The following is a 72,089-nucleotide window of genomic DNA, read 5'->3' as shown; positions in this document are numbered from 1 at the left end:
AGTCCTGAAATGTCAACTAGTATCTCCCCTGTGAAGGCCTCCCTGCCCTCCCTTTACCTCTCTACAGATAAAGCATTGTCGGGATAATTCCGGTTCGCGTGGCTATGCGGAAGCGATAAAAATTCTGTATTATAAATTTTAAGGCCAGACAAGTAGTATGTTGAGGGTTGATTTGTAGGGAAGGACTACACGCCTGCGCACATATATTCAAACGCGCATACCTATAGACTGAACTCGTAATACGCATGTGCACGCCATCGGCGTTCTAACTGGTTTGTGTTTTTGAAGTTTGCGCAGAAAGAACTTAAGAGTTTTCTGTTAAAACAGCCCCTAAGTTAATAACTAATGATCGTTGCGACGGAAGTGAATCAATCAAACTAACTTTAGCTGGACAATAACTTTATTCTAGAGCTGCTATAAAGCCAAAACATTCTCTGTTACTTTAATTTCCTATTATCAATGGAAAGCTGCTTTGGAACAATCTGCATTGTTAAAAGCACTATATAAATGAAGATGACTTGACTTGACTTGACTTGAAGCTAGAGGCTGTGGTTTTTATTAGCGCGGCCACCTCCCATGCCGGAGACGGCGGTTCAAATTCCACTCGGAGCAGTTTGAGTGGAAACAGAAGGATTACACTGAGCAGGCGAGACAGCAACAAGCAAGACAGCAATTAACCAATTAAGACACAAAGGACACTCCGAAAAACAAATTGAACAATGAGAACCCACTGTATTATAAATCAACAAACAATAACATTATACAAAACAATACAATACCAAATTAATCACAAAAATGTTTCAAATTAAAAACCAAATGAAGTCCCTTTCTGTCTTTAAGTTTCTAATGTATATACATATAAAAAAGCCTATTTTTGTCAAATCAATTTGTGCCACTTTGGTTAGGTTATATTAAAAATAATATAACCGCACAAGAAGCAATATACATGTGAATTATTAAAAGAAACCATTCGCTATCCATTTTAATCTTGTGAAACAATCTGTCCTCTTTACGATATATTGAACAAGATACCAAGAAAAGGGACTAGGAAGTGAGTGACATCAACAAATTACTTTTTTTTCAAAATCTTTTTTGGAATTTGGTAATTTGGTATTGTATTGTATAATGTGTTTTCCTTTTTTATTTTTTATATAGTGTAATACTGTGTGTTCTCACTGTTGTAGAGTCCTATTTGTGTCTTCATTGTTAATTATAGAATGAGTTTTGCAAACACTGCTCACGACTCTTTAGAAAATGTACAAAAAAAAATCTAGTTCTGTATATCTGTCACAGTGTGGGTGCTATAAATCAGCTCATGACAAAGGAGAATTCAGAATCACAGTCTTTAATAAATCCACACAGGAGAAAAGGCAAACACATCCACAAACACTGATGAGACAGGACAACAAAACTGAACCAAACAGGGAGTATATATACAAGACCAAACAAGAAACTAATGAGCTAATTAACGAATAACAGATGAACTGAATGAACCTGACACAGACTAGCTAGTAGAAACTAGGCCACACAGGCAAGCAGGGATAAACACAATGAAACACGTTACAATGCCGTTATTAGATTCTATATATGAGTAAATACGTTTTAATGCATTTTGACTGAATCAAAATTAGACTAAAATTCATCATGCCAGTCCATTTTTCACGCCAGCTCCAATGTTTTCATGTTTGCTCCAAAAGACAGAAGTGAAGCACAACATGAATTTTATTTTTTACATATTAAATATTTGATTATGCAGTGCATCATGTATACTTGGTCAAACAGATGAAGGCTGTAGCGCATGTAAACATACTTATTGATTTCCATCCAGCAGGTTCCAGAGGGTACTTGGAAATAGTTCGATTTTACTTCGGCAAAGCTAGTGTATAAAAACAAAAATACGTTGGATTTTGTTCATCAATACATTTCCTGGTGGGACATTCATGAGAAGATTTCTCTAATTGCCCCCCATAAATGTTTAAGGAATGGCTTGGTGGGTATTTATTATAGTATTGATTGTTGTTGTTTTTTGCAATAATAAAAAGTGTAAAAATGGCTACTTTAAAAGCGCAGTTTTCTGTGACCCACTTAAGTAGTGTCACCTTTAAATGACAGTGCAGACTTGAGTGTGTGATGGGTGCTTGCTTATAATAAGAAATGGAGAAAAGCAGAGGACACACATACTGCCCTGAGGAGAGAGTGAGAGCTGAAGCTCTGAGAAGGTCACAGCAGGACAGGAATCCAGTGTATATACTGGTGTTTAAAGATGAAAGTGGACGAGTGCAGAAGAGGATTCATTCTATTTTTAACATATCTAAACTGGAACTGAGACTCTCAGTTAGTCTCAGAGTCAGCATGCAGTTTGACACACATAATATGTGTTTTGTAGACATGAAATGCACAAGATACGAATTATTTCTCATTTGCAATGTTATTGGAACAGTACCAGCAAACACTTGCAAAATGGAGACATCAAAATGGTCAGAAACTGGAGCTAAAAAAAAAATATTATTCTTTATTTTGCCAATGCGTTTCGGCGCACAGGCCTTCATCAGGGCTAAAAGGACAAAGGACAAAATCCAAACTTACGGGTAACCAATGAAAAAGTCAAATGGTATGGCATCCATCAATCACATAACAAGTGAGTGATCACACATCAGGCAAATAGCCTCTGTTCTTACGGTGAATTTCTAATCAACATGTTCAAAAAAATAATATAAGGTACAGACAAAAAAAAAAAAAAAAAAAAAAATAACATGTATTTTTACATCTTTATTTGCAATGTTGAAGCAACCAACATAAAATAAGAATCATTTGCCAGTTAAGTTTAAAAACTGAAGTTTTACATTTAAATCCTCTAATAGACCTTGTGAGAAAAGGTTATTGGGATCTGAACAGATTCTTTTTCATTGAGCCAAATAGATTTACTACTACTAAACAAGAGGATGTACCCAGCACTGACTACTCACTGTAACAGATCTCTTATGGGCCATTGATCGTCCATGTGACCTGTGTGTTGTCTGCCCAAGAGTCCTTGTGGTACATGTATGTGTGCTGAAGCATAGAAAGATCCACACATTTGTTTACTGAACACTAAACATCACACTTTCATATCTGGGTCGATGACGCTGTCATTTGAGACTAGGGTCACTTATAGTGCAGTTATGAAAGAGATGGCACCGAAAACCACACAATTAAGTTGAATCTAGTACATTTTCTTGTGGGAGCCAATCAGTATTAAAAGAATGTTCTGGGTTCAATACAATTTATGCTCAATTATATGCCTGTCAATTACCAGAATGTTTTCAACTTAGTTTTAAAAAAAGACCAGTTATGCACTTACCTTTCTTGTCCAAAGGGTGATTTACAAGATTTACACTTTCCAAGTGTGTAAATAATAATAAGATTTTTTTTTACAGAATAATTCAAATGTTTTAATAAAAATGCAAACATGCCAGCACATCTGCTATTAAACCATCTGGTACACTTGCCCCATAGACTTTCATTTTAAGTGCATTATTAATAATAATAATATTAACTAGATTAAAAAGTTCGTCGAGACAAACTTTAAGTTGGCTTGAGAAAGCCGGAGTTTTACAAACTAAGCAATAAGTCACGGGTAATCAACAGCATGCCAGTAGAGATTAATTTGTATTGACTCTGGAATATTCTGGAATATTCTTCTCAGCTACAGAGTGATTTTCATTACTCCACATTATTACTCCACATTGAAGCATCTAGCTTCATATTCAATCTCGTCAAGTGAACACAAAATTGATACAAATGTATGAGCAACATGACATACATAGCGATTCTAATATCTCATGTGCAATTTGTTGACACAGTGTCATGATACTAATGTATATACATGAATATTTAATGTAATTGTCCATATAAATATTCATGCCCAAAATATTTATCATCTTGTCTGTATGGACATGCTTAAAAGTGTTGACTGCAGTCAATAAACATAAATAAATCTCCCCACATAATGTTTTATCAGCCATTTTCTAAATGCAGCCATCATACTCAGACATACACAGGATCATTTCTATAAATATAACTGTTGATTAGTATGGAATAATCCCATTTTCTCACTGCAACCTAAAATGTCAAGGTCCTCCCACCAGCACTTGTTTTGGCGCAAAAACACTGGAGACTGATATTGACGCCCGCTGGTGAGTCACAGGCTAAATGCTACTAAATTCCAGGAATTTAGAGCCGATCATGGCCACTGACGTATTTCAGGTCACGCGTGTACAAGATAAATTCATATTCATTTGATATTTATAGGAGCTGGACTTTAGAATGTGCTTATGCAGTGGTATGAATACCAAATACATGACAAAAAAGTACTGTGGTATCAAAATGGAAATACTCTGATACCATGATACTGAATGATTAACATATTCATTTATTGGTATTCAGCGAGGGCACATTAAATATGTCAAATGTCTATTCATCAAAGAATCCTGAATCAAGAAATCACGGTTTACACAACTGTTTTCAACACTGATAATAATAAGAAATGTTTCTTGAGCCCCAAATCAGCATATTAGAATGATTTTCCAGCCGCATCCACGCTATTCATTCTCCAATTGTATAGTTTGCCTAAAGTAGTATACAAACTATGTAGTATATTATGACCAGGGATACATAAAGCCCACAGTCATCCCTTTATAGTTTGACTTAAAAAAGTGGAGTGCTGGCTTTTCCTCTTTTTGTTTACTTCCAGAATTGTCCCACACGTTAATTCTGACCAATCATAGAGCAGGTTAGGAAATAGGTTCAAAGACACATCTGGCCAAAAACTGATGTGGATGTTGTCATGTGACTGCATTTTGGTTCGTTTCACCAACCTGTCAACTGATTCGGACCAGAGTAATCAGTGTGGTGTGAAAAGGAACCAAAACGTCTGAAAAATGCTACAATAATTTCTTGCCCTTGGTCCGGACCAAACGAACCTAACTACAGATGTGAAAGCACCCAAAGAGACTTCTTTCAAACATGAAAAATTCTTAACTTCCCCAAACAAAGCATGGCCTAACAACAGAGAGGCAAACCTGCTGTTTATGATGTCATAACATGGCTTAGCTCATGCATATTAATCAGTTCATGCTCAAATACTAATATTTTACTGTTTTGTTCTATACAAACAACAAATAGTCTATGCATGTAATGTGCATAGTTTATTTCCTGTATATTTCAAATTCTGTTCCATTCCATTTCAAATCCATTTCCAAGTCAAAACTATAATGCTAACAATTTTCATGTAAATCATAGAAATAAAATAGGCCTACACAAAGAATCTATTTTTTGACATAAAAGGTCTCATTATACAGTGATTTGAAGGAGCAATCATTGCCATCGACATCGAAATATGAGTGGTTTGAAATTCAAACCCCCTACGTTTTTATTTTAATGAACCAAAAACTGCATCTGCATGTTTGTGGATGTATATCAGTAACAGGAACACATTTGTTCGTGTTTTGTCCTATAATTTCCCTGAAACAGAAAGCGAGTTCGAAGTAAAGCATTAGAAGTGGAGCGCGTCTGACAGAGCTGTCTGCATGAGAGAACACTGCTGCTGTCCTCCGTCACCGATGACAACCGCAACGACTATTCAGCAAAACAATACAAAATAACACGTTCCAATGCCAGCCTCTCATCACACACACACAATGAAAACTCAAACTCAAGAATTGGAGATGCTTCCTTTGTATTATTTACATCTCTAGTAGGCTAAGCCGTTTCAAGCGGTAGAATGGTTGATGGCAAACGTGGCAGGGAAAGTCCCCACAACAACACTTTTGACCATAAGCTTTGTTAAACCAGCATAAGGATATTTTTGCTCTATCTTTTCTCACTTTCTTTTCTTGCATCAGTTTTATGAGCAGGATGGACCCACCTCCTCTCATTGCTCTCTGTGTGAAGTATTCCAGATGGTGAGTTTTACTGGAACAGGAAACGCATCCATCATGAGACTTTGAAGCATAAATGCACCTACAGGCATTAATGACATCAGCAGCCTGTGACATTAAGATAGGCCTAAAAGTGTGATAAATACTTAACAGCTCATATGGTGGGGGGGAAAAACAACTACAAAGTGCTGCACAGCAGAACATGCCATTTAAATGTCCACAGGTTCAATGTGTTTTCAAAGGCCATTACCTTTGAACATGTGTGTTAGTGTATATACGTCATTTCTTGCGTTAGCTGCTCGTCATACAATAAATAATAACTAACAACTAAAAATAAAATGAAAGAAATGAAATGAATAACAGTAACAGCAGCACCTTTTACAGTTCCTCCTGAACCGTTCACGCCATAACTACTGTAATTTGGAAGAGATGGAAACCCGTGACGTTAAACTCTTTATGCATTTATGCATTTCAATGGCAAAACTATCAATACTAAAATAAATCTGCAGCAGTCAGGTGGTACAGGTCAGTGCTCTAAGTTATGTTCATTATTATTGTAATGTTATGTGCTTTGAGACACAAGGTAGTTATATCATTTAATAATTGTATAAAATAAAAATAAAATACAATAAAAATCCAAATAATTGGAAAGAATAAAACTAATGAAGAGAGATTCTCACTTTTTCAGAATTTACAAATGACAACTGCATTAATAAAAAAACACTTGATGTGAGAAAGGCGACAGCTGCAATCCAACAAATAAATAAAGACATTTCTGTCTGTCTTGAGAAAAACTCAATCCACTCACAAGGATTGAGATAAATGTATTTCAGAAAAAGATAATTACAGTTTTCCATGCACTTATCACAGGAAGTGGCGCTGAAGTAGGAGTGTGTAGTAAATGTGATTTCCTGCCATTGATGAAGTGTGCTGGCAGTTGCTGCGAGTAGAACGCTCTGTGTCAGAACCTTTCAGGGACGCAGTCACTCCAGGCTGCACCGATGCTGGGCCATCAAGTTAAGTCACCTTTATTCATCTAGCGCTTTCAACAATACAGACTGTTCCAAAGCAGCTTTTTAGTGATAACAGGAAAATAATGAAAAAACACAAAAGATGATATTTTGAAGAATGTCGGTAATCAAACAGTTGATGGACCCCATTAACTTCCATGATATAGTAAGTCAGTGGGTTTGATTACACATATTCTTTAAAATATCATCTTTTATGTTCAGCAGAAGAAATTCATACAGATTTGAAACAACTTGAAGGTGAGTAGATGACAGAATTTTTATTTATTTTTTTGGCTGAACTGTCCTTTTAAGATAAATGCTTCAGATAGTTTTGAGAAAATTATATTTTCACATTAATTTGAAATTGACCTGACATATATGACATGCGATTAATCTCAATGTAATTGTTGAAAATGAGTCTTACATCACATATATTACCGGTATGATCATGTTTACAATAGTAACACACATTACAATAGTAAACATTTTTAGAGGGGTAATTTTGACTTCTTATTTCATCCAACACTAGTAAGTGATTTCTTTTGAAAGTCAGGTGCCCTTTTTGACACCTGGTGTTGCTCAGACCGGTTTCATCAAACCCTGACTTTCAGTGAAGATTCAATTTGGACTTTTAATCATAAGAATAATGACAGTTGGATCGTTAATCATCCACATGGGCAATTGGTGCTTGGACCCCAATGATTACTGCTTGCGTCTATATTTTGTTTTTAATTATAGTATAGTAGAGATGATAAAGATTATTGAATGCTTGTTTGCTTTGGTGTTGCCACCCCTCATAGTCTTCTTGCCACCTCAAAAATAATTTTCTAGATCCGCCCCTCATAAAAATATTTTCGCATCTGCCAACCTACATGACATTTCTCTGTAGTAACATCTCTGTTTTTGAAGCAGTTAAACTTACAGTTTCGCTATAGAGATGCTGCCAAACACTGTTGAGAGACACACAGACAGGTCATTCATAAATGCTTAAGCAAATATCAATTTCTTTCCATTAACTGCATTAGTCTGAACATCAGTGGCTCAAGCCTCTGTTACTAGCTCTAAAATATTATAAGATGAGATGCTTAAGAAATTAGTTATACACAGTATTTAAGGACAAAAACCTGATAAATGTCTTGAAATAAAACATCTGAACAATGTCTTGAGGCGTGGTAACCATAATCATATTGAATTATGCATCGTGACCACCTCGGCTGTACATTGTTTTTCTAATAAGTCAACAGCCCATCGTCAATAATTCTTTACTTATATAAAAACAATGCCAGTTGGTTCAATGTTTTGTTATAAAATGCAATGACATTCAGATGTTTTTAAGTTTGGTTTGATACTTATTGATCCCCAGTAAAGAATAAATGAGAAGTTACTGTCATATCTTTGTGGGGAAAGCCTGTTGTCACGCTGTAAAGCTGCTACTACTGCATCCCATGTGGATCATCTAATTGCTGTTCAATCTGAGCTAATCATAATTAAACTTGAAATCATGTGCTACACTTATCAAATCAATGCGATTCACTAAAGCAGCGAGTAAAGCTGTCAAGATCTGCAATTGAAGCAAATGTTCACACCACATAGTGCGTATATGGATAGGGTTTTTTTAGCCTGTGATTGACGCTGGTGAGAAAAGAGTGAGCTTGAAATGAAGTGACGGGGATCCACTATTTCATCTTTTGAAAACTTTCAAAGGTGATATTCGCTGTGGCATTTCTGCGTGGCTGGCTTTAACATCTTTGTGGTTTTGAGAGCTAAGTGACAGATCCTGTAGGCAGGTCATACGCAACACTACATGCTGACCTTCAAGAAATGTACACAGAGGAAGTGACAACTTCTGAAGTTTAAAAGGATGCCAAAACATTTCTGCTGTCAGCATGTGGTCTCCAAAGAACTGATCTTGCCTCAAGAATGAACTGTGTATAAAGCAAGGTGAGGAAGAGTCTTGTGAGGCCATTATAGAGGTCATTAGCATCACTTATACTGCTTTGATGATGCACTATGACAATAATGTGCTGCTAATTAACATATATTTGTTAATAGTCAATAAAAGTTGACATCTAAAACATATTTACTTTAAGTATTAAAATGGTTAATTCGCCCAATTAATGTTGATGTTAATTTCATCATGTCATTCCTTTACTTTTTTTGTTGTGTGGAACATAAAATATATATTTGAGGAAAGATTGGCTCCCTTGACTTTTATTTTTTGGAATAAAACACCACCAATTTTTTTTTTTTAAATGCACACAGATGACTTGGTGACTTGGGTGAGCAAAAAAGAATTGATTCTGAACTGCCAAAACCAGTTCGCAATTCCAGTCTCACTTTGTTATATACCTACATGACAATGTAACAATGATGCATAATGCCAGCCTACGACCTTAATTTGCTGATAAAGAACATTGTCTCTTTCGACCCGCCCTCAAACACTGTAGTTGTAGCTGAGGCCTGCAAGTTTGTGCTGTCAACATGTCGTGAAGATGCTGTTTTCAGCACTGAAAATCCACATTGCATGCATTTCAAAAGGACAAGGACTCGTGCTGGAATTGATACGGAAAAAAAATACGCCATCGTATAGTTCATATCACTGTGTATCAAACGCAAAATCTATTGTGACACAGGGCTCTGTCATGATCGCAGCAGCACTACATTAACATGCACATATGCTCCACTATCCACCCATTTTCCTGTATTTCCCTACCCTTGGGTGCACACTAGGGTCGGGTTAATGCTCAAGTAGCATACATAACACACATTTTCACTCCATTACCGCATCTCTCCCACAATATACACAAACAGACACCAGATAAGTTCACGAGTAAATGTTTATTGTACTTATCTGCACATGTTAGGTCTCATCTTCAATTGTCTGCTTGTGTTGTATCCAGGGCTGCATCTAAAATTGCATACTTCTCTACTTTATACTAGGCAAAAAACAGTATGTGACAAGTAGAACGACCGAATTCACTGTACTAAAAAAAATTATAATATTAATAATAAATAAACAAAAAGTACTTGCTGTCACAGGGATGAAGACAAAGGAGAGTTCAAAAAGGTTTCTATAAACAAATTGGTTCTTTAATGTAAACCATCTCAGGTAATCCACAAAGAGAGAAAGTTTGAGAGCTAAGTGACAGTAAGAGAAAGAGCTAAGAGAAAGTAACAGCGTGTGTAACATGCACACACAAACAACAATCAACAAACACAGAGTGAAGGTGAGGAACTTAAATACACAGTGATAATGAGGAGATGACGAACAGGTGTGATGATCTGATGAGGGTCCATGACAACTGATGAGTGGTGGGAAAATCAAACAAAGTGTGATGAATGAAAACAAACTGAAAGTCCATGAAAGTGAAACTAAAGATGAATAAGTCCAGATAACTGTGACGCTAGCCTACTCCTGGCGAGAATCTGAAGTGTGCATACAACAACATAATAGAGGCACTTAAATATGTCCATAATAAGCCATAGATAAATGGCTAATATTAAAATTCTAAACTGTTTTGTACAACAAAAACTTTTATTGGTTTATTTATCTTTTTACTATTAATTACTAATAATATATATAAATATATATTTTAAAATCAATCAATAAAGCCATAACACCATTATAATGCACAAAATAAAAAATGGATATTAATTTTGAAATTTGCTAAAGCATTACATTTTAATTTAGTTATTAGAAGATTAACTTAAAGTGAGTGTTAATGGTGGCAAGGGTAATCTAAATGCAAACATACGAGAAATTAGCATAATTACATATTCAATATCAACAAAAATCTGCTAGTGTCACGTTTTAAGTCCAATGAAGAAGATGGGATGCAAAGGCTTGATCAAAGTGCAGCGTATTTATTAAACAAAGTAAACTCAGGTAATCCAATACTAGCAGACTCAACGAAACAGCATGCAGGGTTTAAACAATACCGGACAAGGAACAGAAAAAACTGAGGGATAATGAACAAAATGCGAACAGGTGGGAGTACTTAGGCCTACATAGTAACAAACAAAGAGTGGGAAAATTAAACAAAGAAAACAGGAAACAACGGTAAGCAAAGTCCTCGAAACTAAAATCAAAACACATTAAAGTATAATGTGACAGTTGTATCAGGCAGTAACTGATATTATACTGACAATATTGTGAACGCCTAGTAGGCTACTGACCACTCAACATTTTAGATCAACATTTTCAATTACATATATTGAGCAAAAGCAGAAATCATAAAAAAGGGAATTCCTGCTCTTCTATTGTTTCAAAGCGCATGCAAATATCCAACCTTCAATATTCAACAATCAGCATGCAGTCTCAACAGACCTGAAAAGAGAATGATTGGTTGGTTTGACACGGAGGGCATCCAACCCCCCGGATGATTTATATAAGTATGCTGACATGGGCTTGTATGTGAGTTGTTTTCATAAATTGATTTAAAACGAACAAGCAACCGTTCTATCAAGGTGGCTTATCTGAGGCAAGTTTTCCTCTTGAGACAGACAAAGAATTATAAACTTCCTCCTCTACAAAGGACACTGGACCAAGTCCTTCCAAACCCTGATTGCACACATCAATGTCTAGTAATGGCGATAGTGAACTAAACCCTTTAACCTACAGCATGTGTCAGTTTGATGTACCGGGTCAATGGATTAAAAGGTCCCTAATGGTAAAACAACAGAAACGGTAAAGGGATTAAAACTGTCCCAGTCGAGACAGATGGATTCACTGTAAAAGGGCATGGACCTGGAATATGCTGCTTTACACAATAAATGCGCTATAATTATACCAACCATCTGCAGAGGGAGGGAAATTGTCCTGAGGCATTAAACGAACATCTCTGCTGCTAATCGAAGTGTCGTTTTCATTTGCAGGCAACAGTGTGAATTCTCACGCCTCGTCACTGGGGAACCGGCTTCAAAAATGCGGTGACCACCACCGCGTCACTTGCCAAATTTAAAGTGTATTCTTTTGGGTAATGAATTGTGTCTTTTTATTCTAGCCTGTTACTTTTGCTCCGTTTATGTATTTACGCGTTCTTTCGGTTTCATTTGCGAGAGTGTGGCCTCATGTCACATCTGGAAATCCAAAAATGGGGAGAAATAGGGCTTTTCTCGACCTGTGACAGTTGCCGCTATTTTCGTCAAGGTTATTAGGAGTCTAAGTGAGAGACTATCTGAATATATTCAGGATGGAGTCGTTTCCATTTGTGGCCTTGTCTGTATGCAGCACAGGGAAACATGGGATGGATTTAGGGAGGCTTGATCTGTTCTGCTGATAGCGTAATCCCTCCCTATACCGGTGAAGATGAAACTCAGACCTCTATCTACTAAAGTCAAGACACTTTCAACATGATGCATATATAAATCTGGAGCGCATTTCCTTTTTTCCCTCAAAATGAGACCATGGCCTTATCTAATATTAAGTTGTAGTATAAAAGATAAATATTTTATTTCATTCTTGCATTTTGCACTTATCTGACTACCAAACTGAAGATTTATACACCTTACGTAATGAGCTAGATGAGAAATTTGACATGGAGTTAAATAAATACAGCCCTAATCCCAGGGACACCAAGCAGTTATACGGATGGTTTAAAAGTGCATTAATGCATGCTCCTTTATCTGCTTTTCAACGGCAACCTCCTCCAATTTTCAAAATTGTAATGTGCGGTGACTTTGCCTGTAGAGATCCACACAAAACAGTGCATTTCAGGCTCACTTATTCCCACATCCTCTGCAGCTGACACATCAAAACAGATCATTGAGAGGAAAGATGACTTTCAGCACAATGGGTGCTGCATAATCGAGTTCTCAACCAATCAGAACGGATCATGAGAGGGGGGTTTATCCATTGAGGCCATGAGGAAGCATTAGTGAAAGGACTGTGGTAAAAATGCATGAGGAGAGATGAGCTACCACTCATTGCAATAAAATCCAAAGGAAGGAACTCTTTTATTTCAACTAGTTCACCAACATGCACGGCCATATTTGCTAAGCCATGCATCACTGTTAACATTGCTTTTATTTGTCAGAACAAACTACTAACCTTAGGTTTTTAGGTAGCCACCGCTTCAATTTTATGAAGAAATTGTAAAAAATCTACATTACTGTTCAAAAGTCAGTAAGATATTTAATTGAAAGAGGTCTCTTATGATTACCAAGGCTGCATTTATTTGATCAAAAATACAGTAAATCAGTAATATTGTGAAATATTATTACAATCTGAAATGACTATTTTAAAATGTAATTTATTCCTGTGATAGCAAAGTCATTTTCAGCATCATTACTCCAGTCTTAAGTGTCACATGATCATTCAGAAATCATTCTTAAATGCTGATTTGCTGCTCAAGAAACATTTCTTATTATTATCATTGTTGAAACAGTTGTTTTCCCACAGTATTTATTTTAAATAGAAATCTTTTGCAACATTATAAATGTTTTTACTGTAACTTTTGATCAATTTAATGTGTCCTTGCTGAATAAAAGTATTAATTTCTTTAAAAATCTTATACAAGTGTGATGGATTTTACCAAGACAGGTCTTTATATGAACTCAATATGAAACATTTTCAGGGCAAAGGATCTGCATGGCATTTTATTTGTAGGAAGACGGCATTTGGTTATGATTTAACATTGCATATTTTCTGCTGATTTATGAATTACACAAAATTGACAGCAAAATAGGCTATTACTGCACTTGCCAGGTCTGAATGCTGAGATTACTCAGTCGGTGCTGACGCATAAACCAACGAATACACGAATGATACCTCCAACAAGTGCTACTTCGATGTTAAGTAAGTCAGCTCAGACTGTTAGTTTATCGTTTATTTATTCAACATACAGTATAAATACCAACTGAAATCAAACATTAGTCATCACCTTATAGAGAAAGGAAGACCTGACCGAGGAACATCTTAATTATGCGACCATTTTAAGGCTGGCACAAAATCCAAGCAACTGTTAGTGTGAGCAACATGACGTGAGTCCGCCTTCTTTTTTCACACCTTTGCCGCAGAGTTTGGTCCAAAAATATAAAACTCAGTGGATCATTCATATTTCGCAGTCTCCTCAGAGGTGTTGCATTTTTCAGCCCTGGCTTTGGGTTCTCTCCTCCTACCCTGTTTTAATTCATGCTAATTATATTATATGGAAATGAGGGGATGTGGATAAATCAAAGCAATGTAAATGGTTAAAGAGGAGGTTCTGCGCCAGCTGCTGCCTACCTAATGGATATTTAACACAGCTGTCAATCCAGCAGTCAGTCTACTGTACACATGCACACAGGAGCGGCACACTCAATAAACCTAACTGGGAGATTAAAACTGATGGGTAAACAATGACCAACAAACAAATGAATGATTACTGTATCACATGATTGACAAAAGCTTACTGTCAGAAGCAATATTGTGCTAAGAAGATAATGAGAGAAATAATAAGGTCATAAGCTATGAGAAGCCATTTGGCTTATTGCTTTTTTGCAACAGATGTGTTGGAGATTTGGTTCCCCATACAGTGCAGTTGGTATTGAACAAAATACTGGAACAAGCTGGAACCCATGCGGTAGCCATTCGTAATGCCCGTTTGAAAGAAAAACTAAAACATAAAATACATCTTAAAAAAAGTATATTTGTACATAACAACAAGAACTGAATGTTGTGTTTTAATAAATGAAAAGAAAATGTTGTTGTTTTGATAATATATGTGAGTATAATATGAGTTTGCTAGGCTACGCTGAGAGCTTAGCTTGCCAAATGTAAGTTAACTGAGAAAAACACAAAGAACAAGAAATATATATTATGACACTTCCGTTTAAACATTTGGGGCCAGTAAGATTTAAAAAAGAAAAAAAAAATAACACTGTCAAAGGTCAAAGTCAAATTTACTGTAATGTTTAGCACATCGCATGGCAAAAAACTAGAAACAGTTCCCTCAGGATACAACAATGACATCTAGTCACAAGGACTAAAAAAAGATAACATTAAATGCTGACAATACAGACAATAATAACACGAGGTACACAGTTATCACTATTATAAAAGGTGCTGTTGGACATCTGGGAAAATGCTAACTTTAGCCTGATAGCAGTAAAAGTGTATGTTCCACCCTCCCTGCAAACCGCCGTCCAAAGCCACGCCTCTTGAAAGCATGAACGCGCACAACCAAGAAGACCGGAGACAACATTACATACATCATGTTTCATTCACCGGTGAGAAAACTTTATAGTACAGTTTTGCCAGTTCAAATCTAGACTAAAAACGCATCTCTTTGACCTAGCATACACAAAACACATTATAAACTTCTATAATTCATGTTAGGCTGCATAGAGTAGGTCAGCCGGAACCGGGAACACTTCCCATAAATCCTGATGTACTTGTTACATCATAAGAAGGATGGCGTCTACGCTAATATTAGTCTCTCTGTTTATCCCGAGTCCGCCGGATCCAGGCCATATCCAGATCTAATGAAGGACCTGCGCCTGGACACGACGACAACGCAGTCCTGAAGTGTCAACTAGTCTCTCCCCAGTGAAGGCCCCCCATCTCCTTCCCTTTACCGCTGTACAGATAAAATGTTGTCAAAATAATTCCAGTTCACATGGCTACGCATAAGCGACAAATAATTCTGTATTATACATTTTATATGTACTATCCTGTACTAATAACTGTCCTATACAAGGACAGACAAGTAATTTGTTGTGTACCGTTACGTCTGTCGTTCAATCGTTATGGACCATGGCAAGCAGACTTGGGGACAAAAGGAGAACTAAAAGAGGATCAATATCAGCGTGGCGTTTTCGAGATGCCGAGAGCTCCACGTCCGTGACAAACTTCGACTTGACAGAGACGCGCAAATGTACATAAAACTAATCAATGTTATATAGCTCAACATGATGAAATGTTAGAATATGATCAGTATGTTATTCTAATGTTGATCTAGCTTACTGCTAGACTCATACAGATAAACTAACACATAGAACAACATTATAACTTTCAACACTCAAATGCAGTTTAGTGTGATTACATTATCACACTAAACTGCATTTGAGTGTTGAAAGTTATAATGTGCCAAGTGAAACAGCGCTGCGTTACCTCACAAGTTTCATTCGTCTAATAAACTGACCTGTGTGAGTAGTAATTCAGCACTTGCAGGTAGTTCGGTAGAATGAAATGTCCTTATTTCTTTATATCTGCGGGACTCGCGTGTGGCGCTGATATCTGTCTCTCATTAGCAATCGCACCCTGCTTCATACCACAGTCATGTTAAAAACATCAATGTATTCACTCATCCATAAACATAGATCCTTCTGCATGACGGCAAGTTCAGTAATTCCACTTATGCGTCATCAACATAGGCCTTAGTCATTGTAAGAGGTTAGTGACCCCTAGCGGCGAAAAAAATTACATATTGTATGTCACAGATAGCCTGTGACCTATGACTAAAAGGACTTTTATTTTGAAAGGACTGCTGAAGCGCATGTACACCCATAAACAGTTTACACCAATACACACACAATCTACATGCCAGCAAAATAACATCGTATATTAGATGTGTGGTTATTTTTCTGTTTAGGTGGTGCAATAGGCCCTCTGCTTAGTTCCATGTTTTTTTAATTTTCTTTTCTTTTCTTTTCTTTTCTTTTGTTGGTTGTTTGTTTTATCTCAATGCTTAATGATTTGTTTTGTTATATGACTTAACATTCAAATAAACCACACCAAACTCTTTTACAAATGTTAACAGTTTATTTCCCCTGAAACAAACTAACATATACACATAAAATACTGTTAGACTCACATTGTGGGTCACCTCTCTACTGGCAAATCCATGTGTAGCGACTGCCATTTTAAAGCTTCTAATTGCCCAGTAGGAAGGGCACTTTCATTGTCAGTGACATCACAGGGGGAAATCAGGGAAACTATCATTTCTCAGACATTTTTCTTTGCAATGTTTAGACATCATTTTGTAATTAATAGTGTGATTGCATGTTAATACCATTTGTTAAAATATTTGTGTAGTTTTATCTTGCTTTAAAATTATAATTTATTTATACATGGTATGTTCCAGAAGTGGGAGGAGCCTAACTCTATAAAAGGGCTCCTGGGTAGTGTGGGATCACTCCTTGTATTTTTGGGCCTGGATATTGGCATAGCCAGAATACACATGTGAACCTCTTATGGATAATATGGATTATCGTCATTGATTTTACACCTTCACCGACGGTACACCCGTACATTGTAGCTTTACAATATATACAGTATTGCACATAAATGATGAAATCGAAAATTATACTTTTGAATTGTAGAGTGACGTTATTCTTGCATTTAGGTTGGTAAGTCAGTCTTAGTCCGTCGTAGTGAACTATAAGTGATGATTGGGTTAATATATATGAAAATAGAGAACAATTATTTTAAAATGTTTTCACTTTTCACTTTTTTTTAATGTATTTTGATCACATAAATGCAGCCTTAGTAAACCCATTTACATTTTGAATGGTTTTGTATGTAATACATTAATGTAAAAAAATATTATATTTTATTGAAAATTACAAATACTGTAAAAAAACAACAACAAAAAAACCCAGTAATGGTCATAATAATTATTTTAATACTTCATACATAATTTTCCTAGATGGACCGAAGCAATATGGGTGACAAAAATACCATATCATGATGTTGGTTGTTAAGACTATTTTGACTAATAATATATAGCCAAACTAATTTCCCTATTTTAAAAATGTAGCGATACAAGGCAACAAAATATAAAAGAAAAAACAATGACAGACCATTTAGGTCAAAGTAGAGGTGGGCCAAAATATTTCACATTATTTTATTTCATTATTTTATCTTTGTTATTAAAAATAAGTATAAAGATGCAAATTACAAATAATAGGCCAAATACAACATAAAATACAAATGAAATAAACATAATTAAATATACATTGATTCTTATTAAAGCTAGTGAAATTATTCAGTCAAGAGCAGAAAGTGATTTTCTCTTTGTCTTCTGTTGTTTGATTAACATTAATGACACAAGTGGCAGAAGGTTTATTAGGCTGCGGTTGTCACAAATATGAAGGTCCAAAGATGATGAAGAGTCCAAAGTTACAAACACAAAGTAAATTTAATGAGATAATCCATGCAGAAAGGTCTAACATATGCAACAGTGTGTCTCACACAAACAACAACCGACAAAGAACTGAGGAAACAAAGGAACTTAAATGAACAAACTCAAATACGAACAGCTGTGATGGTTAAATTAATATCCATGGTACCAAACAAGTGGTGGGTACCAAACAAAGACAACAGGAAATAATGATAAGTCCATTAGAATGAAAAGTAAACTGAGAGTTCGTGACCGCAGTCAATTTAATACCGAATGCACGGATCTACACAGACAGGCATCCGATTTTCTCCCAACTCTTTACGTTCATTAAAGACATAAAAGACTCCATTTATGTAAACCTTGTATGTATTTGACAGCTAAAGTGCAATAAGAACTAGATGTCACTCGCTGCTTGACAGGCTTTAGTGTGTGCGCGCTTCGGGTGTACGCACTCAGGAAAGCTTATGTCAGAACAGCGTGCGAATAAAATGTTAACTGGCAAGGCTTTAAAACGCATGCAAATAATAAACTTTAATGATTGCGAAGAATTGCACTTTCATATGTGCGTAACCCTACCACTGCGTTGCTAAACGTGAAGTGAATATGTTGCGTTGTACAGAATAGGGGCGCAAGTTGGGACGCAAGCACCAGAACTGCAACTGATAGAGTCTGTAGCATGATACTATGATCTCTCTTCAAAAGCAGACCGTGGAGACAATTTAATTGTTCACTAACTAAAATCCTAATATCGCATACCCCTACAAAGCAATATGATAAAAGACAAGTGTTGAAAAAACTGCCTGTTCAAAATCGTGGCCCGTTCTAGATGTAAGTGCCGGGAACCATTCGTTATAGATTTTATTCTAACCGTAAGTCCATCCCACAAAGCACTGCCGAGTCAGACACTTTTACTTTCTGTGGGAAGTAGAAAACAAGCTAATACATTGATTCTGAGAAAGCCTCTCTTTCATCCAAGAACATTCACCCACCACGTATCCTTGTTTTTTCATTCCGGTCACAGCCCTCAGCGTTCACCCTGGTCCTGAAGCTCTGACATAAATCCGGGGAGCTGATCTCTGACATGCACCCCGCTGCGCTGCATCAGTCATTTGAGAGAAATAACATTATGAGGTACATTATGAGCAATTCAAATGGAAAAAATAAATGGAATATGGAAACCAGTTTGTGCTAATATTGATCTGCCTATTGATTTTAATAATGATGCAACTGGAAATGATGGGATGTTCAGGGAGGGGGGCATTACTCATTTGTGTGGGAAAATATTTTCTTGCCATCTGTAGAGAACAAACTTGATTTAGATGAAAAGAATAAATGTAGAGAATCACAATAAAGTTCATTCGCTAAGATAGGCAGCCAAAAGCACTGAAGCATTGACGGAAATCCTTTAAAAGACTTGAACAAAGGCAAGGAAAAAAAAATGAATAAATTAAATATCAGGTTGAATATGGGTGATGATGTTTTGAATGCTCTTCAATTTAATCAGAAAAAAAAATACTAAACTGACAATGAGCTTAGGTTATTGAATTTTCCTCTCTTGTATACATTTTTGGAGGTGATGATTACAAAGGTATATGAAATAACAAAATCATAATAGATTCAAGTACATCTTTAAAGCTGATCGTTTTGGGAAGCTGACTGACGCATGCACGCAGGCGCGCGCACACACACACACACACACAGAACAACAACAAAACCATAGGAAGTACAAGATAATATAAGACATTGCGAATGGTAAAAAACTCTCACTGCTACCTTAATTGCAAAGGTTTTTAGCATGTTGTTCCACAACATACACCTGTACCACGGCACAGCAGGAAAAAGAATCATTACAGACACAGACATCCTTTTAAAACTGCCACGTAGAGCATGAATCAGCCATGCAAGATCTTCCCAGACATAATGCGACTAGCATGGGTCACGTCTGCATGTTGGCCTACTTTTTTTTTTTACGCAACTTTCTATGGTCGTATCAAACCGCTGCTCATTCCTGTTTTCAGCTCTCTGCTTATTGAGCACAGAGGTACAGCTGTAATTAAGTCTGGTGAAGAGACAAAGCTGCTCCGAATTGACTGGATTCCTGCTGACACCCGGCTTTCTTAACACCAGCCTAAACGAACACGTTCTTTCTCTCACCGGTGAGAAAGAAACAGCAAGGACGGAAAGAGGCAAAAATGAGATTGTGGAACATAATGCGTTCATGAATGCCATCATGGCAGTCTAAAAATACATGCTGGATATAATGTGAAATTATAGAGGGGGTGTGAGAAAATTATTTTACACCTGCTGATTCTAAGAAACAGCTTGGTCTTAAGAAATTTTGACAAACAAGAGAGAAAGAGCAGTACACACGTTTCACTCAATTGCCCGTTGCAACCCATTTGACTTCCATAATGTTAATAAGTTGATAAATAAAAAACAGCACACACACGGCCTAGTGACATCAGCGGAAAAAAGTTGTGTGAGAGCAAGAGCAATTTATTACCTTTTGATTAAAGGTTAAACAGTCAAATAGCCTTTTTATTTATTTATTTATTTTTTGGAATAACATGCACCAATGAATTGTTCATAATAAGACCAGGAAGAAAGTAAATGTGTAAGTAAGTAAGTGCATTTTGATGCCATTTTGACAAAACAATTAAAGGTGCAGTAAGCGATTTCTGAGAAACACTGATGAAAGTGCATTGGACCAAGCACTAAAACACACTTATAGCCAATCAGCAAAAAGGGGGGTGTCCTCTCATGAGGGGGGAGGTGCCTGTGCTGCATAGCATGTTTGTGAACTTGGGGGTGGAGCTATCAAATAGGGGTGTGATCCTTTTGGGTAGGGGCGTGTTTGTTTTTGTTCTTTCATATTTCAGCAGTGTTTCTCAGAAATCTCTTACTGCACCTTTAATTAACTCAATATTTTATGAAATATAAAATAAAACATTATAATACAACATAATATATAATATACTCTACTATTCAAAAGCATTCTCTTATGCTCACAATGGTTGCATTTAATTTATCATAATTAAATACAATACAAAATAGAATAAATATTGAAAAAAAATAAAATAATTTAAATGTTTTTATTTTAAGTGAAGGACGAGAGAGGACCAGGCCTGGACATTTATGTTATGTTTTGTTTATGTGTGAGGCAGTCATCTCTGAGGGGCTGCTGCTTTTACTTTCATTTTGTGTTTGTTTTGAAATTAAAGTTCACTGATCCTTTAACGTTGTTACATTATAATATAATACAATATACAATATTATATTAAGGAATATAATATTATAATATTATAAAATGATATGCTTCCTCTGGATAAGAATCTAAATCACCCATGACAAAACATATCTCCACTATCCCCACTGTCAATGATGCCTAAAAGGGAACTATGAGTCAAATCATGCAATCAGCACAACAAACAAAAACATGTCATATAAAATATTTGTTTATATTATATTAAATATTTTGTCTTTTTTTTCTTCATTTTAGATGATTAAATGGGTCATAAAAGGGATTTTAAAACCAGTTCTGAATGGAGAGTTACAGCTATCCTAAAATACAAAACCGCAAAATTGAAGCTCTGCACATGGATACAATTAGTATACAAACCCTAAAAAGTATTTGGATTGTCAACCGAAAAATGAAAACTCATCATTTACTCTGTAAGTTTATTCTAAACCTGTATTTATTTCTATCTTCTGCTGAACACAAAATAATATATTTTGAAAAAAATTGATAATAAAACCGTTTTGGTTCCAGCTGACTTCCATAATATTTTTTTGCCCATACAATGGAAGTCAATAGGAACCGAAAGTGTTTAGCTACCAACATTCTTCAAAACCTCTTCTATGTATTCCACAGAAGACAGAAAGTCATTCATTGGAATGACATGAGGGTGAGTAAATGATTATAGAATTTTTATTTTTAGGGGGACTATTGTATAGTGTGTTTTTGTTCAGTTTCCCCTGTTCCCTTCTACCTGAGTTTGCCTGTGTTCCCTAATTAGTTTCCTTGGTAGTCCCACACATCAGTTCTGTTTTCCGCTGATTACTCCTTGTCAGTATTTAAGCCCAGTTCTTTCAGTTCCCTTGTCCGGTCTTAGTTTTATGTGGTTGTGTTTGTTTTTTCTTCTCCGACCTCCTGAGTATTCCTTGCGGATTTAATACAAAACAGTTTTTTTTTATCTATTTCTTTCATAAGTCACACTTAAAAATTAATGGATGTCATTGCTTCAGATAACAAAATATAAAACATGATTTTTGCAACATAAATATACTGTAAATATACAATACATAAATAAAACTGAGAGGTTTCAAATAAAAGTTACCTAAGAGTAATTGCAAAATGGCAATAAAAAGTGTTGAAAAGGTTATTCCTATTAAAAGGTCTAGTATAGTTTGTTTGCAAATATTGCTATAATGCCATACAATTCTGAGGTGACCAAAAGTGTCCCTGTCCACTGTATATACAATTTGGCAAGTTACTGTAGATAAATTAAATAGCTTAAATCTTTTCGTGGAACGCTTTCCAAAGAATTTATCTAAAGTACAGCCGGAAAGTGGCTCTAAAGACCATATATGTTCACAAATCACTGAATAACAATGTAGGATTGACTCTAATCCAAACAATTCCAACCTCGTCATAGTCCTAACCAATCCCTTCTATACCCTGCTTCTTAAAACTAGCAGCTCACATATTGGTGCTCCCAGTCTTGGATTCCTTTTTCAGTCATGCTGGTCCACAACAAGATTTCTAATTTGCCACAAATCTGCTCTCATTTCCTGCGCTGACCCCCAAAAAGCCTGGAGCCGACCACACAGTGAAGCCCAATAATGGCAGCTGAGCTAAAGTGTCCGACTGAGGAGATTACATAGCAAGCTTTTCTGCCGGCGCTCCACGGGCTCCAGCGCAGAATGTCAAGCTTTTGAGCAACAGGGCGAGAGTAATGTCACAGCAGGAGGTGGCTGTGCGCAGTTTATCATGGATTCAAGACCAGGAACATGGCAGGAGTGTGCAGTCACATGTAACTTATGATAGGTTCATCATTTACTAGCTCCCTAGAATGTCACATCTCTTTTCATTTTTTTGTTGTTGCCAAAATGATGTCGGTTTATCTTTGTCAACATCTTCAGCTAAGCCAGCACTGCTATAATCTGTCATCTGATCGATGACCTGTTATCCTGTCTGAAATCAGGAATACAAAATACTGTAAAATAAGGGTCCTTTTTTGAATAGGCAAGCAGTGCTATTGCTATTTATCGTATTTAAAGGGATGGTTCATTACACACACACACACACACACGCACACGCACACGCACACGCACACGCACACACATTTGATTATTTTATTTGGAATAACCAATACTATTACTGATTAAAACAACACAGCATCCAAATATTCACAAAGAGCCTGTTATGTTTCACCTGTCAATAACAGTCACAACCACATGAATAAATAAATAAATAGGCTATGCATGTTAAGGATAGAGGTGACATCGCCTTCTCCAAACATGCAGACTGCCTGACTGCTGACACAGAACAGTATTTGGCTACTTGCTTAGAGATCTTTTTACTCAGTCCAGCAATTTGCAAGCCTCTGGCGCATAGTCTGTGCACATGTCCTAAACTACCAAAAAATTAGGACGATCAGTTTTGTGCTGTAACCACACACTGCTAAAGCATTTGTTAATGACTGGTATTTTAAAATTTTCTCAGAAAAAGTCCATGTACACATCAAAACAACAACCCACTTCCAGAATCAGAATGTTTGTAGAGAGTTCATTGACAACTACAATGTCTGGAGTATTTGGGTATTCTCTGAGAACACTTCTTAGAGAGTTTATGTTATCATTCAGATTTGAAAACCAGCCAGTTTGAACAGTCTTATTTGTGTGTATTGCACTTTGTCCAGACACTTTGCGCAGTTCTTGAGCTGTTATGTTTACGATGCGATCGTGGCGCGCGATGTAAAGGCCTTTAAACGCAGGGCACCCGTTCATTATGTGCGCTGCAGATTCCATTGTTTTATCGCTGTGTAATAGACAGAATGGTTTGTGGTGTTTTGGAAACACACACACACACACACACACTGAAAAAAAAGATTTTTGCTGCTTGTTCAAATTGCTTGATTAAAATGATCTTAAGCAACACAATTGCTATACATTGTGTCCATACTTAATTTGATTGTGTTCAATCTGCTTAAATATAGGTAAAATTTAAGTTTACTTAATCCATTTGTGTTGGATTACATGAATGATTTGTGTTGCATTAACTGAAACTGGGCGGTGCTTGTTAGCTCCCAGCATGCTTTGCATATGGCTGAATTAAGAGAGAATAAATGTTGAAATTAAGTGTTATTTTATGTGTTTTTGAGAAAATTAGAAAAGGGGAAGACTTGATAGTGTGTAATTGTGTTTAATGTTCAATTACATTCAAATTATTAGAACCATTTAACAGAGGGTTACCATTGTGGAGAAGAGTGGAGCATTTGGTTAGGTTGTGGACTGATTCAACAACACTAATAGTAAATGCTTTGGCTGAAAGACTGTGTAGCATTTAAGATTGGTTAATGCACTGAAAAGATTTATGAATTTATATTTAGTATAATTTACTTTGTTGATTGAACATGAATAGTCTGTGTTCGTTTGTGTTGTTTAAACGTGAATCATCTGTGTTAATGGAACACAATTGTGTAAGTGGCTACCAAAGCAAACAATTTGTGTGCAACCAATGTCCACTGACTATTCAATTGAGTAAATCCAATGAATTATTTTTTTCAGTGCACACACACACACACACCTTCTGTCATCCCTGATGTTGTTTTCAAACCTCTAAACATTGTTTCCATGAAATACAAAAGTACTGTACACAGCTCTTATTACAATGACAATTCATAGTGACCACACTGTATGTCAGCTCCAATAAGGACAACAAACAAACACCATAAGTTTAATAAATGTAGTCAATATGGCTGCTAATAGATACATAAGCATGATATACTGCTGCTGCATAAATAGACATGAAAATCCCATGAAAGATCTAGGCAGGTGGAGCTGGGGGAGGTGGAGGGACGCTGATAGCACGCTACAGGACTATACCAATCAGCTTGTGCTATGTAATGATGTGATTGCTTGCAGATTGCATGTAAAGGACCTTTCAGCCTGTGCCAGCCTGCACCACTCACATGTAAAAATCTAATACACATTTTGGTTTGATTGCCTTCTTTTTCTTTAGCTTGCTTTGTAGTTAATTTGACACGTTTCTCATTGTAGATACGGTTTGTATCCACAAATTGCCCCATGCTCCTGTATAAGCCCATCTGTCTCACACACTGCCAAAAAGACAGCAATGAGATTACATTTAATAGTCCCACAGGAGGTTTAACATGCTAGGTTCTCAAGACTCCTGGGACGAAAGACTGTAAGTGAAAAAAAAAAGTGTGTGTGAGTTATAACTAGCTTGAGAACAATTTTCTGTCACTGTACTTCTCTCTGCCTTAAATTACCTTAATTGTTTTTACCCCGGTATACTGGAATAAAATTTCTACATGTTATCCTAAATTTGAAGGAGAAAAAACTTTGATAACACTTTATTTTAAGGTGATGTACTTACATATTACTACATGAACTTACCATAGTAATAACTAAGAGTAAATTATGCACAATTACAAGTAACTAACCCTAAACCAAATCCTAACCGTAACCCTATAGTAAGCACATGCAGTTAATTACTATTACTCAGTATTTATGAGTAAGAGCAATGTAACTACGTCACCTTAAAATAAAGTGTAACCAAAAAATGTAAATGCAAACTTATTGATGAATTGGTATTTTTCATGTTTTGCCTGATGTAAGATATGTCTTCTTTGATAAGTGTGCAAACTTATAATTCAAATTATATTGGAATTTATAAGACAATACAGAATGAATGATCTAAATAGCATTCAAGGGTTTCCAAAATAGTCACATAAGGATATGCCACTGAAAGACTGATTTTGAGTTAATATATAAAAGTTTGCAGGGAAAACGTCTACCTAGAGTGAAGCTTTCAAGCATAAAATCTTGAAATCATATAGTTGATGTTAGCACAAAATTGGATGTTTTGCATAATAAGAGAGAGATCAAAAGGTCCCAGAATTCATCAATCCATCAGACCATTCAAACAGTCAACAGACGAGTCCCTGCAGTCAGAAAGAGAAAGACAGAATAGGAATACTGGATGAAATTTTCTGAGTGCAGGGAGTTAGTTTTCTTGGCACCGGAATACATTTAAGGAAGGGTGAGGATTTGCATACCATTTGTGCCCTTGGGCCAGAAAATACTGAAATTACATTCTGACTATCAGCACATTTCCATTTCTCAATAGCAGTTCAGCGCTTATTTATACTAATCTGCACTATGTATTTAGACTAAATAATTTAGTAGTACAGTAAAATGGCCATATAAAGATATTTATTTGTATAGGCCAATGCAATTTCAGAATTAGCCTAACTCAAATAAACAAACAGGACGCATTAATGTACTATCTGCGGGATACATTCAGGAGATTAGTTCCTCACTCCAACCACAAACAACAGTGACGAAAGATACACAATCTCTGGCACGAGGGTAGAATAATTGTGGCTTGCTATAGCGTGACCCTGTTGCAAAAACAGTGCCACAGATCACACCACAAACAGCATTAGGGAAGGAAACAGCCCTTTTGATGGAAATGGATGGAAATTATAAACAAGTCCACAAGTTTGCAGCATGTAAATATGTAAAGCATGTAACATGTAAAGCTTCTCAAAATTAGCCTATGTGACTGTGCATGTACAGATGATGATAATACCATGGTACTCTACCAGTGTTTAGTGCACCGCTCTCCCGCTTCTAATACCACCGCTGGTGAATCTTCAGCGTATCATTTACCTGAGTTTACATTGCAGTCTGTATTGAATGCAATTTAATAAAAAATATAGTGTATCGCAAAACAACAACAACAACAACAAAAACGTCAGGAAACATTTGAGTCCTCGAATGCAAGCCAAAACAAACTTGTTTTATTTCCATATGGACATCACTAGGAAAAAAAGATGGCATGCAGTTCAGTGAGTCAGATGATTCATCAACTGCTCTGATGGATTCAATTTAGTGAAGAATTCAACCCTGGCTGCATCCGAAATCTTGAAAATGCTGCCTTCGGAGGATGCATTTCAAGATAGGAAGGCATCAAGGCATGTCCGAATCCAGTGTTAGCTTAACTTCCTGTCTCTCTAGATACCTTCATCTGATCGATTCTTGAAGGCAGCATAGATGCAGCTTTCGCTGTTTTTGATATCCCACAATCCTTTCCATTCTATGACAGTTAAGCTAATGGCATCTGAAAGTTGCGGTTGCTGGCCAGTTTGTGTGTAAATTTACTTTTTTGACCAACATTTATCACTTTTGATGTCATTCTAGCGTAAAATTACTATTGTAGTATTAAATATTTGCTGTAGATCATTAAACCGTTATACTACCTCAGAAGTCTGTACGAAATCAGTTTTGTGAGGTGCCTTTGTGAGCAAACACTGCCTGCAAAGTCATTACCTGATAGGACAGTGAGGCAACAAGTCAGCTGCCTAAGATTTTGGATGCTGCCCCTGATTCAAAACAGTGAACATCCATTAAAAGAATCGACTTCATAAGAGTCATTAGTTCGGGTATCAGGCGCTGTATGTTTTTGATTCACTAAATAAAACCAGCTCAGTGTGTTTATTTTGTGTCAGCATCATTATGACTGATTGTCCATTTAAAGGCACAATATGTAACTTTTTTGCTTTAAAAATAGCTAAAATCACTATATCTATGTTATATATATTTTTTTAGTTGTGTACTTACATTATCCCGACTGTTTCCAACAACTTTCAAACCAGGAGAAATTTGTAATTTAATTCGAAGACACGTCCCATTTCTTTATTTCCGTTTTGTCGCCGTCAATGGCGTCATATCCGCGTTCTCCCTGGTTTCCGCTCGTCCTGTCATAGCAACCAGAGCTATGAACCAGAGCCCTCTGATAGTAACCAAAGCGACAGACGCAGACAACTGTGTAATTCGCAATGTCTATTTGCACGCTGTTGTTGTTTCGTTCAAACATTATGGACCATGGCAAGCAGACTTTGGATAAAAAATGAGAACTAAAATGAGAATCAATATCAGCGCGGTGTTTTCGAGATGCCGAGAGCTCCACGTCATGTACATCTACATGTACTTTATTAAACAGGTGAGCACATTTACATAAAACATTGCAGTTTAGTTTGATAGTGTAATGTTAGACCAAGTGAAACAGCGCTGCTTTACCTCACAAGTTTAATTTGTCTAATAAACTGACCTGTGAGTTGTAATTCTGCACTTGCGTGTAGTTCCGTAGAATGAAATGTCCATATTATATCCGCGGGACTCGTGTCGCGTGTGGAGCTGATACAGTAGCTGTCTCTTAGCAATCCCGAACTGCTTCATATCACAGTCATGATAAAAGCATCGATGTATTCAGTCATCCATAAACATTATTAGATCGGTCGGCTTGACGTTGACGACAAGATCCATAGTTCTTAGCAAATGTTGCTAATCAAACTACGCCTTTGTTATTGTAAAGAGGTTAGCGACCCCTAGCGGCGAAAAATTCCATACTGTCCGTTTTAAAAACAATTAAGCATTTGCAACAGTTTTATTGGTGATGGCCTACATAAGGTAATATTTATAGCCTATAGGCTACTGCATAATAACGGCAGAAGTCAGGTTTAAGTGCAGGTGTTGAACTTCTTAAAGATATTCTTTGTCGCTGTTAGAAAGTTTCAGTTGATTGTGGATAATATCCTCTTCATGTAGTGCTATTTTTGCAGTATGTTTTTCAAAATATCACATTACAGACGTATGGAGTGAAACCACTTCTAACGATTCAATGCGAGTGATTCAAAAAGAGTGATTGATTGTGAATCTGCAAATGCTAGTTCCGCTTCGAAAAATGACACGTATCCACCTTTTTCCGATGTCCCATGACGATTTGTGCGAATTATGGGAGTAACTTCCGTCAAACTGTAAATAATCAGCCAAAGGTTCACTCTTTGAACGCAATAATAAGCATTTTCATGAGGTGACATACTCACCCTTCAACCATCTAACATTAAAAGTTAAAAGTGTAAACCCAGCAAGCAATAGTCGTCATTTCACCATCTAGGTTAACTATAGACCCGATGTAGTCCGGCCATCTAGCCAAAATCCACATTTTGCCTTGTTTTAGCCTTGACATCAGGGCTGTGTTTGGAACGCTATGAGACGTCTTTTAAAAGCAAAATTGCATGCTGGGAAGGCATTAACAAATTACTTTCAACAGACCTTAAATAACCCCAAAAGCACGATTATTTCCGGATGTATTAAATATCACTTTAGTAATAACCTGTCTATACCCTGTAACATACGTTGCCTTGCCTTGATTAAAAATGTTCATTAACTGGAGTGATAATATTTCAAAGTGATGCCCGTCATTTTGACATATAACAAAAATTTAATTTACCAGTTCGGAAATTTCCAATAAACACTGCTAATAGGGATTAGAAGTGAAAAGGGGAAGACAATTATAAAAAGATCAGTGTTAAAACAAATCTAGAAAGAAACACATGGATTCGGGGAGAAAAAATAGAGATTCTTAGTGCATTCCAGTGAATTTCGTGGGATATATTGTAAACTAAATTAGAGGAGCAGACCACAAATGCGCAGTATATGCTGTCTTTTTTCATACTGTTAGAGGGGAATACAAAGGAAAAATTAAATAATCAGAAAGAAAGTACTGCAGCTCTTGCCATAGATATTGTTGTAATATGTCACATTCAAATAACAAGAGTTATGTTATTCTCCTGGGCAGGTTTGCACCAGCCATTCATGAGTTCTTAAATTGGAACATATACTGTAAAGTCCACACTATGGCCTTAATAACTACTAATAGTTACCAACTAACTCTACTTTATTCGGTTGCAACATTTGTTCTTAAGGCAGAATGTAGCTAGTCGGTCGTAGTCACATAAAATGACGTTTACCCTCAATATAATCCTTGACTAGGATTAGTCAAAAAAGTTTTATTCGGGCTTGTGTAAGTCAAGTTTATTAAATTTAACATTGTTTCAAAGCACCTTTACATAAAAATAAAAATAAAAACATTGCAGTAATAATGTCTTAAACTCCATAAAGTCCTCATTCAGCATTCCATTAATACAAATGGTGAGGATCCACAATTAGCAAATTGTGAAGGCTATTTATGTCAGCATTTGCCTCTAGGTAGAACTGTCAGACGTCAAACGCCACATCAAGGAAAGAACACCCTCCACAATTCAAATTCGAGAATTAGAATTCAAATACTCTACAATTTCATTGAGTTATTTGCTAAGAAATACGATTAAGCCAGGGTTTAAATTTCCAAGGAGGAATTGCTGATCTTTACTTGGGATCACTGCATGAGCAGGTGGTCAACAGTGTCGTGAGTCATATTTGCTTTCCTGTAAAAGAGAAAGAGAAGAGGGCACCGTGAGTTAATTAGGCATCATTACCCCATCTCCTGCTTCCTGAGTGGGAGCTGTGCTTTTGTCCTGTTCTATTAGCATCTGATAGAGCTGTCACAGTGACTCATGCCCATCAAACTGACACATGGCTTGGTCCGCACTGCCCCACGTTATGTGCATGAACGACATTGGGATGTCATCCGTACACAGATCTAAAACAGCAAGTCAGGAGCGATTATCACAGTATACACTCAATATAATTAGAGCTGCATGGTGTTTTTAAAGTGAAGTGTGCAATTTTTTTTATTTATCATAATTTTTTTATTTATTTCTTCACTAAGGTGTTGCATGTGGTTGCTAACTTGCTAGGGTGCAAGGGGTGGTATAGGTAATTTCTTACTGGCATAAGTCAAATGAGCCTTCATAACTATTTACATTTATTTGTATATATTATATTATATTTATAGTATTAGTATATGATATAAGCTAATACATTTAAATCCTATGAGACTGATTAAAAAAAACTCACCTTTTAAGTTCAGATCTCTGTGTGTATCAAATGACAACAAACATAATGTACAGTTGAAAACTACATTTTAATTTTAAAACAGAAACAAGCTTTCACATGATCCCACAATCATTTAACATATGTAGTCCTATTATTAACCACTGGAATAAAGGAAATATACATTCCCCTAGGACAACTTTCTTTTTTCCTTAAAAAAGTAAATAAAAAAGTAAAAAAAATAAAAAAAATCAATAACAAAATGCCACGGAGAAAAAAAGATCCAACACACTCATGGCAATTTGCAACTATTTCAATGAAATGGTGGCTGATTTGTATTCATTCTTACAATGTCATTCATGCGTTTTTATCCACCTTATTTTAAACGTAAGAGGCCATTTGTAACTTGAATGTGTGCAGCTTCTGGTGTCATATGATCCCAGTTATTTTTAGCTGTACAAAACAGCTTTTAATTCAGCTTGATATTGCAAACTGTTATTTCTTCTCATATTATTTTAATGTATTAATCATGAACACAATAGTTTGTAAATAATTTTATTCTTTTGTTATTCTTAAAGTTATCTAGTGGCTAATGAATCGAAAATCTCGCACATTCTCTGCATATCTGCTTTTGCTTGTCTGACAGTTAGGTTCAGGGGTGGGTGAGGGGGAACTGTTTATGTTTATCTTCTTCTAAAATTCTAATGTTTTCATAGAAATCACATTCTAATCAATGAAATAATCACCTCGTAAAATAGTAACATTTTCTCTTGAGATTGGGTTGAAAAAAACTTACAGGCTCTGAGTAAACATTTTATTTGATTTGATTTGTGTTTAACAACAGGCCAAGGAGAAATATTGTGGCAATAAGTTATTTGTGAATTTATTATCATTTATTAGATAATTTGGCTGTAATTTACACTCTAAAAATGCTGAGTTGTTTCAAGGGTCAAATAATGACAAACCCAACCGTTGGGTTTAAACATTTTATTAAAAAATTTAAACCAATGGTTGGGTTTGTCCATATTTGACCCATGGGTTAAAACCACTCAGCATTTTTTAGAGTGTAATGTTTGGTTATCTGCCCGATATCTATATCACTAAACGTTTAGAAAGTTCCACTTAATATGCGTTTATGACTGGCTTACTGTCTCTGTACATCAAACTGGAAATACGAGAAATCGTTTAAACTGAAAAAAACACCTTTAATTAGCAGATGTTAACATTTGACAAAAAAATTATTTGTTGGATCAGTATTTGACTCTCTGCTTTAACTTTAACACAAAAACACATAAATACACACACGGGAAGCTGGGTTCAGATATCCATGGCTTTTACTTTGATTTGGTGGATTAAAGAGTTGGACACACACACACACACACAAAAAAAACATACTCAAGACGGTGCTTCAGGTACTGAAACAAACACACCCAATAGCTCACACACACAAATCTATAAAGTCTCCAATAGCCACCTTTATCTGATGTCTAAAAGGGTCTTTCAAATCCCACTTTTACACCCTATTTTTACACACTACTTTCATCTGAAACCCTTTCAAAACGGCCCTAGACTCAATCAGCAGTGGTAATGGAACGGTGGCCTTTATATCCCGACTCCAGCTCCACTCAGCAGAAGAGAAAGACAGATATATAGAGAGAGAGCGGTGAACATCCTAATCATTTTTATATTAAGATCTAGATCTGTGATACAACCATGACACAAATATAGAGCTACATCCTGTCAGTGAGAAAGGTCATCACCCCCAGAGAATTCTCCTTTCATGGCAAAAATGGTTTCGTGGGAAGCCCTTTATGATTTTTACAAGTCATCCATTAACTCACATGACTTATTAATCATTTCTAGGCTGTACACAAGCATGTGTTTATGTTTGCTTGAAGTGTTTTCTACCCGAATATGCATTCTTTTATTCAGCAAGGATGCATTAATTTGATCAAAACTGACAGTAAAGACTTTTATATTACTTTTAAAATGCCGCAAGACAACCCCGAACACGGTGAGAACACAAAAGCTGACAGTCTTGGCGCCTCTCTACGGCTGCGTCTCGGACAAAAATCTGTGCTTGAACACACCAAAAGGACTATACTAAGTGTAAACAGGGCCTATGTTTACAGCCTACACTCGTACAAATAAAGGTTCTTTATTGGCATTGATGGTTCCAAAAAGATTCTTAAAGGATAATTCCGGTATTTAGCACTTTGAGTCTCTTTTCTGGTTTGTTTTGGATGAACTAGAGTGGTGGACAGAAATTTTGACGATGGGTCCTGTCTCGACTTTTTGACTCATTTAGAATCGCCTTTGACCGCTTCAGAGTGGCTGTCTCTGGGCATGCACAAACATGTCCTTAAAATAACCCCGTAACGTTCGTTTTCAAAACTGTGCAACTCACCGAGTGGTAAGTGGTGTTCGTTGATGATTTAAAAACAAATATATCGGCGCAATGTATGATTTCAATCCGTGTTATTTGCTATAGTGGAACTATTTTTTCAGATACCTCACAACCGCGTATAAACTTCTGCTCGATATGCGCAGTAATATCAACGCGCAATGAGTCCTCCAACAGAAATCAATGGGATTTTACAAAATGCCAAATAAAACATGACAGAAACTGTATTTCGCTACGCTTTTGGAACGTCAACGAACATCACTAACCACTCGGTGAGTTGCACAGTTTTGAAAACGAACGTTAAGGGTTGTTTTAAGGACATGTTTGTGCATGCCCGTAGCCAGCCACTATGAAGCGGTCAAAGGCGATTCTAAACAAGTGTCAAAAAGACAAAATTTCTGTGTCCACCACTCTAGTTCATCCAAAACAAACCAGAAAAGAGACTCAAAGTGCTAAATACCGGAATTATCCTTTAATTAAACTGTTATATACACTAAGAAAAAAAATGGTTATTTTAAGAAATGGTTCTTTGGGGAACCAAAAATGGTTATTTTATGGCATCGCCGCCCCTTTTGGAACCTTTTTTTTTTTTAAAGAGAGTATAGTCTTTACAAGCCCTAATTCGGTGACAAAGTCTGGCAAACGTTAATGAAACCACTAACATATGTTTGTGGTTTTCTTGTGCTGTATGATTATTTTTTGTGAAATTGGAAACATGATAAAAGGGTTATGTAATCGAACAGGGCTTCATTTCAGCTGAACACATAACGTACATTTCAGTTCAGCTCTATCTGAGATGGAAGAAAGCAGAAGTCTCAGGAGGTTATGCCTCATTGCAATAATAAGGCGAATGAGGGATTTGAAACACATGCTTCTGAAAAAATGCTTCAAGCAGTAATTCCCCTGAGCTTTTTGCTAAGATCTTTCACACTCAAGAAGTCGTCTCTTTTTTTTTTTTTAAATATCAAAGGAATATTAATACACCAAACTTCATATACAAACAGAAAATTCAAACATGCCCTTCAGAACTGAAGGAGGGGGAAACATGACACTATTAAAAGAAACACACAGCAAATATTGGGCACATCTCAAGAGAGAGAAAGAAAAGGAAACTATTTATAGTGCAAACACATAAAAAAAACCCATCAAATAAATGCACCAGGGGAATAAATGCTACGTTGTCGTAATCCTCCATTAGAATGCTGAGAGAGTCAAATTTCTGCCACTTAAGATCACTTGAGTTCCCTTTAAGGGTTAACATTCCCCTTCTATCTCAATTCATCCACCTTAGCACATTTCCTGAAGACAACCAGAATGGGTTCCTCTCCAGGATTCAGCTCTGGGAGCTGTGCTTACTCCCCGAGGCCTGTGAGAAATGCCTCTGCTTCATTATTCTGTTCCCTGCTCCCTGTAGTAGACAGCAGGTGCCTAAACTCCAGCAGACATCTCCATACTGAATGTATCATTAGCACTTGGGTTCAGTGAGATGACAACGCGTTCACTCGGGCACTTAAAATGCATAAAATCACTCGTGAACGCATCAATTAAATCACAGTGGGCCACTGAATAATACTTGGAAAACAGCCTTAAGTGCAATGCAGTTTTCCCGTCAGCTCTGTTTTTCTTTATTGATGCAGATCAGGGTCCACAGAAAAGAAACAGAGGGTCAGATGAAGATGCACACCAGTGCTCCTTCCACTATGCACACACGTGGTCAAATGATGATAAAAGAAAGATAACTTCAATTGGAAGCCAGCATGACGTATCCTGATCTTCAAGCAGAAGGACCTGGATGAAATGCCCTGAATGATATCAATCCACATTCTGACTATGATGCTGTGATGCAGCCTGAATCATAATCACACCATGTTCGTCCTTTGTTTCATAATTATTTTTGCAACATTGACACTGTTATTAAGCTGAATGGAATCAACTATGAACTGAATTAAGCTGAATAGTGCCACTATTGTCTTCTGTAGATTTGCTTATGGCTGAATTGAACTCATATCATAATTAATGAACTTTACACAGTTATCTAACTGAACTGAATCAACACTGAACTGACTTCGGCTGAATAATGATGCTATTGTCTTTTTTAAAGCTGCTTTACAGCAGAATAGCATTCTGTTTGCATCACTGATCATTATTTCCTGTTTATTACTGTCAAGTCACATTGAAACTATCTGTACTGTATAAAACCCTATAAAGATGAAACTACTGTAACCAAATCAAGTCAAAAGGTACATTAAACCTGTTTCGAGACCCTGATTTGAACTAAACATTTAAAGATGTCGTAATCAGTAAAACAGCTCTTGGCTTTAAACACACTACACTAATTTAAACAATGCACAATCCTGATGACATCTGCCATTTGTTTTACTGTTATAATTTTATAATAAATATGTGCATTCCAAAACAGCCAGTGAAAATGATCAGAAATAAATGCAACACTTTTCCTGGGATTTGCATTTGCATGTTATGACAGTATTAAAGTTCCTGATCATTACAAGAAACCGCAGAATGACAAGACCTCATCAATATTAATGAAAGTGAATAGATACAGTGGGGAGAACAAGTATTTGATACACTGCCGATTTTGCAGGTTTTCACACTTACAAAGCATGTAGAAGTCTGTAATTTTTATCATAGGTACTCTTCAACTGTGAGTGACGGAATCTAAAACAAAAATCCAGAAAATCACATTGTATGATTTTTAAGTAATTAATTTGCATTTTATTGCATGATATAAGTATTTGATACATCAGAAAAGCAGAACTTAATATTTGGTACAGAAACCTTTGTTTGCAATTACAGAGATCATACAGTATGTTTCCTGTAGTTTTTGACCAGGTTTGCACACACTGCAGCAGGGATTTTGGCCCACTCCTCCATACAGACCTTCTCCAGATCCTTCAGGTTATGGGGCTGTCGCTGGGCAATACGGACTTTCAGCTCCCTCCAAAGATTTTCTATAGGGTTCAGGTCTGGAGACTGGCTAGGCCACTCCAGGACCTTGAGATGCTTCTTACGTAGCCACTCCTTAGTTGCCCTGGCTGTGTGTTTTGGGTCGTTGTCATGCTGGAAGACCCAGCCACGACCCATCTTCAATGCTCTTACTGAGGGAAGGAGGTTGTTGGCCAAGATCTCGCGATACATGGCCCCATCCATCCATCCCTCAATACGGTGCAGTCGTCCTGTCCCCTTTGCAAAAAAGCATCCCCAAAGAATGATGTTTCCACCTCCATGCTTCACGGTTGGGATGGTGTTCTTGGGGTTGTAGTCATCCTTCTTCTTCCTCCAAACACGGCGAGTGGAGTTTAGACCAAAATGCTCTATTTTTGTCTCATCAGACCACATGACCTTCTCCCATTCCTCCTCTGGATCATCCAGATGGTCATTGGCAAACTTCAGACGGGCCTGGACATGCACTGGCTTGAGCAGGGGGACCTTGCGTGTGCTGCAGGATCTTAACCCATGACGGCGTAGTGTGTTACTAATGGTTTTCTTTGAGACTGTGGTCCCAGCTCTCTTCAGGTCATTGACCAGGTCCTGCCATGTAGTTCTGGGCTGATCCCTCACCTTCCTCATGATCATTGATGCCCCACGAGGTGAGATCTTGCATGGTGCCTCAGACCGAGGGAGATTGACCGTCATCTTGAACTTCTTCCATTTTCTAATAATTGCGCCAAAAGTTGTTGCCTTCTCACCAAGCTGCTTGCCTATTGTCCTGTAGCCCATCCCAGCCTTGTGCAGGTCTACAATTTTATCCCTGATGTCCTTACACAGCTCTCTGGTCTTGGCCATTGTGGAGAGGTTGGAGTCTGTTTGATTGAGTGGACAGGTGTCTTTTATACAGGTAACGAGTTCAAACAGGTGCAGTTAGGGACTCCTCTATGAATAGGGCAAATAGAATAGGATTAATTGGGCAGCCCTGACGTGTTCCTTATTCTAGAGTTATCTGGTTAGAAAGATCAATATTCACCTTAATACCTCAATCTGTAATGGAAACGCGCCTATTGATAGGTCTGTAATTTCCACACTCAGTTTTATCTTTACCTTCCTTCGGTATAACCAAAATAATTGCTTCCCTCCATGAGGGAGGGACCACTCCACCTTTTAATATCCAATTGAAGGTGGCAAGTAACATAGGGGACAATGGTTCTCTAAAGCATTTAGACCATTCCGAGATGAAACCTTGGGGGCTGGAGACTTATTTACTTTCAACCTCGTAATAGCTATGTTCAACTCCTCATCAGTTATTTCAGAAAATAGTCTCTTATTGTTTTCTACAGAGACTGTAGGTTGATTCAAAGAATCAAGAATCTTTGACCCCTGGGAATCTGCATCTGTTTTCCTCTGGGAGTATAAATTCTTGTAAAATATTTCAAAAAATTTAAGAATTTCATCTGAGCCATTTTCTGTTTTTTTTGGCAATAGGATTACGGATCTTGTAGATCGAATTATCCGCCTGTTGTTTACATAATCTATATGCCAAGAGTTCATGCCAAGAGTTTAATAGATTTGCCTCCCACTTCATAATATTTCTGTTTAGTAAATATAAACTTTTTCTGTATTTCTTGCATGTACAAATCATTTATTTCTTCCTGAGAAACGAACCATGGTGAAAAAAGAGATTTCTCTTTGTGGGAATAAAAATGGGAATAAATACGACCAGAAGGATTAAGATCTCTCCAGACATCCATTATCCCCAGCTCTTTCATGATCACATTCATTTTCTTACTTATAGGCTTGTATTGACTTAAAAAACTCCCAGAAGAATCCAATCTAGGATTCAACCTAACATAAGTCCCCTCCACCCCTCCACAAATTGTAATCCCATGTGAATTAGTAGCCATTATATCAAATATATGTTTATAAAAAGACCAATCTGATCCTGGAGGAGCATATACATTGAGAAGAGTTAATAAGAAGCCCATACATTTCCTGTAATCATGACATATCTACCCTCTTTGTCTATGATAGTCCTCCGACATTCATTATTACACACCTTGTATAGGTGAAAACACTAGCGTCAGAAAACTATTAAAATGGCTGAACCCATTTCCATAATTTCGTGCTGATGTCCAAAATTCAAAATTCAAAAATCCAAAAATTCAACTTAATAGAATCAATGACCGGGGTACCATCTAAGGGCGTTTTCACACCTGAAAGTCCACACCAAGATCCAAACCAAAGTTCATGTTTTGATACATTTGGTAAGTTTTGGTTTGGTTTTATATTGCAATTATGCGAGCGCACTAAAGAATTTTACATGACATACTTGCATCCTGTTGTCATCATCTACAGTATGTGGGCTGCATCTTGACATTGGTTTGTAAACGGACATGCGTCTGACGTCAGCGTGTTGTCAATTCGGCGGGTAACTTTGACAAGAATGAATGAACAGACGCATATCATTGCCACTATACTGTTATTATTACGGCATTACTACCTGCAGCACCAACTATACTCGGCTAGTTCAAATTCGCCAAATGAACGTCCTCGTTGTGGAAACATTTTATCGCCGCCGGCAGGAAAGGAGGAGAAGATTGCAAGCAGTCCTACGAGAACCACCGGAACTTCCTGTAAATGGTCTGAAAGTCTGAACCATACAGAAAATGCTTTCAAAGACGCTACCTCTTTTCATCTGACTAAATTTCTTCTGTTTGGTCCGGACCGTGGTTTCACACCTGTAATTTTGATTCGGATCAAACTTAAAAGTCCGAGAATCCGGACCAAACAAGGTAGGTGTGAAAGGGCCCTAAAAGATTGGAGCTTTTCCTTGTAGCTTGGCTTGTCTCTGGTGCGACCTCGTTCTGCTTTCTGACCAGCCGTGCGCCAGGTGAGACGTTGAATTCGCTCCATCAGTGTCCCAGGGGGCTGAATGACAGTGATGGGAAGTCCCCTGTCAGCTAAATCCTTCGTCGCTTCTTCCACAGTGTTGTATACCCGGATCGCATCTGGAAAAAACACCCGTAGCTTGGCCGGGAAGAGGGTTTGGAACTTGATCATCTTCTCCTCCAGTAGCTTCTTTGCTTCAGTGTTTTCCTTGCGCTTTCTAAGTACGTCAGGGGCATAATCGTGATCAGTGTTCACTCTCCTGTCCTGCCAGACCAAACCCTTCTTCCTCCCCGCAGTTTTCAAAATTTCCTTTCTATAACTGAGAAAGATTTGACAACATGATTGATCTCGGCGGGGTGTTTTCTGGCGGCCGTGGAGCGAGCGCCTGATGTGCTCTCTCAATCTGGGAAAAAGGGATAGCGATGTTTCCAATTCAAGTTTCTCCTTCAGCATATCCTCGACAAAAGCAATCATCGATGGCGAATTGCCCTCCGCCCCCTCCATGACCCCGTAAATCCAGATGTTGTTCCGTCGCGAACGGCCTTCTTGGTCTGTTATCCTCTCTTCTAACTGCGTCTGAAGTTTCAGAACCGCCGCAATTATTCTTTCGGTGTTTTGCGATCTCTCCTCCAAGCCCATGGTTCGTTCCTCGGCTTCTTCTAATCTGTCATTGGTTTTTTGGATGTCCTCTTTAATGTCTTTTAGCTGTCCTCTTTAATGTCTTTTAGCTGATCAGAATTGTCTCTCCTAAAATCACGCAACTCGTGGGGAATCATAGCCAGGCTGACGGTCTCTTCAGGTTCGCCGGCGCCCTTTCCTCTCCAGTACAGTATCATCCGGGCAGACATTTAATGGCGACTTTGCGTTTTGCCCCCGTGCTTCTCTCTCTAATTTCTATTGCAGTTGCTTCTTTTGTTTTAGCCTAGTATGTACTTGAGCCCCCTCTTCCATGTCGGCGATAATGGTAATTCGAATTTGTTTCTTGTATTTTGGGGCTAAATTTTATCACTTTGTCGGAGAGCTAATCTTTCAAGCTGCCATCAGTTTGATGACGTCACCAGAAGTGTATATTTTTAATTCTATATTTAATATATAAATGTCCCTTCTTCAGGACCTGTGGGACAGTCCTTGAGGCACTAACAGTTTACAGGCGAAAGAAAATAAAGTCAGTTCTAATATATATAGTCAACATTGATAATATTAATAAATGTTTCTTGATTTGTGAAGGATAATGTGACGCTAAAGACTGGAGTATTTGCTGCTGAAAATTCAGCTTTGCCATCACTCGAATAAATTATATCTTAAAACATTTGAAAATAGAAAACAGTTATTTTAAATTGTAATAATATTTAACAATGTTACTGTATTTTTGATGAAATATATGCAACCTTTATGAGCACAAGAGACTTCTTTCAAAAAAAATGTTTTTACTCGTACATTCACATGCTTCAGAGTTGAGAATTACAGTCAGGAGATCTAGATTTTAAAGGAAGCGTTTTCCAGCAGTGGATCTGGTTTACTGCCTTAAGTCAGGATTTAAAGGATTAGTTCACACAAAAATGACAAATCTGTGATCATTTGCTCACTCTCATGTCGTTCCAAACCCATAAGTCTTTCTTCTTCTTTTTTTCTATGGAAACCTAAAAGCAGACATTTTGAATAATTATACTAGCCACTCATTTCTATTCAATTATGTGGACTTTCAAACTGGAAAGAGGAAGTGAAAAAAAACCAGTAGCATATTCATCTGATTTGTGAACAATTCAGAATGTGGATGAATTAATTCATATTAAAAAAAAAAGACTCAAAATGATACGTTTATAACTGGACATTTTTACTTGTCCCACATATGTCAAAGAGAGCTAGGGCAGATTTCAAGATTTTCAGTAAATAATGACTTCAATTGGGTCCATGCAAGACATAAAACTACGACTATCCAAGACTTTCAATTCAGCACACGTCACATTGTTTCCTTACAAAAATAAGAATTTCATTGTACCAAGTACATATGACAATAAAGATCTTGAACTTGAACTTTTAGAATATATGTGTCAGTTCCCATTCATTGCAATTGCATGAAAAAAACAAACAAACAAAAAAAAAACACCAGCATAATTCTCTGAACTTTTCCTGAGGTTTGAGTTTTCTATTCGAAGAAGAACTTTTAAAAGTCTCAGAAATATTGCAATGCAAATACTGCCCTCTTGTGGACTCCTACTGCGGACTGTGAAAAAAAACTCTCTCTTTCTGAGTGGAACATTTTATAATATACAAGCATTAAAAGCTTATATAACTATCAATTGTACATAGTTATGTATCGTTTTTACAGAGGAAAACTGCCAAGCAACAGATCAGTGTGAACTCATTGACATCAGATCTATTTTCTTCCAGTTTCTATTTTTGGCTGTTTACTGAGGAATGGAGAGAAAGAGGTGATGAGAGAGCTTCATGACTCAAAGAAAATTGACTCATGACTGTAAGAAAGGTTATGCAGTTTTGATGCAAACGAGGCACAAAGTACAGCAAAGAGCTGAATGTCAACAGATTTTCTTACGTCTGCCTCTTTTTATCATATTGCAAGAACAGAACGCTCTGTACATGTGAGGAGATGGTGAAAAGGCCAAAGAATGTTGTCAACATCAAGAACTGCAAGTACATGATTCTTCTGACAATCATTTAATACATTCCAGATGGGTTTATTATAAGTTGAGAAAACACTTAATGCAACAGTCACACTGTGGAGATTTATTGGTGAGAAAATTTCATCTTAAATTTACCCAGACAATATGAGTGAATGATTGCAAAATAAGCATGGAAAAGATATAGAATTTAACAGGGAAAAGGTATTTTCAGCTAAATTATCCCAACATTAAGACCAATATTTTATGCGAAAACAGAAGGTGATTGTAGCAACAAAAAGCAAGAAGAAGATCTGAGTTCAGAAGATTTGCTTCATTTACATGTTAAATATGTCATATTGTCAAATCATTGGAAATGCACATGGCACGATAAAAGCATAAATCTAAATAAATGTATTTGCCATTTCAATAAGCAATGTTTGACAGACAGTTAATTAAGCTGCCAGACATGTTTTTTTTTTTTTTTTTTCCAACACCCATTATCAAAGTAAAGCACGGAGACATACGGCTGCCTTATAACATATTTAGCCAATGGGGAAACAATTGCTTAAATCTTTGGAACGGTTAGGCAAGAGCAAAAATTTTGCATTTAGAGCTGGTGAAAGGCCAGAAACTTAAGTAAGGACGGACAAAACTAGAAAGGTTTCGCTTGAAAAAAAAACTTCTGTATCAAACCAACATCATGATACTCACTTATCAGAAAATAATATGGGCACAAAGGTCACTACCTTTGTGCCCATATTATTTTCTGATAAGTGAGTATCATGATGCTGGTTTGATACAGAAGTTTTTTTTTCAAGCGAAACCTTTCTAAACACACTCTGACTAATCTGAACATCAATATATGACAGATGTTTAACATCTTTCAATAACCAATGTGAAAAATTATTTAATTCTAAGTAGATACATGTAGCACCATTTGTCCCTGTGATTTGTCCCTTTGATCAAGTATACAACCTTGCTTCATGTGGATACAAAGCCGTCTATACCCAAGAGCCATTTCTTTATGTGTGAGATGTGGCACAATTATTTTTTTTTGTTACTTTGTAACTAAAAACTTTTGTACACTAAGACAAACAAATGATAAATATCTGGTCACTTGGATCTCACAAAAAAATATTTCAACCCAAAACCAAAAGATAAAAACTGGAAATTATTCTCATAATACAAACATACACAGTAATAAAACACAGTATACAGTATTATAATACAATAAAAATTATTTTCATTCAAATGTAATAAATATAATTCGTTTTTTAATACTATAAAATCGTAAAGTATAAGTTAAATATTTAAAATAATATAAAATGCAAATAATACATATCAATATATCACACTACTGTATAAATTGAGAATTAATTGACATGAAAACAATGTCACGGTGAAAAGAAACAAATTTTCCTTATGCAAATTTATTTTCTTTTGATTTTGGGTTAAAATACGACTCAGACATGCCCCTTGCACAAATTAACACAGTCATCTTATCGTGGCTAAATTGGTGTTAACGAAGATCACACATGCATCATTCAGTATAACATTAGAGTAACACTCATGCATCCTAATAAGACAGTTCGACTACACTTGGTGTTTCAGGAAATCTGGTCCTGATTACTAAAACATTTATAGACATAGCGAAGATTGTTTTTTTATTTCTCACTCTGAAATCCAAAAAGTGGTTCAATATCTGCTTCTACACAATATGCCCCCAAAAGATAATCATATCTGAAATATGTATGTGTGTATACTATAATTATTATTATTGTTACAACACATAAACATGGTTGTTGTATTGAGTGTATGACTGTAAATTCATTATAGTGCAAAGTAGTCATTTTTGAAACGCAACAGAAATGTGAAAAGGAGAGAAAGAATGAGGCAGAAAGAAATAAGCGAGAGAGAAAATGTGTATGAAGGTGTAAAGCAAGAGGTGTTCAGTCCAGAGGCACCTCTCTCAGATTTGTTGGGTCAGCTGTAACTGTGGCCAGTTTGGACTCTTTCATCTTATCTAGGCCAAACATCAGGTCCAGTTGAGTCACGGGCCTCAGCTGCGTGCCGTCCAAATGCCTGAGGACACACCAGAGGACACCAGGGACAAAATCAGTGACATGAGTTTTGCTAGATTTTAGTGAGTTATATACATTTACATTCACTCCTACATTTATAAATAGCACTTCAAAATGCTTAAGAATATCTTGAATTGTTTCTCTTTTAACAAAACATGAAGATGAACCAGCTGAGCAACTACATTGTATAGGACTTTTTTTGCATTGTGACATTATTTACCTTGGAAAAAATATTTAAATTCACCATGAAATCATAATGAACAATTCTTGTTTTTTTCTTTAATGGAATCTTATAGTATTTATTATGAATTATTTATCCGTGCACATCTTTTTTTTTTTATTCTCATGCCCTCGTAATCTTTAATCAAAATAACTTTCCCTCCCTCTTGCAGCTTCATCTCTTCTCTTCTTTGATGAAACGTTTACTGGTGTGAGGACGGGACAACCTGTCACTCACATGAGATCCACCAATAGCAAACCACAACCATCTAACGATCCAATCAATGTCAAAATCAAGTCCCGTCCTACATTTGTTCTTGTTCGAGAAGCTGTTTCACTCGGATATATAAAATAATAGGGACAATCGCACCATTTGTTTCATGCCAACTTTAAATTACATTATATTTAACACATTTACACAGCATTTCAAAACTCACAAGAATACCTTGGTTTGTTTCTCTTCTAACAAATCAGGAAGATGAACCAGCTACTTGAGATTAATGGGATAGATTTCTCCAGATATTATAGACCTCTTTGGTTTGGATGTGATGTGAGAGCTGCATTTTGTGCACACAAATAAAATGCTAACATTGTGTGTGTATTATACAAGCATCTTAGACATACTCTTCCTCTTCATCCAGCTGGAACTGTTGTGCGATCTGTTTCATCTGCTGTTTGCGGACATAGTCTCTGACGCGGTACATGGCGGCGTCCCTGCACAGCTCTTTCAGATCACTGCCGGAGTAGCCCTCGGTTTGCCCCGCTATTTCCTTCAGGTTAATCGCGTTACTTAACTGATGAAAAACAAAGATTCAAATAAAATTATTTATATATACACACAGAACCATCCAAAAGTTTTGTGGTCAGTTTTTTTTATTAAGCAAGGGTGCACTAAATTGATCAAAAGTGTCAGTAAAGACATTTATAATAACTTTTATTGATCAAAGAATCCTAAAAAAATTTCAGTTTCCACAAAAATATTAAGCCTGTTGATAATAATAAGAGATGCTTCTTGAGCACCAAATCATATTAGAATGATTTTTAAATTGATGAAATGCAGCCTTGGTGAGCATAAAATACTTCTGTAACATTACAATAAGGTCTCATTTGTTAACATTAATTAATGCCTAAACTAACATGAACTAGCAATGAGCAATATATTTTTATAACATTTATTAACCTTTATTAATTTCATGTTAGTTCACAGTAAACAACTTCTGATCTAAAACATTTTTATTGGTATTGAAATAATAAAAAAGGGGCCAATCCTAAAATAGCTAAATATTTAGTGGTCTTTTAATGGTCTTAACCATTTTAATCACAAATCATGGTCTTAACCATTTTAATCACAAATCACTGGTCAGGAAATTAGCAAGAATTGCACAAATACTGTAGATTAAGTAATTTAGCACATAATAGCCTAGCCCTTTGTTTTCTTTAAATTCTTAAGCCGTGTGGGTAAACGTGCAGACTTTTTTTTTTTTACAGGAAGAGTCCGTGTTGTTCTACTCAATGTTAATGGCTTCAAGCAGTTTATCAGCAGTTGAAAAATGTCTCCCAGTTTGTTTGAGTTTAATGTGAGACGAAATATTCACTATAGGGTTCTAATCTTTGCTCTGACCAGGCCAAAATATGAGCCTGATGGACTTGTTCTCAAGCCACTTCTTGGTTGTATTTTTGTCAATTTTGGCAGGAGCATTGTCTTGTTGAAAAATAACATCTGATCATTCCTCTTTAGATAACAACTTTTCATGGGAAGAAAGCTAGCAATATTCTCCTGAACTCCAAAGCATTAAATGTCTTTTCACAATGAAGTAGCTTATCAATACCAGCAGCTAAAAAGTCTCCCACACAATGACACTCTTCCTCCATTCTTCACTGTGATAGAGATGCCTTTATTAATATATTTCTCAGATGCTTTCTTTTGAAGACACCGCTTTGGAGCATAACCATGCAACTCGTGTTTCATTATGATCCATCACTCCACACACACACAACTTCCCATATTCTGCCAAAAACTTCATTCAGTCTTTGATGTTTTTTTTTTTTTTTTGAGATAGCAATGGCTTTTTAAGTAGTTAAGTTAACTAATGTTAACAAATAAAATCTTATTGTAAAGTGTAACCAAGATTTCTTTCAAAAACATTTAAAACATTTTTTTACTGACCACAAACATTTGAATGGTAGTGTAAATATACGTAAATATATGCCACTTCACCTTTAAAATAAGCAATATATTTAAACAGACAAAATATTTTTGTGCAGAAGAGAAGAGCTTCATGTCTTACGTTTTCACCAGACAGAATAAGTCTAAGGATTTCTTCTCTTTGAGCTGCATTCTGAAAATGGACCAAAAACAATTCAGTTTTGTCCTGATTAAGATGTGCAATTAACAAAAACAGAATATAAAGGTGTGTGTGTTGATCATACTCACAGGCAGGCCTACATGGAAGGCAGTAGGCATTCTGCGCAGTATTGCTGCATCCACATCCTGTGGTCTGTTAGTAGCTCCCATCACCATTACCTGAACATTGACATACACTTTTACTTTCTGTCACATTTTATATGATAGAAAGTGTTATTCCTAACACTTTTAAAGAAATCCTATGACCTATGAAACCTACATGTACGTGACGTGTGTTACCTGACTGTTTTGTGCTGTGTCTAGTCCATCCCACAGACTCATGAACTGGGCCTTCATCATAGCGGTGGCCTCATGGTCCATACTGGAACGATTCCTCAGGAATGAATCTGAGACAAGAGACAAATTTTATGTAGATATACATTTCATAATGCACACTATGAAATCAACACAAAATCAAAATAAATTTAAATTATATTTAGCATGAGGAAAATTAAATGTAGACCTACATATGAAGAGTTCAGATGCAAAAGCCTCTAAGTGCCATCTGAAATTTTCTTCTAGAATGATCATTTTTATCAAGCTCGTATATTTAAGTTCAAGAATTTCACTTAAATGGCAATGCAAATTGCCTAGAGGCTTTTGCATCTGAACTCTTCATATATAGAATCGTTAAAAAAGTTTGGGGTCAGTCAGATTGTTTTGTGTTTTTGAAAGACGACCTTTAATGCTCAACAAGTCTGCATTTATTTTATCAAAAATACACTAAAATAAAAAAAGTAATATTGTGAAATATTTTCTATTTTAATAAAGTATATTTTAAAATGCAATGTATTCCTTTGATGGCAAAGCTGAATTTTCAGTGCCATTACTCCAGTCTTCAGTGTCACATGATCCTTCAGAAATCATTCTAATATTATGATTTGGTGCTCAAGAAACATGTTGAATACAATTGTGTTGCTTAATATTTTGGTGAAAACCATTGTACATGTTTTTTTTTTTTTTTTGTTTTTTAGGATGTATGAATAGAAAATTTAAAAGCACTTTCAAAACAACAACATTTATTTAAAATAGAAAACTTGTTACATTATATTCAATTTAATGCAATTTAAAAACATTATTTCTTTAAAAAAAAAATCTTACTGACCCCAAACTATTAAACGGTAGTGTATATAAAATATTTCATTCATATAGTATTTAAAAATATTTATAAATTACAGTTATGTAAAATTATATACAGTTTTTTTTACATTTTAAACACAAAATTAAAGCAACTACTTTTTCAGCATCTGTAATTTAATATGCGGAACCGGCTTAAAAGAAGATAAACTATTTAATATAATTAACGTTTACTGACTGTTCAGCAAGTACACTATGATAAAACGCCTGAGAGAATGTGTGTGCAGCGTCCAGATTCTTCAGTTTCACAGATGATGGGTCACAGTACAGTATTATTCAAATGTCATCAGCATTGAAAATACAGTCGAAAACATTGCAGTCATTATGCAAATGTACATTTACCATGTTTTCCATAAAACCCATGAATAATAAACACCTGCATATCCATAGTGATTACAGACAAGCTTATCACTCTAGTAGTGCTAGAATTTATTTGGCACGTTAAACAAGCTGGCATTGTAATATTTTTCCTATCTTTCTAGAATCTCTAAATATCTGTACATTTTTAGAGCATATTCAGTGGTTACCTATTTCATCAATGAAAATGATGCAGGGCTGAATCTTGACCGCCAATGAGAATACAGCAGCAGTCAGCTTTTGCGATTCGCCGTACCACTTGTCAGTCAAAGTGGAGGCCTGAAGATTAATAAAGCGGCATCCAGATGCTTTCGCTGTTGCTTTGGCAATTAAAGTCTTTCCACATCCCGGTGGCCCATACAATAGTACACCTGGGAATCGTCAATATAAAACAATTATGAATAACATACTTCACTTTGATATTTCGCATATCCTAAAATAGGATGGAAAGCACAAACTCCAAATGCACTGACAAGTTCAGGGCCCATTCGCTTTTTCCATGACTCACCTTTGGGAGGTTGCAAGAGTTTGGAACCACAGAAGAGATGACGTTTCTGAAAAGGCAAAATGACAGTGTCTTGCAGCTCTGATATGACCTCATCTAGCCCAGCAACATCTCTCCATGTCACCTTTCAAGGAAAGGAAGAAGACATTCAGTCATATAGGCTGATATTCACTTGGAGGGGGGCCGTCAGGCCAATAGACCTTAGTCAGGTTAGACGCCATACTGAATTTAACGCTGATGAAAACATGGCTGTGAGGGAAAAGACTTACAGTCTTTACATTGGCACACACTGTAGAAAGGCTTTATTTTAAACTTTTATTACTGTTTTATGGAGTTTTTATCCAGAAAGATGTTTTGTCAGCTCAACAATTGGTAAGTTGTTAAACAACTTTCTGTCAAAAATTAAATATGGTGCTACCCTGACTAAGGCCTATGGCAGGGGTTCTCAACTCTGGCCCACGAGGTCCACTTTCCTGCAGAGTTTACTGTAGCTCCAACCTTGATCAAAATCACCTGTCTGTAACTTTCTAGGGGTGCTCATGTTCCATACCTTCATGTTGTTCCAAACCTGTAAGACTTTCGTTCATTTTCAAAACCAAAATGAAGATATTTTAATGAAATCCGAGAGATTTCTGTCCCTCCATTGACAGTCTACGCAATCACCACTTTGTCATTTCAAAATGTTCATAAAGGGATCATAAAACATCAGTTGTGGAAAACGGAAGCTCAAGCATGTTCGCTTGATGTGCAAGAACCAACGAGGTTCATTCTCGTGCGTTACACAGCACGTTTGAGCTTCCGCAAGAGGTTTGTTCTCGCAAGCAAGTAAGACTGAGCTTCAGTTTATGTTCACTATTCAATGTTTATTTGTGAATAAAAATCTAAATTTAATCTGTTCATCATATAAAGTAATCGAGTCTCTTCAGAAAATATGGACTAAACTGCTTAATTAATACGGATTAGTTTTACCATCTCTTTCTGAACAATTTGAAACAACAAAGTGGTAGTTGCGTGAACTGTCAATGCAGGGACAGAAATCGCTCAGATTTCACTTTAAATATCTTCATTTGTGTTTCAAAGATGAATGAAAGTCTTACAGGTTTGGAACGACATGAGGGTGAGTAACTGATGGCATTTGTTTTTCATTTTTTGGTGAACTAAACTAAACACTAAACAGACAATTATGTAAGCCATTCGGAGGCCACAGACGGTTGTCATTCAATGTATTGCATTAATAGAAAGCCAATTAATAATATAATGATTTTTAATACAAAGTATTTTTCCACAATTAAGTATTTTTGTGCCAGCGATCATGGGGGCAGGAACATGTGTGATGTAGCCATAAAGACTTAATAGACTGTCTCATTCTAGTGTTTAATGCTGATGAGGAGTCTAGCCAAGAAACTCCTGAAGGACTGGTCTAGGGAGGACACAGCCTCACTGGGATGCAGCTTTCCATTTGAGAAGCACATAAGTGATCCTGAAGACCTTGATTAGCTTGTTCAGGTGAGTTTGATCAAGGTTTGAGCTAAACTGCAGTAAAGTGGATCTCGAGGGCCAGAGTTGAGAACCCTTGACCTATGGTAACAATGATTACAGGTTTGCACCTTCATAGGTGTAAACAGGGAAAAAATGTCCAATCTGTCAACACAACTGACATATTCTAAATCAGCATGAATAATAATACTGAATATGAACAGTGCAAAATGACAATCAACAACATAAATAAATCATGTCTTTAAGAGCATGTCCTTTCTTCAAAATTACTGATGTAATGAGATGCACACACAGTGTGAGTTGATGATAGGTTTCCATTGATTACAACAGTATTGGTGTTTACTTTGATGCTGCGAGGATCAACAAGATGAGTGGCGATGTTCATCTCATACTCCGTCAGACTGACTCCTTCTACGCCTATCTGCTTCATCAACTGCTCTGCCTGGGGAGAGAGCAGGAGTCAATAAATAAAAACTATCAATTAAATATACAACATAATAATTCACAAGAAATAATGGTCAAGCCATTATCGCTAAAGAGTATTTTTGGTGAAAAGAATTAAATGATTTGAGTCACTGGGATGAATCAATTACAAGCCACGATGAAATAAATCCCTAGGCACTTTGAGCTACAGGCTTGCATGAAATATGATCTGTAAATTAAGTTTAATATTCACTGGAACAACATTTACAGTAACACTTATAATCAAATGCAGAACACGACCAGTAGCAAGTGGTCATTTAAAGGGTAAAAAACTTTACCCTTTTCTTGGCTTGGGATTTTTGTTTTTGTGTTGGGTCAAAAGCGTCGACCACCCATTTGATGCTGTAATATGTTGCAGCTCCAAAAATGGTCAGTCTCACCAACATCCCCACCACCTCATTCCGGGTGAGTGGGCGAAGAAGGGCGTCCCGAGGAATGTCACTCAACATCTTGGCCCGCCCCCGCTGTCAGCCCATTGGGCAAGAAGAACAAACTGGGTGTGTTGATCTAGAATACAGCACAGGTATAAATCATAGACTGTATAAATAATGAAACTTCTGTCTTGTTTCAAATTCTTATTATACACTTAAGGATCAATAAGAGTTGGATTGACTATGTAACAAATTGTAGACTTCATATCTAATTGTGTGAAAGATATTTAGACTAGAATAGTATTAATATTACTAGATTATTCATATTAATAACAGATTCAATGAATTACCTAACGACGTTAGAAAATAATATTGTTATCTTTAAAATTAAATATTTTAATTCCAATGCATGAGTAAGCCATTTCCTGAGAGATCAAAATAGAGGTGAAATTTAAAGATTATTTCAGGGACCGAAATCACGGAAACCGCAGTCGAGTGTCGCATCAGTCTCATAAGATATATTAACACCACAACACAAGTATATTTTATAAAACTCACATTTCACTGCATCACTGTAATCCTTGACTGTCGACTTGTGCAACCGCACTAAACTCGCCGTCCGGAAAAGATTACTCGAAACACAGGTTCCTCTCTGAGTTTTAAAAAATATATATTTATTGAATGCAACATGGCATGAATATTATCCCTTAGGGTGTATGAATGTGTTCTATCCAGATACAGGGTCTGCTTATTATAATATACTTCATCACTATCATAAATCGTAGAACATATTAGGTTATTGGCGTCCTGTATCAATCCAGCCATCAGTTCCTCTAAAGACCACATGAGAGCAGACTTGGCACATTCAAATAAACTAGTGCCAGAAAGAAAGACTGAACACTTTTGATTGGATCAGCCTCCATAAGCCAGAAACATGGATGCATGTAATATATTGAAGGTTAATTAAACTGGAGAATGGATGTTTGCTGGCATCAAGGAGTCATTATCTTCAAGAACAGGGACTGGTTTTGGCTGCAAGCCAGTGACTAAGCTAAGAATTGATGTGTTTGATTAGTTGCCATGGAGCTCGCATCTTCTTGTGATGGATGTAAACTGGGAGATGCATTCATCTAATTTCTTCAATCTTTCAATTAGCGGAGGAAACAATGTGCACTTAGATAGCGCAGCAAATGTTAATTCTGGTGACCCTCACGCATAAGCAACTCTTCCTTTTTAGACATTCCTGCTAGCAGAGTGTTGCTATTGGCTGCTATTCAGAAATAACATGTTTGAAATTATTGTCTTTTTTTTTAATTTTTTTATTCCAGCGTTGCCTGAGCTAAAGAAGGAAGAGGGTATATTAACAGTTTGAAATGTATTTGTAAGAAAGCATGGAATTGTATCCCCAACCCATTTTAATTTAAAGTAGGCCTACTATGAAATCAAAATTGCCCATTCTTATTTTGAGAATAATAATATTGTTATAAACTTGAATATAATTTGTTATAACTTGTTATAATTTGTTTAATTTGTGTTCTAATCAAAATAACATACTTTTGTAGCGACATCTTTTTTCTTATCTGATGATCTGATGACCTGTCACTCACATGACATCACAGCAAGACTAAAACACAATCCAATCAATTCCCGATGAACAAAATCAAGTCAATGTTGATTAAATTACAATAATTTTATTAAATTAATAACAAATTACAGATTAAAACACAGCTGATTCAGAAACACAGCAACTGCCGCATCACATAATGATGTGTCTGGCGGTGAAGTGTAGTACCACTAAAGTGCATCAACAGACCTGTTCACTTCTCAGCAACCTCTATCATCTTAGCTCGACTCCCCTCACTCCTCCGAGACTAAAAGCCTCTCCTTCCCTGACTTCAAGTCACCATTGTATTGTACGTGACTTAAAAGGATCAAGTTCCTGTGGGAAATTGCTATGGTGATTGTTCCCGTCACCCCTCTCCTCTCATGTTGAAAGCAAACACAACAGCAGTGTAGCCTACACTTTAGAGAGAGCTGGATTTCCAGAGCACCCAGTATCTAATCTTTTATTATGCTGAGAAATGAGGACAACTTTTTTTTTTTTTTTTTCTCTCTGTAATTAAAAAGCTAATCAAACTGCACGGTGAGAAAAGTGGTGCAGAGATGCAGATGATTCCATTTTCATTTAAAGTCAAGCAAATTAAAAGCAGGTTTCCTCTGTCACAGATTCATGTTTATTTTAATTTAATTAAATCCATTAAATCAATTAAAGTAAATATGTAATATTTCTCTGCTATTTAGTCTAAAACAAAAAAACAAGTCTGAAAACTTGTTTGAGTCATCTAAATGTTTTTTTTTGTTTGTTTTTTTGTTTTTTTTATGAAGATAAGGTATTCTTTATTAATAGTTTGAAATTTCAATTTAAAGTCACCATGAAATCAAAAAGGACAGTTCTTGTTTATTTTTAATTTTTAAATTTTTTTTTGTTTTATGGAATATTGTAGTATTTATTATAAATGATTTTTCCATGAACACCTTTTTTTTTTACTCACATGCCCTCATAATCTTGAATAACTTCATTAAAATAACTTCCCCTTCCTCTTGCAATATATCTTCTCTTCTCTGATGACACGTTTACTTGCGTGAGGTCACGATCTAATCAAATCCAAATGGACAAAATCCAGTCCCGCCCTACATTTTTTTCCTGGCCGAAAAGCCGTTTCACTCATATACTATTGGAGATAAGCAGTCAGTATGGGCAATAGACAATAGTACAATAAAAGTTGGAAAAATGTTGTGCAAAATAAGAGCTGAGAAAATAAAAGAACTGTATGCGCAGACTATCTGTTCTTTCTGTCTGGTGTATCTCTATTGCAAGTGTAAAGTAAGTTCCTGGTTGTCAGTGACAACCCTGTTCACCAAACCCTTCACATGATGCAAGGCTGACAGATCTCTCTCACTCTTTATATCTCAAGTCTCAAGTCTCAATGTGTGACCATGGGGAGCCTTGGATTCATGTGGCTAGTTCTACCAGAAAGACTCAGAGAATAAATACTGTGACAATTATCCATTTATTAACAACCAAGCAAGCAATAAGATTCTTTGGCGTAGGCCCCGTCCGTAGCTCGCAATCTGAGGGTCCGGACTCTGCATATCCTGCCTGAAGACCAAGGCAGGGGCGCAGCCGACCCCCTGTGAGGTATGGAAGGAACCATCCTGGTGGTGGTGGGGAGGATGGAGGGAAGGATTTGACTTGGAGGTGGTGGGGAGGATGGTGGCGAATTGGAGCGTCAGCATCTGCGAACTCAAACATGAGTAAGTACCGATCTTTTATACCACAAGTGTTGGAATGTGATTGGATAGATAAAAGGTCAAGTGACGCACCAATTAAGTCTTCCTGGCAGAACTTTATGCTAAAGCTTCCATTTCTGTATTTGCTTATAGACAAGGAAGCAAACTCCTACTTTGCTATATACTCCAGATCATGGCATAAACACACCACAATCCAATTACATTCTCAGTCAAGCTGAAAAAAGCAGATATATACTGTATCTGTCATAATAAGGGTAAAAGCTGTGCAACTGATAGGACTTGAATAAAAAGGCATTAATAACAATTAAAACTTGAATATGTTTGAATGCCATTGATTAAAATTTGTCTCTTTCGAGGGGAGACTGGACTAGTTGTCACATGAGAGTTTTAACACAATTTCATGGCAATTCGTAATTTTAAGGTTTGGTGAAATGGTGGCTAATTCGTATGAATTTGTCCACTCTCATTCATGTTTTGTACAATCTGCTTCCGCCCCAGTGACAGGTTTAGCGGAGGCCCTTCATGCTTACTTTTGTCTAAAAATACACTTTTGTATGATTCACTTTGTATGAATTTATACAAAATCACCACCTTGTAAAACAGTTTTTCTGTGAGAGATTGGGTTGGAATTTTTCACTAGCCTATATAAGTTTCTATTTAAAAGTCCAGTTACAAAATTGTTTTTTTATGTAATAGGTTATTTGCTTCAGAAATACATGTATATACTGTATATGTCAGAAATGAAAATATATTTTGTGATTTGGCATACATTGGGGAAATAGCAGTTTTGAAGGTAGATTCTGTTCTCCTGCATTCTCAGGACAGTAATTTCTGTTTAAATGCATTAACTGATGAAATGTATACACTGAACGCAATAATTGTGAGTTGCTTTGGATAAAAGTGGCCGCCAAATTTGACAGCTATCCCTGGTTTTTCTGTGGTATCACTTAAATGCTGTTTACTGGGTGAGAGCAAAACTATACGAAAAGGCATTCAATCATGCTTTCATTCTTGATTTTTAATTGTCAATTGCTGAGCCACAAAGAGTTTTCCCAGTGTGATGACTTCAGTCACCTGCATAAATCAGTCGAAACTTGATATTCATAAGCAGGCCACTTGCTTCAACATTTTTTAATGCAGATATCTCATGAAAACTAATTTCTGTATGATGAAGAGATAGAATTGTCTATTAGTGCAACTGGGAACAAATTTTCAGAATTATGTTCTTGCCAGACAGATGTGCACAAAGCACACCAGTAAATCGAGCTGCCCAATCAAGAACATAATGGTGTAGCTGATTTGACTCCTCGTGCAAGAATCCGGTAATAAACATCTGATTTCCCAGATGAGTTTCTTTGGAGACTTATGGTAATGTCGGGAGAGGGTTATCACTTTCTTTGTGAGGGACATTTGGGTTTCAAGGGAATGAAGGCCCTTTACTGAACAAATACAATTGGCTCTTTCCAGCTCCCATTCGTCAGTGTGACAGTGCTTGTCCGATGGAAATGAATGGATAAATAGAGAGAACACATTTAGGTTGCAGATTATTCCTGGCGCATGGAGACAACTCTGACGCCAGGGAGACAGGACATGTTTGGCGGACTGTCTTTTGCAATGCATCAACTTGAACGCACACAAAAAAACAGGGGTTTTAAAACTTCAGACCAAGGACCCCCATAAATGATGATACCCAAGCACACTTCTCGTAAAAAGGCTTTATTTAAAAAAAAAAAAAAACTTCTCATTAAAACTCCAGTGTTTTATATAGAAAAATAGTATACATGATATTATACTGTTTTTTAAAATAAATAATTTCCTTTTATTTGTCATTGCACTAAAATAAAAACAAATTAAAACATTATCTGGAAAGGAAAACACGTACAGCAAATATTTTTTTCTACCCAATATTATAATATTAGGGAAACATTTTCAATTCAGTTTAGCATTTTAAAGTAATTATCTTTCCAATGGCGTTTTACAAATTAAAATGCCAAACTACTTTTCAATATACATTAAAAATTATAATAAAAATTATAGCCAGATATTTCTTAGAGATTCAGATTATTTCTTACTTTAAAAAAAAAAAAATATTTTTTAAATTAGAAATTCACTAACTTGAAATAGATCAGTCTGACTTTCCAAAAATACCTTCTCACGCTGTGCTGGTTTGCCTCTTGAGCTCTGACCTCCATTGTTTTATTATATCCCCCTGTGCCATCCACAGTTCTGTTACGCAACCCATAGAAATGGCATATTCATGGCAAATATGGGATTGATCAACATCAACATTGTACATTCTGATGAAAAATGAATCTGTTGATTATTGGTCCATACTGGCTGATTTAGTGAGTCTACTGGGTGAATCTGTGTTGAACTTCACATTCTCTTGTACAAGAAATTGAAAGTGCAGGTGATGACAGACTTTCTAAGTGAAATGAATCTGCAAATTTGATTCCTGAAAATGTTGACCAGCTGGATTAAATTTCATACCATGCTACATTTGTTTCATTTCTGACTGTCCTCTTCTTGGCCCCCCAAAAAAGTTATTTTCATTATCACATGGGATCCTTCATCCGAGTAGCATCACTCTTGGAGTGACACTTCCATCATAAATTACATGCCTCGCATTCCCCGTCGACCGCTTTCCTCCCAGAATCCACCAGGTGGCTGAACTAACAGCAATAAGTGTCTCTCTCCAGCGAACAAGCCGCCATATTGATCACTGCTCATGTTTCTTCTGAATCAATCTCCATCACCCAATGGCCATTTTCCACATCATATTTCTTTTCAATGGGAGACCGATGTTACTGAGACTTTGAGAAGGGGGAAGGGTCTCAAACAATGAGATTTCATCAAAGCAAAGGTCCCTAGTCCCCCCTCAAGGCACCACTGCTAATGCAACCCAACACATCACTGTCACACCTCTAGGTCTTTCGGGTGCAGAAAGACAACACTATCTGTAATGGATTTAAAAGATGTCAAAATAACTCAGGTGCCTTCGGCAATGGTCAGTTTCATTCCTTAGAAAACTTTCCCACTCTTAGAAACTCTTAGTAGCCTACTTTCCATTAGTGTTAACCAGTGTGCATTGAAGGGATAGTTCACTTAAAAATTTCAATTCTGTCATCATTTTCTCACCCTCAAGTTGTTCCAAACCTGTATTCATTTGCTTCTTCTGCTGAACACAAAAGAAGATATTTTGAAGAATGTCGGTTACCAAACAGTCGATGGGCCCCATTGACTTCCATAGTAGCCTATATTTTTTTCCCATACTATGGAATTTCCCATACTTTTCAGTTCATATACTGTATGCCAACACATTCTCATACCTAAGGCGTCACTTTTTGTCACTTTCAACCATGCTTCAATATCTGACGCTCAAAGCACCCTTTAGCGTCCATATGTGACGCTTCGGTTATGGGTAGGTTTAGGCGTCATGTAACTGACGCTTTCGGAAGCGTCAATATCTGACGCTCAAAGCACCCTTTAGCGTCAATATGTGACGCTTCGGTTGGGTAGGTTTAGGTCTGTGGTAGGGTTATGCGTCTCATATGGACGCTAAAGGGTGCTTTGAGCGTCAGATATTGAAGCATGGTTGAAAGTGACGCCTAAATATGATGTAGATACTAAATTAATAATTTATTACTTAATTAGTTACTGTTTTAGGGAGTAACGCAATATTGTAACACATTACTTTCAAAAGCAACGTTCCCCAACACTCCTCATAAGTGTTTTTGATTCACTAAAGAAATCGTTTGAGAACCGGCCTACGCTAGTCGCGCTGTATGTCTTTGATTCATCAAGAAAATCTGGCTCACATTCGGGAATGGGACTACACTGGTCGCTATGTAACAGTCATTCATTCAGTAATGGGACTACACTGGTCGTGCTGGAACTAAGAAGAACCAGCTCACGTTCAGGAATGGAACTACATTGGTTCGTTGAACTGAATGCTTCTGATTCACTAAAAAGAACTGGTTCATAAAAGCGATTCATTCAGTAACTGAGATACACATCTTACTATATTTTTCAGCAAGATTCAATTCAGTCAGCCATATAGGATTCAATCAGATACCTGATTGCAAGTTTTTCATTCACTCAGAAGAACCGACTCAAAAAAGTCATTTGTTTAGGAATTGAAATATACGCTGATCCTGTTGTCTGTTTGATTCACTAAAAGGAACCAATTCATACACTGTTAAAAATGATTTGGGCTTTTAGTCAGAAGGACTATTGTTGTCAAGTTGAGAGAACTCATTGCCCATTACAACACAGCAAGAAGAGTTACAACAACTTCAACTTGAAAAAAGCGCGGAAACTCATTAAAAACTCATAATAATCCGTTCAGTTCACTTCAGAAAATAGGTCAAGATGGACATTTCAACCAACACGCATGCGCCCGCAGTGACGTCACGCGCCATGATCAACTCTGGAAAATCCGAGCTGACCGCCATCTTTTTTCCTCGGAGCCGAGCCGTCCAAGTAAGTACATTTAAAATTGTTTTAACTTAGTTCATCTGTAATGTGCATTCGTCGTCTAATGTCTCTTCGTCTCAAATGATCCGTAAACATAACCTGTGATGAATATTTCATGTTCGTTCGTTTTTTGGAAATACGTTAGCATGTTAGCGCCGGAGTGTCACAGCAAGTATTTAATGTAACGTTAGGGTTGAGCATCATATTCGACATTAACAAGTATTCGGCACCGATAATATACTCTTATACAAGTGAAACGGTGCGAGACCTGTCCTCATTATTATGGAAAAATGTGTGAACAGTGGGAACATTATAACCGGGTCAACCCGCCAATTTACGTGACGTCGCGACTCGTACAAGAAGCTTTGCTCGCACTCAATCAACCTGACACAACATTAACAGACAGCGAGATAGCAAAAAAACACTGAGCACCGCCGTAGTGTTTGGACTATATTTTTTATGTTGAGTTAGATGCGGTATAAACACGTAGTGATAGGTGATTGTTTTCATGTGTAGTGATATGTGTGCCGTTACACTCTGTATCCATGGCAACGCGCAGCAGTGGGGGTGGGGTGAACGGTCGCGGAGACTGCCAGTTGGAGATCAGACATGGGTTTTTTGCAAGGGGGAAAGTAAAGTATGAAGAGTTACAACAACTTCAACTTGAAAAAAGCACGGAAACTCATTAAAAACTCATAATAATCCGTTCAGTTCACTTCAGAAAATAGTTCAAGGTGGACATTTCAACCAACACGCATGCGCCCGCAGTGACGTCACGCGCAATTTTCAACTCTTGAAAATCCGAGCTAACCGTCATCTTTTTTCCTCGGAGCCGAGCCGTCCAAGTAAGTACATTTAAAATTGTTTTAACTTAGTTCACCTGTTGGTAATGTGCATTCGTCGTCTAATGTCTCTCCGTCTCAAATGATCCGTAAACATAACCTGTGATGAATATTTCATGTTCGTTCGTTTTTTGGAAATACGTTAGCATGTTAGCGCCGGAGTGTCACAGCAAGTATTTAATGTAGGGTTGAGCCTCATATTCGACATTAACAAGTATTCGGCACGATAATATACTCATATACAAGTGAAACGGTGCGAGACCTGTCCTCATTATTATGGAAAAATGTGTGAACAGTGGGAACATTATAACCGGGTCAACCCGCCAATTTACGTGACGTAGCGACTCGTACAAGAAGCTTTGCTCGCACTCAATCAACAAATCAATTATTTGTCCATTGTTTATTTTTAAAGAAACCTGGCCTACATCGATGATGCAATGAATGCCACATACGCACTGAGAAGAAAGATGATCGTTGAAGAGGAGCCACCTGTGGCCGAAATGAGAGTGAGATGGCCTGCCCTTTTTACTGAAAGACAGGTAAAATGTGTACATTTTTTCTTAGTCATTTCAAAGTAGTAATGTTGTATTGTGTATATTGCAGGGCTCTATGCTAACATTCCTCCCATTGAGCACATGTGCTCCTTAAGTGAAATATTTGGGAGTAAAATTAAAAATTGTTTAAGTAACATTTATGTAACGCTTAAATAATGTTGAGGGTAAAACGTGACCCATTTTTACATTTGATAACAGTAAAAAACACCCTCAACAATTCAACTTATGACTGTAATTTGATGACTTATGATGTGACCCAGAATATAAAAACATGAAAATATATCATCTTTTTTTAATCAACAGACGCAAGCAATAACTTGCTCTGTTATGACTAACAGAATATTTGACACATTAAACATAAATTGATATTTCCTGTAGGCCACTCCTATATATTATGATATGAAATAGCCTAATGCTTGAACTGATATGAATTACATATTTTTATTTAACGTTAACTACTTAAATCATAGTAGTACATACTGATTTGTTAAACTTACAGCCTTGTTACTTAGCATGTATGAATTATCATGACAACTTAACAAAGCACTGACATATCAGTCTGATGTAAACATTAATAAAACTCAATAACCTGTCACACAAGCCAATCTGCCCGTCTGAGGACACAGATCGTTGAGGTTGAAGTTAATATTAATGAAATATGCACCTTGAGACAGGTCTCCGCTGTACGTCACATGTCTGACAACATGTCAGTTGTAGTGCTGAAATGTGAACATTTAGGTGACTTTTAACTTGAACTAAAACTGTAATGTTACTTCTCCACATAGATCGCCAAGGAATTCACCAGGCTCACTTCAATGGACATCAATAAATTCTATGAGGGTCTGGACAGCCATCTGCATAAACTTCTTTAGTTATTCCGGTTGAAGCGCTTCGAGGAAGTTCAAGACATGACATCCTTAATGGAGATTCTCGACAAGGATGTAAGTGCATATTTGTTGTAGTTGTGGTCCACATTAATTGTGCAACCCCACTGAGGAGAGGGACCAGGATGTAGATTATGACAGACAGTAAACCTCCTCTAATTAATGTACTTGGATTGGCATTAGGCTTGGCACAATAGTCGGTGTTACCGGTGTTACACGGTGTTCAGTCGCAACACTGGTTTCATCACTTGCCCACCGCAGCACCGTAAACATTTTTTTTAAAGCAATTACGCAGTATCATATTTTCTGTCACAGTTGACTAGCGTTGTATGATCACGCTCAACCATTCAATCGCGACAAAACAAGAGACCGCGTAAGTCCTGCCTATTACACGCGCACACACACACACACACACACACACACAGAAAATACGTGCGTCAGTATCGAGCTCTCTTTTCGGCCTTGAACAAAACATAACACACACAAATTATGCCAAAATGTCCGTTTTGTCGAGTGTCCTCATAAGAGCAAATGATTTAAATAATATCATAAATGAATGTAGAGATTTGTGAGAAAATGGGACGCCAGGAGGATTAGTATACCGGTAGCTTAATAATCATGAATGCACTCTCTTGTGTGCATGAATGAATCTTTTAACACATCTCCGGCGAACGGCTTCTTCATGCAAAAGAAAAACTCTTCATAAAGCGCAGTGAAATTCATGTGGCTTTTCCTGATGGAACGAGGTTGTTCATTAACTTAATTTTATACGTGCAATTCACACGAGCTCTAAACGAATGCGAGACTGCTGCGACAAAACTTTAGTCAAACTTTATTAATGAAACAAAATCAAGGGAATAGTTTCTTTAATGTATTTTTTATTTTGTTTTTTACCGGTTGGCCGGTCACACGGCTTTCATAGTTTTTAGTTAGGCTAGAGCGGAGACCAGGGCCGGGTTTCACGATGTATCTTAGCTCTTAAGAGCGTTCGTGCTACTTAAGAGTCGCTGTCCATTTGCGACGTGCTGAAATATAACCTTATATGCGTTTTTCATGAATAATAACGAACCCACCATTCACACACTGTGGTTGAATCCGAAATCGCGCCCCTCAAATAGGGCGTTATTGTTCTCAACATGATCTCAAGCAGTGAAAAATAGAGGACACTGACAACGCGCTGAAAGACAGGACCGAGCAGGTAGCCTAATATTTAATATGAAACAAAGTCTCAACTCTCAAATTTGGTCAGTCAGACAAAAATAAAATAGGCCTACCATTTTTTGGCTCTTTAATGTGTCGTGACAGATTGCCTCAGTTAAAGCCAATTTCAAATCCACCGAAGTTAATCAATAACTCTTCTGACTGCTTTGTCACACAAAAATGGTGGAGTTTGATTGGTCAGATCGCATGTCAATCAAATTCAATACGAATGATGAATTGACGCCATGTAAAAAAAAAAAAAAATCACATCACTCTAACACCCCCCACCCCCACGATGAAACCGGTAATACCGGTGTTGTCACAAGTCGATCAACCGGTGGGAGAATATTATCACCGTCACATCTCTAATAGGCATTTGATACAGACTGGATAAATAAGAAAATGGCTCTGTAAGATGGGAGTAGATGGAGAGAAGGCCAGAGTTCAAGTTACCTCTTTGAACTGAAAGCTCAGTTTCCGTCATTTGAGGGTTGACAAAAATCAGAGGTCTGATATCAACTGAATTCACGTATTGTGTTTTTGCAGGCATCAAACCAAAGGAAGAGAGCAGCAGCTTTCCAGGGACTGCCATGGAACATGAAGGAAAATCCTTCTACATTGATGAAGAAATGTGAGGTAAGCAGCAAAATGTTGTTTAATGATACAAAAACTAGTTCACAATGGGCATGGTTACACATCATTTCAGGCATCCTCTGTGTGGATACACTATATAGCAAAACATGTCTAAAGCACAGGCACCTTTTTGTTTTTTGTTTGTTTTTGCATGAAGCCAACAGATCCTGGGGAGGACTTCATCAAAGGAATGGTGATTGGAATCCTTTTGGTCGTTGAAGATGTGAAAGAGCCCCTTCCAGTTTCCTACAACGATGTTGCCATTGTCATTGAGGAAAAGATTGTCATGCGTCATCTTGGTGATGTACCCAACACTTTTGTGAACCTGATGGGCCTGCTTGTACATGCTGAACCTTGACTATCCAAAAGAGATGAAAATATACTTTTGAGGTGATTCAGCGCCTGTTCATGGGAATCGGGTCTGAGATGTGCACTCCCAGGGTCCACTCTCTAAAGAATAAACTGCTCAGTTAGAGGGATGGCTCAGGAGGATGTTTCTGCACACACACACGCACAGACACGCTCACTAACTCTCACACACTCATGCACATACAAGAACACACACACACACACACACACTTTCTTTCACACACACACCCACATTCATGCACACACTCACTCACACACACGCTCACTAACACACACACCCACATTCATGCACACACTCACTCACACACACGCAAAGACACGCTCACTAACTCTCTCTCTCACACACACACACACACACACTAACTCTCACACACACACACGCTCACTTACACACACACAAAAAATCACGCATTCACCCACACAAGCACTCACTCACACACACACACACACACACACACACACACACACACAAACACGCGCACACACACTCACACAAGCACACACACGCACAGACACGCTCACTAACTCTAACACACTCATGCACATACAAGCACACACACACACGCTCACTAACTCACACATACACACACTCATGCACATACACCCACACAAGCACACACACACACACACACACACACTCACACAAGCAATACAAATGTAGTAAGAGGAAATAAATGTAAAGCCCTTCTGTGGGTCACAACAGTTTGTTTTTATGTTCTAACAGATGTCTATTGCTCTCTGTGGAGGAAATGTCACTTGCAGACACTAATTTGTATTTTTTGTTGTAGAGCAAACATGAACATTTTTTTTTAATAAAGGTCTTTATTGAATTGGATTTCATCTCTTACTTTTTATATAATTTCATCTCTTACTTTTCAGCTATTTTTTCATGTGTTTTTCATGTGTTAATATTTAAGTTTGACTGGCCAATTCTCATGTAGATTTTTTGTAGATATTAGTTTGCTTAAATTTTTTAAATCTAGCAATTTTTTAAATCTAGCAATAAACTCAAGTAACTTAGCAATAGAGCGTGAGAAAAAAAATAATAATGTTGCCCTAACTTGATAAAACAAGTTAAACCAACATCTTTTTAGTTCTCTCAAGTAATGTTTTCCAGTCTACATTACTTGATACAGAAAGTTGAGTCAACAAATCGCGAGTTGTATCAATTATGTATTCCATGTTTAGCCAACTTGATTCACAGTTGTAGGAACTTGATCAAATAAATTCAACCAACATCTCTTAAAGTTATCTCAAATAATATTTTAAAGTCCAACTTACTTGATACAGGAAGTTGAGTAAACAGACGACTATAAGTTGACTCAAATTAACTCAGTCAAAGCAACAAGATGACTTGACTTAGTTAAGTTGAGTCAACTAATCTTTTTTTACAGTGTAGGGAAATCAGCCAAGACTGGTAGCTCTATATGTCCGGCAAATAAATTCAATAGTGCTCAGAATGCACGATCAAGAACTGCCAACAGAACCAAACTTTGTTCAAATCATCCATTCGTTTTTCTTAAAAATAGAACCGGAAATTTAAGAGGGTGATTTAGCCTAAGCACTAATTATTGAAACAAGAGTATAGTGCTTTAGATAGGCCTTGATTTACTCTAATAATGAGCTTTATATTTAGATACTCTATACAGGTGCTTTTTAGAGTCACCATAGTGGCTCTGAACTGTAAAACAGGGTTGAGTTTCTATTACTTTTCTTATCTCCAATGACCAGTCTCTCTCCAAAGCTCTTAAAGGGGTTTTTGGCCCAGAGAAAATTAATATTGACTTTCTATTGACACCAGACCATTGCTGAGTGTCTTCGGTATTACACCCAAATGCATTGTCCATTTCCCAGCGAGGCTGATTCAAATTTGTGGTCTAGCTCTTCAGAGTGTGCACCGAACCAGTTACTGAATGCAATGAAGAGAACTGTCTGTACGGCTCACCTCTAGATTATCCTATTCATTTAGATGGGCCCTTGACATTGAACACTATACTGACCATTTTAATTAAATTTTCACGGTATTAGAATCTAGGCTAATTCAAACCATTAAAAGGTCACCCAAAAGACGTAAATCACTAAGATTTATTGCACATGAATTATCCGTTGATATTCAACATGAAAACATTTCTCATTCTTGACATGTTATTAGAGTTGAATGCATCTGCATGCATTAAGTATACAGACATGTTAAATGCTTAATAATCAATTCCTGTTTTCCTCTGGTGTCATGCCTTAAATAACACACTGATGTTTGTTTGAAGAAATGAAGATAAAAAAGAAAAACTGCCTTGACAGTACCTTGTTAAGGCCCATTCAAAAAGCACACAGTAACTGGAAAACCTTTTTTTTTTTTTTTTTTTTGTCCAATAAATAACACTGTCTCCCTTTTTCCTCTTTAAAAAATCTGTCAGAAAGTTTCAAAAAAAATTTGCAGCATGTACTTGCCTTGTCTATAAAAATATCAATTTTCTATCCATTATGAAACACTACGCTTGTCAGCTTGAGTCGTCAAGGAATGATTCTTTCATCAAGCCTGCTCTGTTGAACAGCTTTTTAAAGCACACAATTGATGTTTGGATAAGAAGGTCTTTTCATTGAAAGGTGGCCTAAAGTGACAAGTTTTAGCAAAGGTTTACAAAAGTTGGCATTTTGATAAAGCAATACATAGGTTCCACAGTTGTAAAAACCACAAACCAGATCCCCATTACATGGAACACAATGAAAAGTAGAAAAAAAAATGGCTTTATGAAGTGTGATTTTATATATTGCTGTAAGAAATGAGAGCTGGCATTGTGGTTGTGAGTTATGTTGGACAGGATAATAGGGCCCTAAATCATGAATTCAGTGACACAATTCTGCCATAGTATGACAGATCTGATGTCTGAATTCATTACATAGATTTTTTACTGACCTCACAAGAACAAAATGGATTCAAATACTAAATACTATGACGTCTTGGCTTGTTAAAATCATTACCCAGTTTGGAACAAGCTTAAACTGTCACTCATTGTCTTTTACACATTACGCTGTTGTGCTGGCCTCCTGTTTGTTCTGTATATATTCTGCATAAAATGACAATAAAATAATTATTTTTTAACATCTTTAAAACAAAGGCACAGTGTCATAGTTTTATATTTTAATGGTTTGACACATTTAGGCAAGAATATTCACTCAAAAATAGTAAAAATTAAAAAAGTAAATTTCACAATTAATTACAAAAAACGGCAAGTAACACATTGAATTAAATTTTAAATTTGGAAGTAGAATGACTGAAATTGTATTTTCTTTACAACTATTTTTTATTTACAACTTTGAATATATATATATTTAACAGTGTAGATAATCTTGTTTTAGGTTGTCCCAAATAAACACAACTGTTGAAGTAAATACTTACTCCAGTGAATACTTCTAATGGTCTAACTAATCTATTTCTAAGCTAGTTTCTGTATAGGCACATACCTTTAAAGTCCTTACTAAAATAAAAGATATTGAACATTTAGAGGAAGAAAGATGCAGTTCATTGAACACGCGTTGACCTTTTGTGACAAGACAACATGCCCCAAGAACAGGCCATGTAGTCACACTATAAGGAAAGTTGTACACAATGCAAACCAGCCAATATTCAGAGGGATTTCAGCATAAAATATCAAAAAGTACAAGATAACATGCATATTTTAAATTAAGCATTGTGTATTTTGGAATTTTGGATTTTGAGATAGTCCAGTGTGACAACTTGCCCTGGTCTCCTCTATGCACTCTCAAAAGTAATACAGAGGTCAAATGTTCGAATGTTATCTGCTAATATACTTCTTTGAATCAATTCCTGGCACTATCTCTGTATCACAATGAATGTGCTAAGGGACCTGTAGGCCCATGGCAACTTTTCTGCTCTGATGCAAGACTTGCGCATACCAAGGAAATGATTTCTCCATGGTAGCTCAAAAAGATATTGTGAAGACATTTTCCGATTTGAACGAGGGACTGAATGCGCACCTTGCAGCAAGGTCTTCTCTCCACTTTTTTATCTCTCTCCCTAAGACTTTCACATTGCCCCATTTTTCCATTTCTCTCTCTATCATCAAAAGCCTCATCCTCCCAGCTCTGACCCCTCTTTCTCAACCTCAGCCTCATTCTTCTTCTTCTCCTGAATTCATTTCATTCCCACCTGTCCTCCTAGACTCTTCAGCAACAGATGGCCCATGAAATAGTGTTTGAGTTCATATGGCATTACTATAACTATTCTACCAAATAAAATATAAGCATGAAATCTAATATTAATACAATCTGCGCATTAGTGATGGGAATCAAATAACTCTTTCTTGTAACTCTTTCTGCAGGTCACATAGATACACCAGTAGGTGAAGACAAGTGACTATCTTCATTCAACAACGATACGCTCAACAACACTGACCCATCCAGGAACTATACAAGTGTCTGGCTGCATCCGGAATCGCATGCTCTCTTGGGTAGGTATTTGTTTTGAATAGGTACTTACTTTGCGAGTGATAAAAAGTATGTTCTATGAATGTGTAGAATGAATGTAAACCATACGTATATCCAGCCTGATCTCACGGCAATTCGTACGAATTCTACGAGGTGGCTAATTCGTACGAATTCATACGACCTCACTCGTACGAATTCGTACGATTTTTGCTAAATCGTACAAATTTTACGAATTGCCCAATTCGTATGAATTCATACGAATGACCTACCCCTGACCCCGCCCCTAAACCTACCCATCACGTGGGTTTAGACAAATCGTACAAATTCGTACGAGTGAGGTCATACGAATTCATACCAATTAGCCACTTTTTTATCACTCGTACGAATTCGTACGAATTGGTCATGAGATAGCGTTGGTATATCCACTATATTGTCTTTATCATGTGACCCATCATCATCGTCAGTTGTGTCGCTTCACTGCCATTCACAAATCCTCTCCCGTGGCCTCATGGGATAGTAAAGTATCATACGCACACCTCAGAATTTTGCCGAAAATAGTAGTAAATCTGGGTACTTTTTGTCCACTCTTTTATCAATCACATTCGCAATCGTTCTTGCACGACTATTATATTCTGCGCTGATATTCAGAACATGTACCCTAATTCCCAGCTAACAAAACTATGTTCTAAGAATGTTTTGCTCATGTTCCCATGAATGTTCAAAATTTTTTGGTTACACAAATTATTAGGCACCTATTGAAAACAAGACATGTGAACAGGGGAAGCACATGACAGGGTCACATGATAGCAAGGGAAACATGACAAACCAGGAAATATGACTATGAAAACTATGAAGTAAAAGACATGAAAAACATAAATGTGAACCAAAATCCAAAACATGACAATTCCATTTGATAATTTTACAAACTTTAAGGGGATGTTACTTTTGAATGTTCTATGAATGCTCAAAACTCATGAACGATGTATAAATATACATTTTTGTGCTAATGTTTTGAGAACTATTTTTCTGAATTGCTAATACACTAAACCCCATTCTCTGAACCAAATTCTCAATAGCCTAAACCAATTTGTCGAATAAATCACTCTTTCTGTAAGACATTAAACAAGTTCAGGTAGTTAAAACACTGTTTGCAAGTCTCATGCACTCAAAACTCTAAACACATTTTCACTCACTTAAACACATTTGGCACTGTGATGCACTTATATGTTTCAAAATGCTAAACACAGGCAGGCAAAAGTTAAACACAACTACAACACAGTTGCCATCGTTTACACACAACGACTCAAAATTGTTCACACTTATTTTTAATGATGTGACCAAACCAACTGTACATAATACAAGTCAGTTCAGAGCGCCAACATTGACTCAAAATGTTGCACTGAATGTAGTTACCAACAATGGATGGAAATAATATAAGAGGGAGAGGAGGAAGAGTATGTGTATAAGAGTTAGAGGAGGAAGAGTATGCGTATAAGAGGAGGAAGAGTATGAGTTAGAGGAAGAGTATGTGTAAGAGGAGGTGAAGAAGCAGGAAGAGGATGAGGACGAGGAAGAGCAGGTGTGGAGAATGTTGTCAAAGCTGGATCTGGCTTTAGGGTTTTTCCCTTTGCCTGCAGAGATGACATTATCTGTGACGTGATAAAGTCCTCCGGCCGGACATGAAGACATGATGCAGAAGCAGAATAAATCTCTCTCACTGACCTTGATTTTGCAGTTGCACAACTCTTCTGATTGTAATTTAGAGTTTTTTTTTGTTTTTTTTTACTGTAACCTTTTTGTCTTTTGCAGTTGTGTCACTATATTTCCACAGCCTACTATACAATATTTAGTACAATAACTGGAGTGCATACAGTATACAATTTATTCACCTTACTACTCTAAGTTGTCATACTTTTTTACATAATTGCAAAATTAGTTGACTTTGTTACAATATACTTTTTTCTGCAACTGCATGCCTTGGATTCTGTGTTCTCCATTTTTGGATGTAGTGTCTAATGAATGATCTGTAGTTTTTATAATATTGACTCATGTGCGTATGATCTGAAAGCATTGTTTGATTTTGAGCAAAGATCAAGGCAATTTGAGGCAATTGTTTGATTTTGCAAGAAGAGTCAGAGGTTCTCTGAATGTGGCTTGAAAATTTGGTTCCGCGTTTAAGGTTTTGAGAAAGTGAGTCATGATTTCAAGTTTTAGCAATCAGAAAAACTGTATTAGTCAAGCCAAGTCAAGTCACCTCTATTTATACAGTGCTTTATACAGACTGTTTCAAAGCAGCTTCACAGTGATAACTGGAAAATGATTATATAATGCAAACATTTCATTTCAAATGTACACCAGCTCTAAAAGAAAATTGAGTCATTGTTCAGCTCAAGTCAGTGTTGATTCAGTTACATTGTAAAGATCATCAATTATTAAAGAGCAGATAACTCTGAAAGAATTTTCTAATAACGTTACTGGAAGAAAGGTTGTTCATAACTTTGAGAGAACCTTAGCCAAAGTTCTGATAATATCTGTTTGCTGGGTTATAGGCTGCGCAAATATTTTCACACAAATCTGTTATTGTAATTGAAACTATTTCAGATAAATCTACCCACTGTGCGAAAACAAAATAACTCTGACTGACTGTTGATTGTGTGGCTACATACAACTGCATTACTCATTTCGTCTTCTCATTTTCAGACCATCTTTTATCCTCCTTCCTGCATGTAGCCTCTGATATACATTTTTTTTGTCAGAAAAGAATGAGGTTTAGTTACCCTTACAATGTTCTTTCCCACAAGGTTATGCAACCACATGCTGGCCCCGTCCCCATTCAACACTATGCTTCAGTGGGGGAATATCAGTATCAGACTGATGAATAATACATCCTGATTGCTGTCACATTTATGGGCTATGATACACTACAAACACAGGGTTCATGGTGAGGGTAAGCAAGTTGTGCACCGCAATGAACATAAATTGTCCTGCTTCTTCGTCTATCACGGACTATGATGCTATAGAAGCTATTTGATTTAGAACATCATTTCGTGAGAAGGCCTAAAACATGTCAGTAAGGTCTGATTTTATAGTACAAAGTACCATCCAAGCCAACAAATATTAAATACAAGCATAAAATATATTTAAATGACAATGTCAAAATAAAAAAGATACTGTATATCAAAAGGTTTCAAAGACCAGCATGCTAATCAGAAGATATTCAATGTTTAATGTACAGCTATAGATAGAGTTTAGACCAATGAGACTATGATGCAAATTAGGATTCCTGTTTTAAAACCATTATTTTTGGGCAGTGTATTTTAAGTGTACAACAGTGAATCATTAAGCAAACAGTTTAGTTTCTCTCCAGACTATCAAGGTCACTTTGCAGAAATTGGATGAAGGCATGCCGGGTGGGAAGTCAAGTTTTTGTTTGTTTGGTTTGACAGTGAAAAGAATTAGAGGTTCAGTATTTGGGAATTGATATTGTTCTGAAACAACCGGAGGCATCCTTTAGCTCGTTCCTCAAGTGGAAGCTGGTGTTCTTAGCCTCAGTTTTCATCACCAAAAAAAAAAAACAGTATAAAATTTCATCTTTAGTATGTTTGGGATGTAAACAATTGTCAGTGAAACAATACTAGTGCCTCAAAATGCCCACTCATGCTGACTTGCATAAACAAAATGCAGTGTTTTAGTACAGTAAAATGCAGCTTAACAGGTTAATGAGTTGAAGAAATGCAAAGTAGTACAGTTAGAATGATGCAGGAAAGATTAATGAGCATACACTGACGTATCACTTAAAAAGTTGTTGTAGTACAAAATTATTTGACAAGAGGTAATTGATTACAAGAGTCTGGCATCAGGTACGGAATATAGCTTTTATCTCTGAATGCAAATTGCGTGATTATGATTAATGGACTCTGGCCGTGAGAGTTTTGACTTTTGCTTATTCTGCATCTGGGGGAAAGCATGAAGTTGTTGCTGTATTTGGAAACAGAGTGGGATAGAAAAACACAACACTGCCCTTGTGTCATTCAGCCATTGGTGAGTCTGTCACCGGATTGCTGTTAAATTCTGCTTTTCAGACAGTAGGGTACAACAAAGGCCGATTTAATAAAAATGCCATCAGCATGACCAGAAAGGTTTAAAAGCTGAATAAATGAAGAATATGAAGAAAAGCCATGATGAAAGGTTATCATCATTGATAGTTGAGAAGGGCTATCATTTCTAAACAAGCCAATTCCCCTATACATTACCTATGTTAGGCCAGCAGATCACCAGAACGTTTGTATAGGAGACAGCAAATGTGAGGTGAAATCTTATAAAATGAAAGAATAGATTAAAGTTTAGAGCCACACTTTTAACTTCAAATAGAGGAAAAATGATATATGTGAAGCAAA

The 72,089-nt window shown here is 36.7% G+C and overlaps 2 protein-coding genes across 3 annotated transcripts; one reads left to right on the top strand and one right to left on the bottom strand.

Annotated features, from left to right (window-relative positions):
* Positions 1-43,180: 43,180 nt before the first annotated feature.
* Positions 43,181-51,609, bottom strand: atad1a (ATPase family AAA domain containing 1a). Of its 2 annotated transcripts, none has more exons than XM_079871097.1 (10): positions 51,535-51,609; positions 50,884-51,112; positions 50,466-50,564; positions 48,629-48,749; positions 48,291-48,491; positions 46,867-46,973; positions 46,657-46,746; positions 46,511-46,561; positions 44,847-45,016; positions 43,181-44,004 (listed from the first exon to the last, which is right to left on the bottom strand). In XM_079871097.1, exons 2-10 carry the CDS (start codon positions 51,052-51,054, stop codon positions 43,872-43,874), a joined length of 1,143 nt encoding a protein of 380 aa, XP_079727223.1. In that variant the 5' UTR covers positions 51,055-51,112; positions 51,535-51,609; the 3' UTR covers positions 43,181-43,871. The 2 variants fall into 2 exon arrangements, with proteins under 2 accessions (XP_079727223.1, XP_079727224.1); XM_079871098.1 differs by having other exon boundaries at positions 50,884-51,069; positions 51,535-51,593.
* Positions 51,610-60,885: 9,276 nt separating this feature from the next.
* Positions 60,886-63,448, top strand: LOC307159503 (uncharacterized protein). The gene is made up of 3 exons (XM_079872911.1): positions 60,886-61,101; positions 62,791-62,880; positions 63,035-63,448. The coding sequence occupies exons 1-3, from the start codon at positions 61,069-61,071 to the stop codon at positions 63,233-63,235; spliced, it is 324 nt and encodes a 107-aa protein (XP_079729037.1). The 5' UTR covers positions 60,886-61,068; the 3' UTR covers positions 63,236-63,448.
* Positions 63,449-72,089: the final 8,641 nt, after the last annotated feature.

This window comes from Squalius cephalus (assembly GCF_949319135.1).
Source record: "Squalius cephalus genome assembly, chromosome: 5".
In the NCBI taxonomy this organism is placed as follows: Eukaryota; Metazoa; Chordata; class Actinopteri; order Cypriniformes; family Leuciscidae; genus Squalius; species Squalius cephalus.
Note: the sequence above shows the minus strand (reverse complement) of the source record. Positions and strands in the feature narration are given on the sequence as shown.

Excerpts from the sequence above, each read along its gene's own strand:
- atad1a (XM_079871097.1), bottom strand. The coding sequence starts at position 51,054 with ATGTTGAGTGACATTCCTCGGGACGCCCTTCTTCGCCCACTCACCCGG. Across the intron at positions 48,750-50,465 it reads TTGATCCTCGCAGCATCAAA|GTGACATGGAGAGATGTTGC; the intron begins GTAAACACCAAT and ends TTTCCTTGAAAG. Across the intron at positions 46,747-46,866 it reads ACACAGCACAAAACAGTCAG|GTAATGGTGATGGGAGCTAC; the intron begins GTAACACACGTC and ends GTCAATGTTCAG.
- LOC307159503 (XM_079872911.1), top strand. The coding sequence starts at position 61,069 with ATGACATCCTTAATGGAGATTCTCGACAAGGAT. Across the intron at positions 61,102-62,790 it reads TGGAGATTCTCGACAAGGAT|GCATCAAACCAAAGGAAGAG; the intron begins GTAAGTGCATAT and ends GTGTTTTTGCAG. Across the intron at positions 62,881-63,034 it reads CATTGATGAAGAAATGTGAG|CCAACAGATCCTGGGGAGGA; the intron begins GTAAGCAGCAAA and ends TTTTGCATGAAG.